This window comes from Dipteris shenzhenensis, chromosome 28, assembly GCF_047967505.1.
Source record: "Dipteris shenzhenensis isolate YYH24624 ecotype China chromosome 28, Dip_SZ_1.0, whole genome shotgun sequence".
Classification (NCBI taxonomy): Eukaryota; Viridiplantae; Streptophyta; class Polypodiopsida; order Gleicheniales; family Dipteridaceae; genus Dipteris; species Dipteris shenzhenensis.
This window is the reverse complement of record NC_141623.1, coordinates 13,910,609-13,982,697: the sequence shown is the minus strand read 5'-3', so window position 1 is coordinate 13,982,697 and position 72,089 is coordinate 13,910,609. Positions and strand designations below refer to the sequence as shown.

General features: G+C 43.1%; 3 protein-coding genes across 3 annotated transcripts; 2 read left to right on the top strand and 1 right to left on the bottom strand.

Annotated features, from left to right (window-relative positions):
- Positions 1–1,593: 1,593 nt before the first annotated feature.
- Positions 1,594–2,918, bottom strand: LOC147883208 (uncharacterized). Its single transcript, XM_087399265.1, has 6 exons — positions 2,862–2,918; positions 2,663–2,752; positions 2,467–2,541; positions 1,978–2,046; positions 1,832–1,888; positions 1,594–1,746 (listed from the first exon to the last, which is right to left on the bottom strand). The coding sequence occupies exons 2-6, from the start codon at positions 2,717–2,719 to the stop codon at positions 1,594–1,596; spliced, it is 411 nt and encodes a 136-aa protein (XP_087255391.1). The 5' UTR covers positions 2,720–2,752; positions 2,862–2,918.
- A 40,879-nt stretch (positions 2,919–43,797) lies between these two features.
- On the top strand, positions 43,798–47,568 carry LOC147883207 (pentatricopeptide repeat-containing protein At2g33680-like). Its single transcript, XM_087399264.1, has 4 exons — positions 43,798–43,927; positions 44,012–44,091; positions 44,504–44,688; positions 44,844–47,568. The coding sequence occupies exons 1-4, from the start codon at positions 43,798–43,800 to the stop codon at positions 46,996–46,998; spliced, it is 2,550 nt and encodes an 849-aa protein (XP_087255390.1). The 3' UTR covers positions 46,999–47,568.
- A 12,533-nt stretch (positions 47,569–60,101) lies between these two features.
- On the top strand, positions 60,102–63,397 carry LOC147883206 (pentatricopeptide repeat-containing protein At4g18520, chloroplastic-like). Its single transcript, XM_087399263.1, has 4 exons — positions 60,102–60,276; positions 60,412–60,660; positions 62,595–62,662; positions 63,065–63,397. Exons 1-4 carry the CDS (start codon positions 60,102–60,104, stop codon positions 63,395–63,397), a joined length of 825 nt encoding a protein of 274 aa, XP_087255389.1.
- The last annotated feature ends 8,692 nt before the right edge of the window (positions 63,398–72,089 follow it).

The following is a 72,089-nucleotide window of genomic DNA, read 5'->3' as shown; positions in this document are numbered from 1 at the left end:
TCTTTTGAGTAGTTCCATATCCACATAAGTGATAACTTGCATTATGCATAATATTCATTATTATGGTTTTCATTGTACTGTTTATGGAAGATGATTTTCATTATTTGAATATGAAGTATTATCATTGCAGTTTACTTTAAACTTTGTAATCAAAGAAAAACAGCTACTTCCTTATTATGTCATTGATTTTTATATCACAACTTTTTCATAGAATCAATTCTATGTTCCTTTTAAAAATTTTAACTACATTTACAATTACATTTCTTAAGTAGAAGTACTTTGACATAGATTTTCCAAAAAAATGTGAAATTTTGGTCAACTTAAAATTTGTATATGCAGCAAGTAAGCAACATGCACCAATTGAGGCCAATGATGAAGTAAATTCTTACAATGGCCCAAATGATGGGAAAAGTTTCTAACCATCTCCCCATAATTATCCCTCTATTGCTAAAGCAATTATTCCTTCCAAAGAACATTTAGTAGGTGGTGGGAATTCATTAGTATTGTTAAGCATTACAAATCTATCTGAGCAGCTTATGGACACACTCCGATTGTACCAACAAATTTTGTACTTCAACATCGAGGCCCTAGCTAATCAACTGGTTCAAGAAATGCAAGACATTCTACTCCAAGTCAGGGATCATATGCGAAAAGTGCAAGAGCGGTATCAACGGTCTGCCAACAAACATAGACGTCACCTGGAATTTGACACCGGTGACATGGTGCTATTATTTGTAGCCCCACATCGCTATAAGACAGTTAAGTCTGTGTTTCCTAAGTTGCAACCAAGATACTATGGACCTTTCCGGATCATCAAGAAAAAATCACCTTTAAGTTACAAATTGGAATTACCACCATCATGGGGTAAAATCCATCCGACATTTCATATTTCTTGGCTAAAGACTTACATTCCAGGCGATGAAGCAGTTCCTCCTGCAGGTGATTATGTCCCAAAAATCGAAGACGATTATGTTCTCCTTATTCCTGAGTGTATTCTGGACCATCAACAGCGAGAGACTCGACATCGACTTGTCACGGAATTCCTTGTTCTTTGGCGAGATCTGGACGACTCCGACGCTACTTGGCAATCTGATGAAGACTTACAGCAATACCCTGACATTTTACAGCAGTATTTTTAGAATTTACCATGATATTTTCTACATCAGTTCATTATCTCCACCAGGGTCTTATTTTGAGTAGGAGGGGATGTCACAATCTGTGACGTATTCCTTTCTCTATATCTTAGACTTATGGATGGTTTGATGAATGGACACTTGTGGAAGGGTATGCCCTTTCGACAAGACACTTCCTATGAGGCACAACCCTTCACAAGAGACATTCTATGGAAGAGACACTCCTATTGTAATGTACCCTCTCATCAAGGGTCACACCCTTCACAAGGGGTACACACCTCTTCATGCACATACACTTTGGAGTACACACCTTTTCATGTGTGACTCTTCACTCTCTATATAAGAGAGGCCCAACTGTATGGATGACACACTACAGACACTCAAGCAATACAAATATTCCTTGTTCTTTGCTATTTCAATCTCCTTTCTGTTCCTTAGCACATTTCTAAATATAGTAAATCTAGGATTTCTTACACCATATCTCAGGAACAAATGATATGAATTTATAAATCATTTCATGATCTAAGGTAAGAAAATACCTCTTTTGTCTTAGAGGTACATTTGTGTTCCTTGTGTACCCATCTCCATTTGTTTGCAGCAACTCTCTTAAAACCTTCAGCCAAAAAATCTACTTAATTTAATATGAAATTTCCAAAAAAAGAAATTACACATAGCTGGACAAACCAATGCAAATTTACCTTTCTTTTCTTGGTAGGCTTCTTGCTCATCTTTGATTTCTCCTTGCATGTAGAACCCTATCATATTGGAATGTTACATCATGGCTTGATTAAATTCAAAATTTGAATGGATATTGACTATCAAACTCAATTCGCCACTTCCTTACCAATTCACTATTTATGCTCTTATACTTTGTCGTCACTGAGCTTGGAACTGTAATAGGAAAATCGAAGTCCTACACAAGATACAAGAAAAGTTAATCCCTTTTGTCAAGTGTATAAGCCTCGTGGTTAGTGCTTGCTCTAGCAATGGACATTTTTTGCTGCTGCTACTGCTACTACTACTACTACTACTATGATTTTCCTCTTTTATGTGTGCCTAGTACTTGTTGTAGCTATGGGCATTTTTTGCCACCACAGCTAGCTACTCTCAACATCCCCTATGGTTGTACATCCTTCTAATGCACTAGCCAATCAAACTACATGGACGGACTGCATAGCATGCAACAAAAGGACCTGGTATGGGACTGTTGTGCAAGAAACAAAATAGGCCCTAAAGGGACACTACATATAGCACCCTCTAGACCTATTTGTAATAAATCAAGCAATTAAGCATTAAACAAATCAAGAAATAAAGCAATTACACAATAACTCACAACATGGGTACTTGATCCAAAGGCAATCATTTCCCCCTTACTATTAAGATTTTTGAATGGATGATCTTCATGGTACTGCAAAAGCATAAGGTTATTTTCTATAAATATCAAAGTCTCAAATCAGGAATGTTCAACAGCAATAAATGGCGCTTTATAAGGCACATACCCAAAGCTTTCACCTAATGTATGGACCTACCTCCATTGTCTCGAGCCAATCATTCTCACTAGCTTTCCAATTTTCATCATTTTCCATTGCTTCAAAAGTAATCTCTGGCTCTCCTTGCAACTGTAAAGGAGTGAAATCATTTTCAATGATGATGAATAATTAATTATGAACATACAGTAGATAAAAAGTTCTGAACATATAATATGATTTACTTGAAATATGCACTTACCTCTACTCTTATGTCTAAATTCTGCAAATTATCTGCTTCATTCCCCTTGTCTTTGCATGCAGTTTGTAAATCACAATATTAGAATTTCATATCATTACACACACATACATTTCTACTAGTTTTATTCGTCCATTACCTCAAAGTAAATTTCTGACTCTCCTTGCAGCTAGCACAATAGAGTCACAATTGCAATTAGCTGCGAGCTTACAAAACATAATATGTCTTATAGAGGAATATGCAGCAGCGATCCATCCCCCTGGCTCATGCATGCTCAAAATGAGCTTTAGTGGATGCCGGTGAAGCAGGGAGGGAAGCACCTCAATACGATGAATAGGAGGGTTGCAACAACACTTTGCAAGCTCCAGAAGAAAGGTTAGCTAGGCTAGAGAAACTCCTATCACCTTGTAGAGATAGAGAACTGCAAGAACAATGGGTGTCATGATACACTGGAGGCCAGTGCAGCACCATGGCAAAGATCATTCTAAACATGAGAACGGAGACCACAAAGTACCAGGGCTGTCATGTACACGGATGGGTATCTGATGTGTATTGGCTTACACATTACTAGCTCAGGTAGCCTTGGGAGACTTAGGGCTAGGCAGGCTTGATTCTCAGGTAGAGTGGCAAGGGTACGAGCTAGATTAGGGTTTTGTGCAAGGTCTGATCTTGGATCGTGTCGCAGACTCACGCTTGCTTCCTAGCGTAGCCCAAGGCCTTCAGGCGCCTCCTGGTGGTACAGGACACGAGGCTGGCTGTGTTGGAATGGTCACCTCCCCATCTATAAGCCCCCATATGAGGAGAGCATGGGGGGGGTGAACTTGGGTCCTAAGGGATGGCCACATGGGCAGCAAGTTGGCTGCCATGGGGGCAGAGATCAAAGAAAGAAAGAAGAACCTGGAGGAGCCATGGTAGCTGCAATAAATGGATGGAAAGTTGGCTATGGAGGTCTAACCTGGATCTGGCCTGTCACAGGCTTATTTGGAGCAGCACCAAATGCAGATAATACCCAGGAGAAAGGCAAGTCACATGGCATTGCTTGTGGGCAGGTATATGACCTGCAACAGAGCTTGCAAGTGGCGAAGCAGAAATGGCAGGTGGATAGCAAAGGAGAAGGCCTGACTAGACAGGCTGGTTGGGCTAGATACAGCCAGCCAACCAGGCCTGGTTGAAGGGCCAAACCAAGGCTGGAACCTGCATGAAGATATGGGGCAGCCAGCCCCAGTTTTGGAGCCCTTAAAGGGCTGGCTTTGCAGCAGACTGGTCAGCCTATTGGGGTCGGCCAGAATGCTGCTGCTGGTCGGTTTTTTGCAGCCCTTGAAGGGCCTATATAAGGAGGGCCTTTGTGCCCTCATAAATCATCACTTGGAGCAGCAATTCAGGGAGCAGAAAGAGCAGTAGAACAGCCACCTATGGGCCTCTATCTAGGAGGATTCAAGTGGGCTGTAGAGCTGCAGACCTAGCTCAGAGTGCTGCCCACCTAGGCTGGTGCAAAGACAGCAAGGTGGAAGGGATCTGGACGGATAGTCTACAGAAGCTCGAGGTGGAGCACCCGGGCTCGAGTCTAGAGATAGCCATCAGATAGGAGAAGGAGCTTGTGGTAAGATCAGAGGACCACACCATTGGTGGGACTCTTGATCTATCTCTTTTGTATTGTGTCCATAGCTTTGGGTGGAAACATATTAGTTTTAGTGTCTTCTATATCTGGCTGGTTCATTGTCTATTGATGAGTCTGCACATCTATGTGATGCACATTAAGTAAAGAAGTTTGTGATTCCACACCCACATGCACACTGTGTGAACTCCTGGTCATTACTATCAGTCTTCCGCTATGCGTACCCTCTGTTGGGTCATTTCTAACATGGTAGCAGAGCCCAAGTTGACCAAGAAATCACAGTGGGTCATTTCTAACATGGTAGCAGAGCCCAAGTTGACCAAGAAATCACAGTGAGGATGTCTGACATAGAGATGTGGGTCGACGAGGAGTCAAATGCCTTTGTGAAGGTGAAGGACAGCATAGAGCGCTTGGTATCTTCCAGGTGTGTGGATGTTAACACTAACATGAGGGTGTATTCCATGGAAAGCCCTGGGGTCTCATGGTCAAATGCATGGTGTACATCAAAAGGGGACAGTAAAGGATCACACAGGCTCTTGGTGGGTGCCTCATTGAGATACATGGTTTGCTTTCAGGACAAACACACAGGCAGTACAACAATCTGGTATGTTCTTGATATTTTGCATTTGAGTCTTTATAGCATGCTGTGGAGAGACTTTGCTCTTCATTTGTCTCAGGTTTTACGAGATTGGAAGGAATTAGCCTTCTTCGAAGGCAGAAGGGGAAGTATTGGTGCTTCTTCAAATCTCGGACACAGATTGCTAGAAGGTGATGGACAAAGACTATTGAAGCCAGAAGAGTACCTGCTTGAAAACTCAACGAAAGTTCATGGTCCAAGTTATCTAGAAATATTCATTGGTTGCAGACCTTGCCAAAGGAAAGACGGGAAACAGACCCTCAGAGCATGGTGCTTGGAAGACTCCAGGTTGTTCACTCATTATGAGGGGGACAACTGGAAGATCATGACGGCTGGATTGCTCGAGTTTGAAGGCGGGAACGTGACTGAAGGAGGTGGTGCTAGGAGGTGCTACCAGAGATGGACTTGTGTACTAGGATGGTGTGCGGAAGCGGAACCAGACCTAGTAGAGCAGGAGCCACTGGATGAAAAGCTAGGAAAAGATTTCGACATCGAAATGTTCCAGAGGACTACGATCAAGGAGTTACTGGAGCATCTTCATCGACGTGTTGGCATTGGGCCTAGATGTGTCGGTGAGAGGGGGTGTTGGAATGGTCACCCCCCATCTATAAGCCCCCATATGAGGAGAGCATGGGGGGGGTGAACCTGGGTCCTGAGGGATGGCCACATGGGCAGCAAGTTGGCTGCCATGGGAGCAGAGATCAGAGAAAGAAAGAAGAACCTGGTGAACCTGGGTCCTGAGGGATGGCCACATGGGCAACAAGTTGGCTGCCATGGGGGCAGATGATCAGAGAAAGAAAGAAGAACCTGGAGTTGCCATGGTAGCTCAACAAATGGACGGAAAGTTGGCTATGGAGGTCTAGCTTGGATCTGGCCTGTCATAGGCTTGTTTGGAGCAGCACCAAATGCAGAGAATACCCAGGAGAAAGGCGAGCCACATGGCATTGCTTGTGGGCAGGCATATGACCTGCAACAGAGCTTGCAAGTGGCGAAGCAGAGATGGCAGGTGGATAGCAGAGGAGAAGGCCTGACTAGACAGGCTGGTTGGGCTAGATACAGCCAGCCAACCAGGCCTGGTTGAAGGGCCAAACCAAGGCTGGAACCTGCATGAAGATATGGGGTAGCCAGCCCCAGTTTTGGAGCCCTTAAAGGGCTGGTTTTGCAGCAGACTGGTCGGCCTGTTGGGGTTGGCCAGAATGCTGCTGCTGGTCGGTTTTTTGCAGCCCTTGAAGGGCCTATATAAGGAGGGCCTTTGTGCCCTCATAAATCATCACTTGGAGCAGCAATTCAGGGAGCAGAAAGAGCAGCAGAACAGCCACCTGTGGGCCTCTATCCAGGAGGATTCAAGTGGGCTGTAGAGCTGCAGACCTAGCTCAGAGTGCTGCCCACCTAGGCTGGTGCAAAGACAATAAGGTGGAAGGGATCTGGATGGATAGTCTACAGAAGCTCGAGGTGGAGCACGTGGGCTGGAGTCTAGAGATAGTCGGCAGATAGGAGAAGGACCTTGTGGTAAGATCAGAGGACCACACCATTGGTGGGACTCTAGATCTATCTCTTTTGTATTGTGTCCATAGCTTTGGACGGAAATATATTAGTTTTGGTGTCTTCTATATCTGGCTGGTTCATTGTCTATTGATGAGTCTGAACATCTATGTGATGCACATTAAGTAAAGAAGTTTGTGATTCCACACCCACACGCACTCTGTGTGAGCTCCTGGGCATTACTATCAGTCTTCCGCTGTGCATACCCTCTGTTGGGTCATTTCTAACAGGCTGGGGACATGGTTGGGAGATCGTACCAGTAGCTCTGCTCGAGGCTCGGAGGGGACATCCAAGTCTAGGATGTCATGGTTGGGTGGTGAGCATGCCTACGATTTCCATCGTTGTTCTATGGATATGTTCTTGTGCTTGTTTTGCAAGTCCAAGCTTTCAGGAGTGCTGGGGTCGTGTCAGTTGGTATCAGAGCAAGCTCCTGTAACAGAATTTTGTAGAGCAAGGTTTGTTGAAGCTTCTTCCAGGTATGCCTCAAGAATCTACTATTTGCTGCACTTTCCCATCTCAAGATGGTGTAATTTTCAGTTAGGGATGATGAGAACTAGAGAGTTGGTTGAAGGTAGTGCTAGAGTATTCAGCTTGTAGGACGGGTATGAGAAAGTAGGGTAGAACTTCAAGCGAGATGGAGGAAAGTAATGGAGGGAATACCCTCTAGATTGCAAGGAGAAGGTACTAAGGGACTGGCACGTGCAGCCCTACACCCAATAGCCCCTGGAGCACAGGAGCGACGACCAAGCAAGGTCATCGCCCCCTACCTTAATGCTGCGATTCAGGCTCTAGCCCTGGCAGGGCCAAGCAAACACACAGGCAGTACAACAGTCTGGTATGTACTTGATATTTTGCATTTGAGCCTTTATAGCATGTTGTGGAGAGACTCTGATCTTCATTTGTCTCAGGTGATACGAGATTGGAAGGAATTGGCCTTCTTCGAAGGCAGAAGGGGAAGTATTGGTGCTTCTTTAAATCTCCGACACAAATTGCTAGAAGGTGATGGACAAAGAGTACTGAAGCCAGAAGAGTACCTGCTTGAGAACTCAGCGAGAGTTCATGGTCCAGGTTCTCTGGAAATATTCACTAGTTGCAGACCTTGCCAAAGGAAGGACGGGTTGAAATAGACCCTCAAAGCATGGTGCCTAGAAGACTCCAGGTTGTTCACTCATTATGAGGGGGACAACTAGAAGATCGTGACGACTGGATTACTCGAGTTCGAAGGCGGGAACGTGACTGAAGGTCACCCCCCATCTGTAAGGCCCCATATGAGGAGAGCATGGGGGAGGTAGACCATGGGATATTGGAGCTGCCACATGGGCAGCACACAGAAAGGGCAGAGGCTGCCACATGGGCAGCACACAGTCTGCCGTGTGGGCAGCTGTCAAAGCAGGAATCCATGGGCCTGCAAAAGAGGCGCACAGGTGGCGGCATAGGCAGGCTGGAAGCGCCTACGTGGCGAGCTATCTAGCAGAAGAGATGGCGCAGAAGGGCGGGGCAGACCAGCAGATTAGGTTGGCCACATGGAGGCCAGGTGGAGCAGCAAATGGGGATGCTAGTGGGCAGTGGCATGCCTTATATAGGGCTGGGCCCTTGCCTTAATTGGAGGGCCAAAGGCCCTAGAAGTTTGGGCCAAAGGGCCTGGTTTTAGAGCCCTTAAAGGGCTGGACCAGCAGCAGACTGGTCGGCCAGTATGAAGCTGACTGGTCAGTTTTTATGACAGGCCCCTGGGCCTATAAAAGGAGGGCCTCCAGCCCTCATAAATTATTCTCTGGAGCAGCCCTCTGACAGCAGACAGGAGCAGCAAGAAGGCAAGCCTTGGGCCTATCCACAGGAGGTGAAGGTGACCCTGAAGGAGCTGCAGACTGAGCTTGAGTGGTAGCCCACCTAGGCTGGTTTCCAACAGCAAGGTGGAGAGGATCGTTCTGGATGGAAGGTCTACAGACACTCAAGGTGGAGCACGCGGGCTCGAGTCTAGAGATAGCCGGTAGAGAGGAGAAGTACCCTGTGGTAAGATCAGAGGACCACACCATTGGTGGGACTTTGGATCTATCTCTTTTGTATTGTGTCCATAGCTTTGGACGGAAATATATTATTTTGGTGGTTTCTCTATCTGGCTAGTTCATTGTCTATTGATGAGTCTGCACATCTACTTTATGCACATAAGTTAAGAAGTTTGTGATTCCACACCCCACATCACACTGTGTAAGCTGAAGATGAGGATGAGGACAACGACAGTGAAGATGCCGACTACACCCCTTCAGGTAAGTGTTATTCAGGTAAAAGTGCATCTTATTTTCGTATTTCTTTGTTACATATGATTGCACTATTGCACAAAAAAGAACATAGTGTCTTATTTGATGATGGAAGCACCCATGATTTCATTTCGCAATGTTTAGTTGAAAAGTTAGGGCTCGCAACCATCAAAACAAAATATAAAGTCAAATCAGCTTTTCAAGGTTCAAATTATAATTGTTTGCAAATGGTTAAGGATCTTGAGGTGACTTTAGGGCCATTAGTTGAGAGCTGTGATTTCTTAGTCGCTCCTTTGCGTGAGCAAAATCTCATTCTAGGGATGCCCTGGCGCATCGATCATAATGCCAAACCTGACTTGGCCTATATTGTCACATACCCAAGCTAAAAGAGCTTTGCGCAAACATGAGAATACATATCTGTTTATGGTCAATAAGATTGAGGCTAGTCTTGAGACTAAGAAAACTAAGCAAGACCCTTTGGATCCTTTTCTAGCTACCTATGACGACTGCTTTATGGAAGACTTACCCCCTGGCCTACCTCAATCTAGACCTGAGGATCATAAGATTTACCTTATTCCAGGTAGCGCACCATCGTGTAAATCACCATATAGGCACAATCCTACTGAACAGCAAGAGATTCAATCCCAAATAGAAGATCTTTTGGCTAGAGGCCTAATTCGACCTAGTAGCTCACCATTTGGGGCACCCGTTCTTCTTGTCAAGAAGAAAAATGGAACTTTCCGAATCTGCATCAATTATCGTGCCTTAAATAAAATCACAGTGAAAAATCGATACCCCATTCCGAGTGTTGATGATCTACTCGACAAGTTAAAAGGATCCACAATCTTTAACTAGATCGATCTTAAGTCAGGATATCATCAAGTGAGAGTGATCGAGCCCGATATTTTCAAGACTGCTTTTAGAACCCAAACTAGTCACTATGAATTTCTTGTTATGCCTTTTGGATTGACCAATGCACCTGCCACATTTAGTCAGATGATGAATCGTATCTTCCTACCCTATCAAGACTTTGTGGTAGTTTTCTTTGATGATATCATGATTTATAGCAAGAGTTGAGAGGAACATGAGAAACACTTGAATCTTGTTTTCTCTCTCTTATGTGAGAACCAACTGTATGCCAACCTGGAGAAAAGTTCTTTTTTCCAGCCTGAAATTGAATATCTTGGAGACATTGTTTCAGCTGAAGGCATTCGAGTAGATCCCAAGAAGGTAGAAGTGATAGTAAACTGGCCACAGCCTGAATATATCCATGAGTTACGATCTTTTCTAGGTCTGTGTAGTTTCTATCGCAGATTTGTTAGAAATTTTACACACAAGGCACATCCATTGACGGAACTACTGCGTAAGACTCATGCTTTCTCTTGGGGTGAGCAGCTCACTTTAGCTTTTCAATGACTTAAGGGTGCAATGACGCACACACTAGTTTTGACCATGCCGGACTTTACGAGAACCTTCTTTGTCATGGTTACTGATGCTAGTGGACAGGGTTTTGGGGCTGTGCTCATGCATTATAACCATCCAATTGCATTCGAGTCACGTAAATTAAAACCAGCAGAGCTAAACTATTCCACGTATGATAAAGAATTAGCCACTGTGGTGCATGCCCTTAAACGCTGGAAACACTATCTTATGGGTTTCGAGTTACTCTTAAGACTGATCAACAGAGTCTTAGACATCTCCTTACTCAACCGGTAATCTTAGATTGGCACATTAAATGGGCTGCCTTTATTGGACAGCTTTCAACTGATGATCCAATATCAACCAGGCAAAGACAATGTAGTTGCCGATGCATTGAGCCGTCGACCTAGCATAAATAATATCTCAGTCATCGAGGGAGACCCTTTCGAGCCTATGAAGGTGGACTATGCTACTGATCGAAACTTTTCAAAAATATGGCATAAGATCAAGCAAGCTAATAGCACCCCTATGGCCTCGTATTCCATTCATAATGACTATCTATTCTACGAAAAGCGCTTGTGTGTCACTGCACCATTTCGATGCTTGGTACTAGAAGAGGTACATCAACCATCCTACATGGGACATAGAGGCGTCACTGCTACGTATCAGACTATAATTCAAGATTTTTTCTGGCCTAAGCTTAAAGTTGATGTTGTAACTTTTGTTGCACAATGTCTTATTTGTCAAAAAGTCAAGAGCTACAAGGGCAAATATCAAGGTTTACTTATGCCTTTACCAATTCTTGATGGCCCATGGGAACAGATTTCTATGGACTTTATTATTGGATTTCCTACAAGTAGCTCAAGTTTTGATATGATTTGGACTATCATTGATAGATTTAGCAAGCATGCTTACTTTATTCCTTGTAAGAAGACCTTGACCACAGTTTAGGCTGCTCATTTGTTCATCAAGCACATCTTTATACACCATGGCCTTCCAAAAGTAATCGTGTGAGATCGGGATAGTAAATTTTGTAGTAACTTTTGGACTGCACTCTTTTACAATCTTGGTACAAAGTTAGATTTTTCCACTGCTTCTCATCCCGAGTCTAATGGCCAAACCGAGGTCACACAAAATACTATTTGTGACATGTTACGTGCTTACGTGTCTGCTCAGCCAGGCAAATGGGACAAATTTGTACACATATTACAATTTGCCTACAGCAACACTAAGCACTCTGCTATAGGCGAATCTCCATTCCAAATTCTCTATGGAAAGACCATTCCTACTTCATTGACTCGCCTTAAGCACCAAGTAGAGGCTGCTAATCGATTTACTGAAGATTTCTCTCGCATTTTGGCTACTGCCAAAAAGAATATCGAGCATGCTCAAGCTGTGTATAATGCACGTGTAAACAAGGGTAGAAAGAAAGTTGTATTTGCTGAAGGTGACCTAGTCATGTTACGTATTGAGAAGTGAAGACTTGAGACACACCCTGTAGTTAAATTTGCTCCTAAATCCTATGGTCCCTTAAAAGTTTTGGAGCGCATTAATGACAATGCCTATCGGCTCGAATTACCACCCGATTGGAAAATTCATAATTATTTTCATGTGCACCTCCTAAAACCTTTCCATGGAGACCCACCAGTTCGACCTATTTTAGACGATGTACCATTGCTTCAAGGAGAGGCCTAGCTCTTAGAGCTAGACTAGATCATTGATCAACAAATCACTCAAACACGACGTGGAAACTCGTATCCTATTTATCTTCTTACATTTAAGAACCACACTGATTTATTGACTACCTCTTTGTCACGCAATTGAGGCAAATGCGATTTCAAGTAAGAGGGATATCACAAGAATTGGAATTATCCCATTAATTTAATCCTTCAGTGTTTAGTTTAGTGAGATCTAGCATTTTTGTCACGCAGCTGATGCATGTGTGCTCACTGTTCCGTAGTGATGCATGTGTGCTCCTACATGGTTGGATATATGGCTGCACTATTGAAGCAAAGTTGGCCACCTTGAATGGCTCTGCTCTTAGAGAAAGGGTATGGTTTCCACAGGAGAAAGTTATAAAACATGGATCTTCTGGAAATACTATCAGGTGCGTGTTTAGAGACAATTTTCTGATTGTAATTTGGAGTATATGTATGGGCGACATAGGAACTCATTAGCTTAGAGTCAGTCTCGTATTGGAAAAGTAGAAGTCGAGTCTGAATGTAGCTCACTGGTAGGAATTGATGGCACACTTTTTTTAAGGAGACTTTGTAAGGAAGGACGACTCACTGATGCATTTCAAGCTGTGGACCTTATGGCCAAGCAAGGAATTGCTATTTCCACAAACATCTTCTATTGTCTCCTACAAGTGTGCATAAACAAGAAAGACTTGTCAGCAGGCAAGGAACTGCATTGCCTTGTCACACGGAATGGGTTTGTGTCAAATGCATTTTTAGGACGACACTTAATCCGCATGTTTGCTGCATGCGAGAGTTTGCTGGAAGCAAACAAGGTGCTCTGCAATTTGCTGGAACAGAACGAATTTACATGAAGTGCAATCATTTTAGCACATGACCACCTTGGACAAGGTGAGCAAGCTATCAAACTGTACTATCAAATGCGACAGTCAAATTTCAACATCGATGAGTATGTCTTCGTTGCTGTCCTTAGAGCATGCTCTGGAATAGCAGCTCTAGATCAGGGCAAACTGGCTCATGCCCATATTATTGAAAGTCGCTTGGAGGCAGGTGTATATATCGGGAGCGCCCTTGTTGACATGTATGCTAAATGTGGAAGCCTTGAGGATGGGCAGACGGTGTTGGACAAATTGCCCAAGCCTAATGTTGTGACATGGAATGCAATCATTGGAGGGTATGCCCAGCATGCACATAGTGAGAGGGCAAAATCAGGAGGCAGGAACAGCAGATCATTGACTTCTTCTTCAAAGAAGGTGAGCCCACACGGTTTCATGTATCTTCACACATGCTACACGTTGAGACGGGACGAGTAGACGGCATCGCATGTGAGAGATAGATCTGCACTTTATGTGATATGCAAGAGACTGGGACAAAGGATCATTGTTGCCCTTGGATCAATTCAATGTGGGGCTACACTACAAATAGGTGAAGCGTTGCCTAGAGGACACTCTTCACCCCACTTGTACACAAAGTACGATCCTAAGTAAGGGCTAATAGTGCCAGTCGGGTAGAAGGCCTCCCAACAGATATCGTCAAAACAACCTCACACATGGTAAAACCTTAGGTAAGCTGAGGGAGTCCATGTAAGACTGGACCCTCACAACGACTCCATGCATAAAAAGGGACTATACCCGTGGGATTTTGTCGCTTTCGGGTGCTGTGCTGCCATACTTAGGACATAGAGATGTCGGCAACTCAACTCCCCATCTATGAAGCCCAATATGACGACAACATGGGGGTGGTGTACTTAGGCCTGCCACAAGGTCAAGATAGGGAGGCAAGAACGGATCACTGACTTCTTCTTCACAGAAGGTGAGCCCACACATTATAAGCAAACTCAAGGAGTGATAGATACTCTTCCCAAGCTGCTAGGCGTGACTGAATATAATGTCGAAGCATTTCTTTGAGAACTTGGTTGACTCTTTCAGTCTGGCCATCTGATTTTGGGTGGTAGGCTGAACTGAACAGTAGAGTTGTACCCAAAGATTCGAAGAGTGAAATCCAAAAGTGACTAGTAAACTTAGGATCTCTGTCAGATACGATATTCTTGGGCAATCCATGGTGTCGGAAGATGTGTTGTATGAAGAGTTTGGCGATGTCCGGAGCCTGTGCACTTCTTTTGCAAGCAACAAAGTGTGCCATTTTGGACAATCGATCAACAATTACCAGTTACCTCTGGAGGATCGTGGTAGTGTTGTAATGAAATCCATGGAAATACTTTCCCACCTTTCAGTTGGAACTGGAAGAGGCTAAAGAAGTCCTGCTAGAAGTCGTCAGCTTGCTTTCATTTGTTGACAAGATAAGCAAGATGTAACCATTTTGATGACATCGCTTTTCATCTGAGGCCAGTAGTATGTTGCACTAAGTAACCTATAAGTCTTGTTGATGCCTGGATGGGCAGCATAAGGAACTACATGATGCTCTTTTAACAAAAGACGTCGAACATCCTTGTCATGTGGTACACAGACGCAATCTTGATAATACAGAAGGCCGTCCGTATAAGAATAGGATGAAAAAATATTTTGTTCGGAGTCGAAGGTTGATCTTTTGAAAGAACTTGTACTGCTGTGCCGAAGTCTTTATCATTGAAATACTTCCCTTTGAATGAATTCAGAACATCCATAGATAATGTAGAGATTACCATAGCTGATGCTAGAGTTAACCTGCTGAGAGCATCTGCAACTACATTGCATAGTCGTGGAATGTACTCAATGGTCATGTGAAAGTTGGCCAGAAAATCAACCCAACGTGCTTGTCCGAACGTTCATGACTGGCTGAGTAAATATATACTTTAGAGAGTGATGGTCTTTCCGGGTATCGGGTTTGGATATCGGAATGTTCATGGCTGTCAAAAGCAATAACTCTGCCTTCTTGCATCAAGACTGCTCCTGTAGCGAGGTCGGAAGCGTCAGTCATGACCTCATATGAAATGATTTATAATTTCATATCATTTGTTCTTGAGATATGGTGTAAGAAATCCTAGATTTACTATATTTAGAAATGTGCTAAGGAACAGAAAGGAGACTGAAATAGCAGAGAACAAGGAATATTTGTATTGCTTGAGTGTCTGTAGTGTGTCATCCATACAGTTGGGCCTCTCTTATATAGAGAGTGAAGAGTCACACATGAAAAGGTGTGTACTCCAAAGTGTATGTGCATGAAGAGGTGTGTACCCCTTGTGAAGGGTGTGACCCTTGATGAGAGGGTACATTACAATAGGAGTGTCTCTTTCATAGAATGTCTCTTGTGAAGGGTTGTGCCTCATAGGAAGTGTCCCGTCGAAAGGGCATACCCTTCCACAAGTGTCCATTCATCAAACCATCCATAAGTCTAAGATATAGAGAAAGGAATACGTCACAGATCGTGACATATGGTCTGCCTATTTGCATTGCAGGTTACGAATAATTTGAACCAGGTTACCTTCTCCACCATTGTTTTTGTAGTATAATATCATTGGCATCGTATTGTTCTCTTTTCAAATTTACTAATCGTGTCACTGTCTACACTCTTTTTTTTCAGGGTATGGTGCAAGTGCGATCTACAAGAGTAATAAAAATGCCGAAGAGATATGAAAGCAGCAATATGGAAAAGGTAAAAGGTGATTTCATTGCATGTCCATGTGATTTCAAGAATCATTTCATGGCTGATAGAACTCTGAAAAACTTGCAGGAAAATTGTGTAGGCAGGCACCCTTCCCTGAAAAAGGTGAGCACTTACACTTCAAATCAAATTTGAGGATTACAAAACAGTAGAAAGGAATTGTAGAACATATTTACTCGCTATATTTTATTCTATTATATATTAAGGGATGTCTTGATTATCACTAAAGAACTGAAGCTGAAACATGAAGATGAATTCCAATATCTATAAACATAAGATGCAAGTTTTTATGAAATCCAAGCATTTACTTAATTCAAGTGTGTTAAATCGTTCGTAAAGGGTGGAGATTCTAATGTAAAATTTGCACTAGAATGTATCTGTAATTTGCTTAAAATGCATGTTGAGTAATTAAATTGCGAAGAGATATGAAAGAATCAATATGGAAAAGGTAAAAGGTGATTTCATCGTGTGTCCATGTGTTTTAGGAATCATTTCATGGCTGATATAACTTTGAAAAATTTGTAGGAAAATTGTGTAGGCATGCACCCTTCGCTGAAAAAGGTGAGAATTTCCAGTTCAATTAAATTTGAGGATTACAGAATAGTAGAAAGGAATCAAATTTTAAGCATAGGAGAACTGATTTTATATAGAACTATTCATATGCTATATTTTATTCTACTATATAGATTAAGGGATGTCTTGATTATCACTAAAGGAATGAAGCTGGAAACATGAAAAATGAACTTTAATATCTATAAACATAAGATGCAAGTTTTTCTGAAATCCAAGCGTTTTCTTAACTCAAGTGTGTTAAGTCTTTGGTAAAGGGTGGAGCTTCCAACGTGAAAAGCAGGAAGATGAAAGAATTGTCAAAGGATTACGAAAATGCTACGTCAGTGAAGGTATGTATGGTTATTCTTTCTTAATCATTTTATGAAAAATGTTATAAATTTGCATTAGAACATATCTATTTTCAAGCAAGTTAAAGGATGATTAATCTATTAAAACACAAGATCCCTTTATGTCACGGGCATTCCACAAACCTGTGGCCATGCTGGCTATAGGCCAGCACAGCAGCCACGTGGACTGCTAAACAGGTATAGCCAGCCAGTCGTACAAGTGCGAGTAGACGAGCATGAGCAAGAGTAGGCACTAGACTGCGATCGTGTATGATGACATCATCGTTGGCATCCCTGCTGACCGCCACATCAGCATATAGGTCGGTGCAGCCAGGTTAGCAGTCTGTAGCCCTCTAATTGGCGCATCTAGGGGCCCAAGGGGGGCTATAAAAGGCAGCCCCTTGGCCCTCATTCTTCATCCAGTTTTTGGGCCTGAAGTGCAACTCTACAGTTTTGCAGTGAGAGTTTATCCCAGTTGTACGCAGCCTTCTGGGATTCATTCTTTAGTTATTCATTGCCTCTTTGGAGGTCCCATATATTCAGTCTCTCACACTCAACATCACAGTTTTCACAAGGTTATTTTGAGTGTAATCTATTTCAGTCCATGTCTTGCAGTTAGAGGTGAGGAGAGAGAGTGAGTGAGCACCTTCTCCCCTTACATTGGTTTTAGAGCTTCAGTTTCAATCTTGAGACAGCCAATTCCTCATCTCTCTGTGGTAGTATCTTTTGTCCCTACCTCGGACTACTGGTAGTACCCTTTGTGCCTACCCTAGACTATTAGCCGCTCCCTCCCTTACTTCATCGCGCATTGGGCCGGCTCCCATCTTCACCCGTAGGTCTTTATACCTTGTGGTGTGCAGAAAGGAGGGGGAAATTTTTCCCAGGGATCAGGAGGTCCGGGTCAGCCAGGGATAGCCCATCTGTTTATGGTCCAGACAAGATCTAGCAAGGACACCATGAATCTTACAGAGCAATCCGACAGCGGGGTCAATGAGGGAGCCAACACAGCTCCTCACCCATCAGTGACACCACAACGGGAGGCTCCATTAACAACTTCTGCCATGTAGGCCATGATGCAAATGTAGGCTCAACAGAATGAGCAATAGTTGCAGATGCAGGCTCAACAATCCAAGACCCTATTCAACCGCATGTTACAGCTTCAACAAGCGCGGGAGGATAGGGAACAGGACATCAGAGAGCTTGTGTAGGCTGCTCAAGAAGCCAAAGAAGGAGACCGGGCAACTCGGGAAGCAAAAGAAGAATGGGACCCTCTCCTCCTCATCTCTCTACTTCACCCCAAGGAAGGAGAGGACAAAGAGCGAGTGCCGCAGCCCACAAAGTCTTCATTCCCCGGCAAACTGAATTTTCTGAGGTATGACGGAAAAGCCAAGCCCCTCGTCTTAATGTCTTGGCTTAATCAGCTCGATAGTTATTTTTCCCCTCACACTTTAAGTGCAAAATGGTCTCTTATATCTGATGCACCTTCTCCCCTTACACTTTATGTGCAAAATGGTCTCTTATATCCGATGCAAAAATACATTAATGAAAACTGAGTATTTAGAGGAGTCTACCTCAACTATACCTTCACCAGTTGCAACTTCAAAATCCATAGAACTTGTAAGACCTATCAAGGCTGGTTGCCCTGCCCATATTTCAAATAAATGGTTGTTTGCATGCACAAAAGAAGGCTCTGACCTACATGCAAATTCAGTTTGTCATTGTAAGACATAAAGCTACTCGAGCTGAACTCTTGTGCTAGATAAATTACTGTTTTACAACAACCAGCCACAAGGTTAATCAATACACAAGAAAGAGAGAAATTATCAGAGGAACAAACAACCAAAGTCCACTGGGGTACAAAGAGCAAGGCGGTGAAGTAGAACAATAGCAAAGCAAAACCAAAAAACAGCTCCATAACTCCCAAACAAGTTGGAGAGCCACATCTAGTTGATAGCAGTGGCATCATATCTAAGCTTCCTCGTCTTTTGTTGAGATAGTTACCAGCACCTCTTTGTGCAGCTCCAAAGTCAAAAGTGGTAGACACTTACTTGGTAGAGCAATTGCATGTGATTTCTGTTATCTTTCTAGGAAAACATGGCCCTCAAGGGAAAACCTACAAGGGGCTCCCAAATGAAAGTTCTTTGGCAAGAGGTATTGATCATCGTGTCCCGGATGACCTTAGAGGTTCTTAATCATCCTCCCAAACTTCAAACACCACTACTCCATCCTCACATCAACCTCATCAGAAACCCTTTATAGGAAGAGGAAGTGACAAAAGGGGTTCCACAAATGAGACCCTAAGTAAAGAATCTCTCCATACACCTCCACTAACTAACCCAGGCCACATACAGACATTAAAAATTTCTCAAACATTGTTTACATAAAAAATTCCTATGGATTTTCTAGCATGCATGGCACATGAGTGTATAAAAATTATGTATGAGGAGGCTACTCAATAGTACTAAGATCATCCACCCCAGCCCCTTGGTGGTAGCAGATCCTCCCATCCCACTTTCTTTGTAGTCCCACCTGTGTATTGCATGTGCGTGCATTGAAGTCACCAAGAAGGAGGGTATCTCCTTGCCTGGAGAACTCTGTAATGTCATCATGTATCGTCATGAAGCTGGTGGCATCATCGATGGGGGTGGTGGATGTGGCAGGGATGCTTTATACTCTGACATTGAGAGCCTTACTGGCTCTCTGTCACTGCTCCAAAATGGTGGCTGAAACAGTTGTCTTCGTAGGCTCTCATTTCATGACATCCACTCATCTGCACGTCCTTGTGATGGTCGACTACATGGTAGTTATCTGTGATTCCACTGCCTCAACCACTGCTCAGGGCTGTTACCACGGCTTCGACCACCTTATGGAGCTGTGATATATTTTTGCTCATGCTATGGATGAGGTGGGGCTGCTCCTCCTCTCATGTTTAAAGGTAGTGTACCTCGATGAGAAGATGCTCCCAAGCATCCAATGGGATCGTGTGACCATGGAGAGATGAGTATGGATATGGTGTGAATGTGGCATGGGTGATAGGAGGTAGAGACCTAGGTGGGGCTTTCTTTGGCTTTCCTTTCACAAGACAATGGAATGAAGGGGGCTCCTGCCTGCTAGTGACACACTTACTATTCCAAGTGGTTCCCTCCCCTATTGGTGCTTTTCAAGTCTGATTTGTTGTCCTGGTTATCTTCTAGAATAGTCCAATGAACTTTGGAGTAGACTGGCATTTTTTGACAGGTTCTTGACAGATCGGGGGGCTGAAGGGGTGTTTCTTGATCTTCCTGCAGGTCTCGGTGAGGCAAACAGCTGGAGCAGATCTTCGTCAGGTGTTGGGGCTGGGGCTGGGGCTAGGGCTGTGAGAGAGAGAGAGAGAGAGAGAGAGAGAGACGTCCTCAAGAGGCCTCACAGGCCTATGGGACAAAACACATACCAAAAGGATAAACACCAAACATCAGTTATAGACTGAGGGTCTCTTGGGAGTGTGTATAGCACTCACAAAGTTAATATAGGTTAACTATGGTCTACTACAAAAGATAATCGGCTTGTATTGCATCAGTTTAAGACTGAGAGTCTCTGGGTTTGGATTTGAAGTCTCTGATAAGTAGCCCATTTTCCTTCCTTGCGGGCTTCCCTCACTTTGGTCAATTCTGTTGCTTTCATCTTGAGCTGATTACGAGTAAGCTCCTCTGAGATCCATATTTTTGTACCTCTCAGCTTGTTGGTTAGCTAGAGAATCTTACTTCTTGGCTTCCTATCATTGAGAACCACTTTGGCTTGTGTCCCAAACTAGAGAGCACCAGTTATGTCCTTTGAGTCCCATTCACTCTGAGGGGTTGCTGCTATGATGTGCTCAATCTTTTCTTCAATATTTCCCTCATGCCAATTCTCAGGTAGTCCTCCAATGTGTAGACACCAAATATTATTTTCCTTCCTTTATTGTTCTTGTACCTCTTCATATACTTCGCTTTTGTCGATTTTATTGTCCACTGCTGCTGTAATTTCCTGTTTTATTGATTTCACTTGATTGGTAACCATGTCTTGGACTTTGGTCACAATTGTGGTGTAGGTGCTGCTTCATTGTGTATCTGCATAACCTCCTGTATGATTTCTTTCTTGCCATTGCTTTCCATTTCCTACATTTTCCTCCCGAGGGCTGCTTGAGCTTGCTTACTTCTCGCTGTAGATAATAAATCTGTTCGTTTGGATCTATACCGATCTTTCACTTGTACATCAATTCCAATGGGCTAGGTGTTGCTGCAGTAGCAGAATAGGAGGACTTGCTAGTGGGGTAGAGGCAAACAGTTTGGTCTTGGGAAACTCCATATTGTCCATCGTGGGTTTTGGAAACCCCTTTGCTAAGTCTAACACACTTACGCACTCTCTATTTGCTGCACTGCGGCTGTCCTTCACCCCGTACTTACCTTCTTCTTGGTTAGCGCAAGTCTTCCCCTGAGTCCCCTCTCGAAAACTCAGAATTGCAGCCCTCTCTGTTTGCTGCGCTGCTACGTAGATTCTTCTTGGTTTGTGCAAGACCTCATCTCAGTCCACGAAGCAAGTGTAGACCTTCTGGTGCCTCGACATAGTGGTCTAGCATCTATAGTGACATGCCTACTTGCATGTTTAAGAAGATTGGGTAGAGATCTTAGGAGTCCCATTGTAGGAATCAGAGGGACTCTGGTTTTCGAGAGCCAAAATAGGCCTTCCTTGCCATGCGTTGATATGTTGTTTGTAGCTTTGTTTAGGACAACCTTCGTGTTGCTTTCTTTTGGTATACAATGTATATAGGTTAAAATAGTACCAAAGATTGACCGGAGGTTTTTTATGTGAGGTCCCATTTCTCATCAAATCTAGAGATTTTTAGTTGTGGGTATCTTATCTCAACAAGATACAACGATGATTGCATTGAATGTGTTTACTTTTAAATGTCATTGTGGCTATTTAAAAAGAAGCTGTTTTGAAAGAGAAATACTTTCATTTAATCATGTGCAAGAACTATATGAGCATAAGCATCTCACACACTAACTTGTTAACCATATAATGTTCCTTCTTGGGTCTTCCACCGAGAAGCTCCCTTCTAAAAGAGAGTAGATCACTCCTATGCTTGGAGGATTGATGCAATGCTCACATACAGGATTGGTATTTGGCATGCTCATTCTGACTTGCTTTATTTTTTGTTGTCATGATGGTTCTTTTTAAGGTTTTAAACACGTGCATGTCATGGTATAGGTTGGTAATCTAAAGGTAGAAGAAAAGGAAGCGATTGCAATGATGGCAATGAAAGAAGAGGATGTGGATATCATGTGCAGTAAATTACAGAAATGTGTGAGATCATTGAAGCTTACGAAAAAAGAATTCTATCAAGTTCTTGGGCAAGACATAATGCAGCTCGACCATCTGTTAGATTGCTATGTGACATGGGTACTAAAAGAGCAGAAGTTGCAGATAGATCGATCAGTTTCTGGGTGCATAACAAGGGGTGATATTATTAAGTGTGCAAGTGACTCTTTAGATAGGTATACACAAGTCTATCTACAAAAAAATTGCAAGAGCTATCGCAACTATACAAAGACCTAGAACTAGTTGTTTTTGATGAAGTATCCCTTATTGGCCACAGCACACATTAATTGTTGCCGACATGAGGTTACGGGAAATAAAACATAATCACATGCAACCATTTGGAGGAGTGGATATCCTCTTGTGTGGAGATCTATGCCAAGCTAGCCCACCAACCAAAGACTCTTGGCTATTCATGGAACAATCATAAAAAACAACCACAACATCATATTTTTGGAAGGACAATGTAATGATGTATGAGCTGAACATTCCAATGCGACAAAAAAACAATGACTTTATACAACTCCTTAACAAATAAGAATAGGCAACCAAACAATAGAAGACATCGTCAAACTTAACCAATTATATTGTCGTAAACCATTCCAAAAACAAATAATCCCACACCTCTTCTACACTAATGCAACAAAAGACATCCACAACAAGGAAATTTTTGATTTGCTAGAAGATAATGAACATATTCTTCATGCAATAGACAAAAAGCACAAAACATGCAACAAAACAATAATACCACCGAACAATGCAAAAAACACGGCAGGTTTACACAAAACTCTACACCTAAAGCCACGCATGATTGTGGAAATATGTTCAAGAAACTTAGACATTCTAGATGGTTTGGTGAACGGCGCAGATGGTGTATTCAAAGATTCAGACCTTTCACATGAGAAAAATGTAAATTGGATCTTGTTTGATGACAACAATACGGAAAACAAACACATAAACTTGTACAATTCAAATATTCCCACCATTTGGACACCTATTCACCAAATCGCAAGAGAATTTCATATTGGAAAAAACTGCTTGAACACAATTACAAGGCGACAATTTTCCATACAGTCCACTACAGTGCGAACAATTCATCGATCGCTAGGACTATCCATGGATTCACTAGCATTTGACCCACATCAATCAAATCTCATGGCCTAACATACACAGCATTATCACGAGTCAAAAAGCCAGATAACTTGTACATTGTCAATCCAATACAACAAAAACATATCAAAGTGGACCAACATGTTCTCAAAGAAATCGAACGGTTGAGGTCAGAGTGAAAATGGATACTTCATCAAAAAAACTTGTCTACCATTAATAACATACATCCAACACTACAATCCCTCAATACAAGAGCCTTTAGTGCACATTATGAGGGCATACTACATGACAAAAGTTTGCTAAGTGCGACAATATAATGCCTTCAAGAATTGCAAACAAAATCGTCCGACAAACTCCACCTACCACACTTTACATGCCTTCAAAAAATCAAAGGAAGTGGAATTTTCACATGCTACAAGGACTCCTTGAGATTAGTACACGAGGGTTACATATATAACAACAAATCGAATGTTTGTTAACAATATTCTCCACCGTAAATTCCTATGAATTTGCAATTATTAATGTATATAAATCACCCACAACCCCTAATTCAATCCTCCAATCATCATTACAGAAAATGATAAACAATATTAAAAAAACAACACACACTACCATCATAGGTGATTTCAATATAAATTACAACATCTCCAATAATAACACAAATCCAACATTTGCATTTCTTGAACAACAAAACTTCAAACAAATTATTCAACAACCAACTACAATACATGGATCAACCATTGACCACATATGGACAAACTCTACTACACAAAATGAATTAAAAGGAATAAACTACATTTACTGGTCCAACCACTCTCTCCTTTACACAACCATTGTTGTTTTTCCAGAGCATACCTTTTGAATATAATTCACCTTGTTTTTTTTTTGGAAAGTGCTTTAATATTAAGGGGTGAAAATGCACCAAACAGAAGAGAAAAAAGGGTGGGTCAGTCCCCTACAGGACCCTATACAAAATTGTGGTCTATACGGGGGCAGTAGAGCCCAAGGCCCGCACTCTAAGAGCATCACTAAATTGGGACTTAGACTAACCTAGGCCACACGGTTGGCCAACGTAGTTTGGAAAGTGGTCCTTATCGTTACCGAAGCGAACTTTGAGCAACAAGACCATTGCATTGCATTTCGTGAGTAGAACGGCAGCATATGGTTTGCCATGGCACATAGTATTGCTTGTCAGCAGGTATTTACAACCTTCTTTATTGGCTTGAAGAAACCTAAGACCTTAAAGGATTATGGTTGACTGATGAACAGTTATTAGCCAGCTAGCAACACTGAGAAGGGTAGGGGGATCCGGATTCCAACCTAGCACATATTTACTACCTCCTCTATTGAAAATATCCTGGGTTGTCAAAACAAATGTGATTCTTCAATTCTCCAATGCCATATTGATGAACACCTTTGACTCACTTCCTCGGGTGCCGAGAGAGAGAGAGAGAGAGAGAGAGAGAGAGAGAGAGAGAGAGAGAGAGAGGGGGGGGGAGCAAGAATAAGAGGGGAGAGAGAGAGAAAGAGAGAGAGCGGGGGGGGGCGAGAATAAGAGGGGAGAGAGAGAGAGAGAGAGAGAGAGAGAGAGAGAGAGAGAGAGAGAGAGAGAGAGCAAACTTACAATATCCATGCAAAACTAAGGAGAATAGGGATGAATATGAAAGGGGAGGGATATATTCCACATCTGAATTAGTCATGCATCCAAAATCGGTCAAGGACAATTAAAATCCATTGTATAGACTGAGAAGCTAGCTTGGTCATGGTTTTTTGCCTTCTATTCCTAAGTAGAAGTGTCCAAGTGTATATACATTTTTCCTAGGGTGAAATTGGAGCCATGAGGTCAAATGCTCATAATTGAAGGGCAAGGGATAATAGTAACAACCATTTTACTTGATGTCAAGCTTGTGTACATGAGAATACATTCAAATGTTGGACATATGTTTGTTTTGTATTATTGTCAATAGCCTTCAGTGTCAAGTGGTGGCAACTCTTTCGATTCCTTCATGCAAGTGGTGTAACATAGGTGTAGCAAGAGATTCTGCTTGTGAGTCTAGCAGGATGCTGTTAGACAAAAGTTGTAACGGGCAAGGGGCTTGAAATACTCTCTCACTAACTGTGCCCGTCCTAAATATGGAGTGTTGAAGCATGGAATGCTAAGAGAGAGAGAGAGACAGACAGACAGACAGGCAAACAGACAGATGATATGATATGATATGATTGTATTTAAGTCCTCTTGAGATCCTTTAGGATCTATGGGACTAGAGGCAACTATTAACTAATAGTTGTCTTTACATCCACAAAGCTTGTTGTGTTGTGAGTACTTGTTTAGCTACTTGTGTACTAGCTCGAGGACTTTGTTGCGGTGTTCCAAGTCTTTAGGCTTCCGAACTCTTTGGCTGGTTATTCCAACAGTGTTTTCAGATTGTTCCTCTTGCAGAATAACAATCCATGACAGATTGTATACTGATTTCTAGCATCATCTCAAAGGTAACATTCTCACTATTTTGAGAAACCTTATTCTCAAAGGTAACATTCTCACTATCTTGAGAATCCTTATCCGCTCTAGAGCTACCATCCTAGAGTTTTGCTAGATTTAACCAAAATACCTATCCATCTTGCATTGGCTTTCTAGGGAATGATAGAAATTAGTTCCCAACTCAATATAGCTTAGTACATTAAGTTTTTCAAAAAAGTTTTTGTTAGCTCTTTTTTCCTCTTTCGTTTCCTCTTTTATTTTCGGTGTAGATTTTTGGACTTTAGAAAAACAAAAAAGCTAATTTGTATGATTGGATATATTCTAGTCTTACAAAGGTATAGTACATTTAGTTCTCCAATTTTGTTTAAAGCATCCACTACCCCATTTTGACTGGTTGTATGATATCTAATTTGAAAATTACTATTGCATCAACTCCACCCTTTCTTGCTTTCAAAAATATTTAACGATTTCATGAGCAACTATAGCCTCAAACGAGAGAATTTTTGCCTATAGAGGCTATAAGAGAAGGTTAGAGTACACACAGATAGTCAAGGGAAGGTTACAAGAGAAGCTAGCAAATGCCACATTTATTGCTATCTCACTTGATGAAGTGAGCACTTGTTATAATAGTTCATGGGCATGCATTAATGCATATTTTGTGGAGGGACATGTGAGACAGGTGTGCTTGGTGGGTATCGTCAAGCTACAAAGTAGTGTAGACTCAAATACTTTAGTGAGATTGGTTTGTGATGCCAGGACAATAGCTAGCGGGATGAGCTTGAAAGATTTGTCTCAGAAAGTTTTTTGTGTGGGTGTTGATGGCTGCTCAGTAATGCATGGGCACTGAGTTGGACTTCGTGTTCAATTGAAGAATAGTTATGCTCCATACATGGTGGGAATACATTGCATGGCTCATCGCACAAACTTGGCTTATAAGATTCTTAAAACTTTTGATCGTGTACAAAAGGTAGAGGATTTGGTGCGCAAAGCATATGCTTTTTTCTCAAGGAGTCCTAAACGACTCAATGAGTTTAAGGTGTTTGCAGATGGGATCTCATGAAGCAGGTTGATACAGGGTGAAGTTCACTCATGGGCCTGGTGCAGTGCTTATATGAAGAATACAAATTGGTCATTGGAGTTGTACGTGAACTTGCTCGAAAGAAGGGAAAGGAAGAGTGAAGACCACAAGGTTGCTAGATCTTCTTATAGATGCTGAAACTTTTTTGTATCTTGGTGGCCTACTTCCTATGTTGCATGAGATGAATCATTTGGTCAAAATAGCTCAACAAAGGGAGTACTACATCATGGAGTATACTGTAGCACGAAAGTTGGCATACCTTTAATTAAATACTCTCTATGGAGAAAGCTCAAGTTTCTCAAGTGAAGAGTTTTGTGAGTGGAATACTAAGTTGGATGTTGGGAATGAGAATAGCTATCTATGCTATGATAAAAAAGGATATCTTGGCATGAACTCTAGAGGTAAGTTGAAAGAGCTTTATGTCAGAAGAAAGGTGAAAGGACTTGATAGATGTCAAAAGGTCAAACAAGCAGCCTTTCCGCATCTCATTAGTTTTGTAAAGAAAGAGCTTGTTTCTATCTGTACCACTTTAACAGATGAAATTCAACAAAGATTTCCTAAAGATGAACTTCTAGAATCTTTTGATATTGTCCACCCTTTGTATTGGAACAATGCAAGAGATAAAAAAACATTGTTGCTATACTTCAAGAACAAGGTGCAAGTCATTTCAAATGAGTTTGGAAAAGGCATGGAGTTGCATGGTGATAGATTGAATGCACTACTTGATTCCAAAGAGCTGATAAATCAGTTAGGGATCTTTGGGCAAACTATGTGGGAGCAATATAGTAAGATAGAGCACCCGTCAAAGCCCGGAGCCATGACTAGATTGTGGAAAAAATTAGATTCAGGTCTATATTTGAAAGAGAGGATGTCAGAATACTTTAAGATTGCTGATCTATGCCAAACCATGATACTTGGATCAGTCGAAGATGAACAAGTGTTTAGTAGCTTGACCTTCATTAAAAACTGCCTACTAAATAGGCTTGACAAAAATTTGGACACATGTATGAGGTTGTACACTGCGAAGCCTAATCTATAGACTTTTCCATTTGAGGAGGCCTATGCTTTGTGGGACTCAGATTGTCGTAGAAGGGGCGGAAACAATACATCCTTGGATGATGAAAGACCATCAGATGATGTGGAAAGTTTCCAAATTTATGAGACTTAAATATGGTAAGTTGTTTTATGGTTCTTTCTTGCCTTCCTTTTATGTAGGCGCTTAGTTCATTTTTGATTTTGCTTGCAGATGGTATCTTTTTTGGTATGCAATACGTCTTTTTCTTGGCCCAAGGTGTCTATTTTTAAAGGTATTTACTTCTTGAACTCTTTTATGGTATAAAGTTTTAAAAATTTATTTACTTATAAATGCTACTAATCTAACAGATATCAGAAATCTTATTTGATATGCAGGATCTCTACAGCTTATCTCAGGCACTCTTTTTGGTTAAGAAATGATGAAATCAATTTCTAAAGCATTAATGGCTTCTCTACAAACAACAAACATTGTCCATAATATTGAGGACTATTTTTGGTCATGTATGCTTCGATTGGTGCATGTATGTTTTTTGGTAATTGTGATGGATTATTTATAAACTCAATAGTGACTCACACTAAGGGATTATTTTATTTCTAGACTAAAACAAAGATGAGTGAAGGAATCAAATGCTGAGAAGAGTTGTTTCACTCTTTGGCTATAGGCATCGAGCTTGTTATTATTCTTTTTGTGCAGTGGTTGAGATGAAGCCAAGGAGATGCTTATGTCTCCTATGGAAAGGCTTGTTTCTTTTCTAATACTATCGTGCAAAAGTTACAACTATATTGATCAGCTTCTTTGAAATTCTCATAAAGAATTATAAGTCTTATAGTAGAAACTATCTAGTTATGCAATCAACGGGTGGTCACCTACGGGTGGTCACCTAATGGTGGCTTTGTTTTTTCTAGCGTTTTGCATCAAGGGGAAAATAAAACTGAAATTACATTCTATATGGTCAGCAAGTTTCTCGGAAGAAGAAAGAGAAGTAGATACTTCATTTGATTTTTTGTGTAGTGTTACATCTTTTGTGTGAGAGAACCTTGCATTGAGGTTACTCAAAATGTTTGTAAAATAGCATATATGTCCAATGGCTTTAATATCTAGTTTAAGTATTTAGAAGGGTACACATTATTATTTGCTTGCTTGTTTTTCATAGATTTTATGGGATTTCTTTCAATTCCCTAGGTTTTCTTAATCCTCTCTCTCTCTCTCATATTTTGTGGTGTTGATATGCTACAGAATTTGTGCTTTGGGAGTCTTTGTAGACCATTGGAGGAGGAGAGGTCACAAAAATGAGTTCTTAATTGGGTTGGAGAAAACTTGAATGGTTTGAGTAGGACATTATAAATGCTCAGAAAGTAGAGAATGCACGTGAATTAGAGAATAACAACCTAAACATTGTAAGAAATGTGTTGATCCTACTTTTGCATTTCTAAGGAGTATTGTTTTCTAAAGAATCTTCTCTTTATGGCTTCAATTTATGGTGGTTACTTCCAGCTTAGAAGCACTATATGGCTTGGATTTGAGAAGCAAGGAAGCATGCATATTAAGTAGGATTGGAATTAAAAACCAAGTAGGCATTTATTAAACTAAGGTGTTTCTTATACAAATGTAATTGACATTTGATTAAGATTGCTTGTGCTCAAGGGTTCTTTTGGTTTAAGTTAGAGAGAGGTTAAGTTTGTGAAACCTTTTCTTCATGCATAATGTGCATGTTAGGATGTTCATTTCAATTATATGGTGAGCATTGTATTTTACTTCTTTTTGTTTTGGTGATGACGACTTGAAGCCTATAGTGAGACCATTGACATCACTGTATCAAATGGTAAAATTTGTATGGGAATGATGTCTTCTCTTTTGAAGCCTTGAGAAATGAACGTATCTTGGTATAATGATTCAAGATATAATGCCTACCGAGCATTGACCATCAACTCTAGAATGCTAAGCACGTAGCACAATTCTTCATGAGGGAGTATATGCTACACATTCATAATTGTAACTTAATGAAATTTGAGAGAATAAGGTTCATTGTTCTTGTAGAGAAGAGAAAGGTTGGACTTGATCTAGTAACATGACCTTTTGGTCTTAGAATATATCGCATCACAAATGTATATGCTTAAGTCAGAGATAACATAAACTTGTATTTGTGGGAGGGCGTGCATGGATAACAATGCACAACTAATACTGATATAATGAAAACATGGATAAGAATCCTCAAATTTCGGGTGTCTTTTAGTAATCCAAAAATGTTACTTTGTTGTATTTTTGCATTCTTTTAATAGTATTCTAATTTGCTTTTGTGAAAAGATAAATTAGCCCAATTTTGATAATTCAAAAATCTTTTTGAAAATAAATTCTCCCATGGAACTACAAGGATATACTAAAGTTTAAAAAAAAAACCCCAATGGTTGACACTTCTAAGGTATGAATGGGTCCTTAATTTTTTCCCCACTCCAGAGCAGAAGTGGGCGCTGTGCATATGCCATGCGGCAGAGAGTCTAGAGCAGTGGCGGGTCAGAGACCGGAGGCAAAGGACATCTGCCTTGTGGCATCGTAGCAGCAGAGGTGTGAAAGGACATTTGCCATGTGGCATTACAGAAAGGACATCTGCCATGTGCCATGATGCACGAGTGGGAAAAAATCAGCACGTAGGTGGCAGAGGGCGCCATGTGGCATGACAACAAAAGGTAGTGTGGGTGCTAGAAGAGAGAGAGAGCGAGGGGGGGGAGTGAGAATAAGAGAGATAGAGAGAGAGAGAGAGAGAGAGAGAGAGAGAGAGGGGGGGGGGGAGGGAGAATAAGAGGGGAGAGAGAGAGAGAGAGAGAGAAAGAGAAAGAGAGAGAGCGCATGAATATAGATTTATATTTTTATTTCTTTAAACATATATATATATATATATGTATATATATACATAGATATATAGTAATAATTTCACCCCTTAAGGAGGGGGTCTTGAAACTTGGAATTTCAATTCTTTGAACGAAAGAATTTTTAAGATCCCTCCTTGACACCGTGCGGAGCGGTGAGGTTACTTGTGTCCCAAAGGATCTCATTGGTCATAGGCGATGTGTGTGTAAGAGATGCCCGAGATGCCCTCCGCTAACGATGGGTGCCTCTGGGTGTGTAAAGTGCCTAAAGATTCTGTCGGGCATTATAAACAATTTGCTGTGTCAAACATGGTGGTCTCTGCAAGGGCATTTCATAGGCTTTGCATATGATGTCGCCACTACCATGTCAAAAATGGAGTATGCACCGTCTGTTGACATCCTTTTCCGCAGATGCCCTCAGCTTCCGTAAAGGTGGGCGCCAAAGATCCAACTTCTACTTGCTTTTGCACCTGTTTTATCGATTTTTAACCGAATTGAACGCTGTCTGATCCGCAGAAAACGCGACGGCAATAGAAGGGCTATGGCGAGATTTTTTTAAAGATCCTTCCCAATGGCGAGACATTAGGTCTAAAAAGGTGATTGTCTGTATCTTAGGCTTTTCTGACTGCACTCTAGATTGCTTAGATCGTTCACGTGGCTATTTTTTTCGAGATCTGGTGCTTATGTGCTTAGGTACCAAAAGTGAACTGCATGTCTGGTCACTACACACACCCATTTTACGTGAGTGAAAGTCTTTTTAACAACCAAAGCCTCATACAGACCCCCAAGAGTGCCCATAAGTGGCGCCACAGGAGTATTGTAGACAAATGCCCAAATTGTAGGCAAGAATTTGAGCAGATTATCATTGCGAAGGTTGTGCAATGAGCCCCAAACTTTGCACGTTGCTGTTTTAAAAGTATGTGGATTGGTTGGTTTGGTTCTCCTCCTCTTGGTGTTTTAGTCTGTTCAGCTTAATTTTTTGACCTTTACCATTGGTATGCCCTTTCAGAGGAATTAGAGATTTCCTGACTTTGTGCATAGCACAACAAAGGAAGCCTTGTGGATTGATGGTAGGGCAAACGCTCATTGGGTTGAAGTAAAGTTGGCCACCTTGAATGGCTCTGCTCTTAGAGAAAGGGTATGGTTTCCACAGGAGAGAGTTATAAAACATGGACCTTCTGGAGATACTATCAAGTGCATGTTTAGAGATAATTTTCTCGATATCATAATCATCCTCCTTATTCAAGAACTCCTTCCTGAAGACCCCTTCGAAATCTGTCCATGTATCTGGCTTAGGCTGGAGTTCCTTCCACCAAAGCAACGCTTTACCTGACACGAAACCTGCTGCAAGCTGAATTTTCTTCTCATCTGGGTATGGGTGGAACTGAAAGTGTACTTGCCACTTGTGTAACCAAGTGTCAACTACCTCCTTCGTTCGAGACTTTTGATCTCCTGGAAAAGGATCTGGAGTTATATTCGGGCCTAGCACTGAAGCCATGGCATCCACATGCGTGAGTGCCTGGACAGTGCTAGCCAGAAGAGTGAGAGTCGCTTGAATCCCTTGGAGTTGCTGTGTCAACCCCGTTTGATTTGCTTTAACTTGCTCGAATTTTCCATCCAGAGCAGTGGTAAATTCACTGAAGGCCTTTTTCGTAATCAGGTCATCATAAAGACCCTTATCCTCCTCTCCCACAGGAGTACTCCAAATCCTGCTCTCCCATGGTGAACTCGGGATTTGCAGAATCAGACATAACTGAAATCTGATTTGAATATAAGCTGAGAGAAATAATTGAGTGAATCGAAGCAAAAAGGAGAATGGAGCAAAGGAAAACCGTCCCAAGAAATGCTGACGGAAGGAGATGCTGAAAACTGGCGAACCCGGAGGTGCAACAATCCCGGAGTCTGGCTGAAATCGATGTCGGTTGCAGTGTACGGAATCCTGCAGCAATCCGGAATCCTACTGACCGTACAGGTGACGCAGCAGTACGGACAGCTGATGTGGCTGTACGGCTGCTGACGCAGTCCGTACGGTGGCTGACGTAAGCCGTACGGCTGCTGACGCAGGCCGTACAGCGGCTGACGCAGGCTGTACGGCGGCTGGCGCAGGTGTATGCAGGGCTGGCGCAGGCTCAGCTGTACGGATGGCTGGCGCAGGCTCAGCTGTACGGATGGCTGGTGCAGGCTCGATGGCGCAGTGAAGGCTCTTTGCAAGCTATGGCTGATAGTTGGAGCGCTGCCCATCTATATAGGGAGCAGGGCAGCCTAATTAGGAAGCCCTGCTTCCAAAAAAAGGCCCACCCTCCCAGCTTTGGAGGGTGGTGCTTTTTCGAAAAAAGCAACACTCCTCCCTGGGTGGCCGCACCCTGTTCGTGCACTCTGCGCCTCTCCCTGCCCTGGCCGAAAACTGTACCAGCCGTGGCGTCCAATCTCCGCCTCCCCCGCAGCCCTTGTCAGTCCCCTCGCCTCTCTTTCCTTCATCTCTGCTCTTTCTCTGCTTCCTACATCCTTCTCTCTCAGCCCCCTTCAGGAATTTCGAAACTCTCCCTCCTTTCTTCTACCTTTTCCCTAACAACTGTCCACCCCTGATAACCCAGGAACCACACAGAATTTGCAGCAACAAATTTCGAATTTTAGGGTAAACTTGGAGAAAAAATTCGTCAAAAATTCTCGCATCAGAAGTTCCTACCTCAGGAGCTGGCTCTGATACCAACTGACACATCCCCGCACTCCTGAAACCTCTGATCTACAAAACAAACACACACCACGTGAGAAACTGAGCAGGCTGCTCACCACCCAACCATGACATCTACGGGATGTGATCCCGAATTAGGAGATGTCCCCTCCGAGCCACGAGCTGAGCTACTGGCACGAACTCCCAATCAGATTCAAACCAGCCTGGTGTCCCATACCACCAGGTGGTGCTGTGAAGCCTTGGATCTGCCACTGGGCCTTCGGCTATGCTAAGATGCAGGTGCGCGCCCGCGACTCAATCCAGGAACAGACCTGGCACCTGGGAATATAACTTGCTCCCAATTGCACACTGAGAACTGAACCCCCTGGGCCCCTTTTATAGACTCGGGCCTCGAGCGCCAAAAATAGCGTAGACCTATAAATAGTCCGTACCCTTGCTACTTAACCCGAGAATCAAGCCTGCCTAGCTCTAAGCCTCCCCGGGCTAACCTGAGCTAGTCCTGTGTACCTAGTACACGTCAGATACCAATCCGTGCACATGACAGAATGGGACAGAGTGGCTTGAAGCCAGATGAAATCACATATGTCTGTCTTCTCTCTGCATGCAGTCATGCAGGTCGGGTCGATGAGGGGTTTCGCCACCTCAGGTCCATGATTGAACAGTATGCCATTAAACCAACAGTTGACCATTATAATTGTATAGTTAATCCTCTTGGGCGTGCTGGATATTTGACAGAAGCACAAACATTACTGCAAACTATGCCATTCCCTCCCAATGTTGTGGGCTGGACAGCCTTGCTTACTCACTGCAAAACATGTAGCAATATGGAGCTAGCTAGACATTGCTTCGATCAACTGGTCTTGATGGATCAGAAAAATGCTTCAGGGTATGTCCTTATGCTGGACATTTATGCAGATGTTGATATGCAGGAGGATGCAGATAAATTATGTGAGTTGAGGAAATGCATGTATGCATGGAAGAAGCCTGGCAAGGCCTGTATTGAGGTGGACAAAATGGTGCACGATTTTGTGGTGGGTGCGAGAGTTCACCCCAAACTTACAATATCCATGCAAAACTAAGGAGAATAGGGACGAATATGAAAGGGGAGGGATATATCCCACATTTGAATTAGTCATGCAGCCAAAATCGGTCAAGGACAATTCAAATCCATTGTATAGACTGAGAAGCTAGCTTGGTCATGGTTTTTTGCCTTCTATTCCTAGGCAGAAGTGTCCAAGTGTATATACATTTTTCCTAGGGTGAAATTGGAGCCATGAGGTCAAATGCCCATAATTGAAGGGCAAGGGATAATAGTAACAACCATTTTACCTGATGTCAGGCTTGTGTACACGAGAATACATTCAAATGCTGGACAGATGTTTGTTTTGCATTATTGTCAATAGCCTTCAGTGTCAACTGGTGGCAACTCTTTCGATTGCTTCATGCAAGAGGTGTAGCAGGAGATTCTGCTTGTGAGTCTAGCAGGATGCTGTCAGACAAAAGTTGTAACGGGAAAGGGGCCTGGAATACTCTCTCACTAACTGTGCCCGTCCTAAATACAGTGTTGAAGCATGGAATGCCGAGAGAGAGAGAGAGAGAGAGAGAGAGAGATGATATGGTATGATGTGATTGTATTTAAGTCCCCTTGAGATCCTTTAGGATCTATGGGACTGGAGGCAACCATTAACTAATAGTTGTCTCTTACATCCACAAAGCTTGCTGTGTTGAGTACTTGTTTAGCTACTTGTGTACTAGCTCTAGGACTCACCTTCTGTGAAGAAAAACTCAGTGATCCGTTCTCGTCTCCTGATCTTGGCCTTGTGGCAGGCCTAAGTCCACCACCCCCATGTTGTCGTCATATCGGGCTTCACAGATGTGGAGGTGAGTTGCCGACATTGCTATGTTCTATGTATGGGAGCGCAGCACCCGGAAGCAACAAAATCTCACGGGTATAGTCCCTCTTTATCCATGGAGTCGTTGTGAGGGTCCAGTCTTACATGGACTCCATCGGCTTACCTACAGTTTTACCATGGGTGAGGTTGTTTTGATGATATCTGTTGGGAGGCTGTGTACGCGATTGGCACTACTGGCCCTTACTTAGGATCGTACTTTCCGTACAAGTTGGGTGAAGAGTCTCCTCTAGGCAGCCCTTCACCTATTTGCAGTGGAGCCCCACATTAGATTGATCCAATGGCAACAATTATCCTTTGTCTCAGTCTCTTCCATATCACATAAAGTGCAGATCTATCTCTGACATGAGATGCCTGTAAGATTTGAGTGGAGACAGTGCAAGAGAGTGAGCTGAGAGCTGGAAAGCTTGAGAGCTTAGTTGCAATAGAAGAGTGTGAGAGTGATTACAACTCAAAGAGTGAGATAAGGTTTTGTCCTAGTGACAAAACCTTAGTAGTCACTAACCATAGTTAGTGGACTAACTGCGGTTAGGGGGAAAACCTCTTAAAGAGGGAAAAGTGCCCCTAACTAGCTTATTAAATTACATTGGTCACTATAATTCTAACACCCCGCTGCAGTGCGAAGGTCATGTACAAGGATGATTAATCACCAAACGGATATAAGTTCAGGGCACTGCGAAATGCCTCAAACTTTTCACGTGGAAGTGCTTTGGTGAAAATATCTGCAACGTTGGGATGTGTGGACACAAAGATCATATTGATCTCTCCTGCATGCAACTTCTCTCTGACGTAATGATAGTGAACCTCAATGTGCTTCGTGCGAGCATGAAACACTGGATTCTTTGCCACTACAATGGCACTCTGACTATCAGTGAGAATTGGAGAAGGACCCTCCAATGACAGATGAAGATCAGCAAATAGACGACGCAGCCAGACACATTCAACTGTTGCTGTGAAAGCTGCCCTGTACTCAGCTTCACATGATGAGGTAGCCACTGTAGATTGTTTCTTGCTCAGCCAGGAAATGCAAGCTTTACCCAAAAAGAAACAATTGCCACTAGTGGACTGCCTAGTGTCATAATCACCAGCCCAATTTGAATCACTGTAGGCATGCATCTGCAAGTCACCCCCCCTGGGAAATAACAAGCCAAAAGACTTCGAGCCCTGCAAATAACGGAAGATGCGCTTAACTGCCTGCCAATGCATAGTTTTTGGGCTGTGCATATACGTGCTCCCCTGAGATATTGCAAACTGAATATTAGGTCTAGTGTTGCAGAGATAAATGAGGCATCCAACAGCCTGACTGTAAAATGTGGCATCAACTGATTCTCCTGCATCATGCATTGTGAGTTTTAGCCCCGGCTCCATGGGAGTGGCTATGGGCTTACAATCATGCATGTTAAATCTGTCCAAGAGTTTCTGCACATACTTGGACTGAGACATAACGGTGCCATGTCTCTCTTGAGAGAATTGGATCCCCAAATAAAAGTGAAGCAGCCCCAAATCCGACATGTCAAAGTTGGTCTGCAAATCAGCTTTGAAATCTGCAATATTATCTTCATTGGACCCTGTGAGCAGTAAGTCATCGACATAAAGAATGATGACTAAAATTCCCCCCCCAATCCTTCTTGATGTAGAGGGTGCTCTCAGTAGACTATTGTGCAGCCCCTTGCTGGTCAAAAAGACATGAATCTTGGCATACCATGCACGAGGGGCTTGTTTCAGCCCATACAAAGCTTTATTTAGCTTGCATACCTGAAGTGCATTTGCTGTAATTTCAAAGCCTGGAGGTTGTTTGACATAAACCTCTTCCAACAAGTCTCCATTTAGGAAGGTTGTTTTAATGTCCAACTGATGAACATTCCACTCAAAATGTGCAGCCATTGCAATAACAGATCGGATGGTGGTCATTCAGGATGTAGGAGCAAAAGTCTTTTCATAATCTATGCCCTTTTTCTGAGCATAGCCTTTGGCAACCAGCCTTGCCTTGTATCTGTCAATGGAGCCATCTAGCTTCCGTTTCACCTTGAAAACCCATCGTGTACCAATGGCATGTTTACCTGGTGGCAAGTCTACGACATCCCAAGTCTGATTTTTCTGAATGGACTGCAATTCATCGTGCATGGCATTCATCCAATGCACATTGTCCTTTGCTTCTTCGAATGTTGCAGGCTTCTCCTCATCGAGAAGAGTATCTGCATATGTTGATTCCATTGAATTAGAACCTTCCATGTGCCTTACTGCACTGCGAGTTGTGCTCGGTAATGGAGCATCAATCTTACTCTCCCTGAGAGTCTGTAACAGCCAGTTTGGGACTGTTTTTGCTGCATGTATGTCTGCAATTTCTTGCTGAACCACCTGCTCCATTGCCTGTGGAGGTGGCAAGACATCCTGTGGCTGAACTGGAGCATCGGGAGGTGGCTGTAAATTCTGATTTGCATCAGAAATATGAGCAGGGGAACCCAAGGCAATGGGTAGCAACCCCTCAAAAACATCCTCTGAAGAAGAAGGCATATGAAATTCAGCTTGAGTGTGAGCTGAATTTTCTGCAAATATCACATCTCTACTGACAATGATCTTGCGTGTAGCAAGATTGTAGAGACGGTACCCCTTGCTTTCTGCACTCTACCCAACAAATATGCACTTAATTGCCTTATCTGACAACTTATGCCGAAATTCAACTGGCACATGAGCATATGCAAGGCATCCAAAGACACGGAAATGATCCACTGAAGGCTTTCTCCCATTGCAGACTTCATAGGGAGTTTTTGTTTTCAAAGCCTTAGTGGGAGACCGATTTAAGATGTAGTTGGCACACATTAGACCTTCAAGCCAGAATTTGTGAGGCATGTGTTTGCTTTTCAGCATACATCTGTCCATCTCCATAAGAGCTCTATTTTCCCTCTCAGCTTTGCCATTTTGCTGAGGGGTCAGCCTCACTGTGAGCTGATGCACAATACCCTTGCCTTTCAGAAAAGCATCAAAATCTGCAGACAAGTATTCCCCACCTCTATCTGTGCGCAATGTTTGTATCTTGAGTCCAGTTTCATTTTCAACCATGGTTGAAAAGTGTTCACTTCTGATTTGCGCTTCAGCCCAAAGACCCAAGTGAAATTGGAGTAATCATCAATAAAAGTAACAAAGTAGAGATGACCACCCAATGATGGAGTCCTCATGGGACCACAGACATCACTGTGTATAAGCTGTAATTTTCGGACAGCTTTAACTGAACCATCCTTTTTGAAGGGGAATCTGTGCATCTTGCCTAAAATGCACCCTTCACAGGCATGTGGAGGAGGTATCTCAAGAGGTGGCAATGCATCAACCATAGAGTGCTTCTGAAGTGTCATCAAATTGTTGTAATGCATGTGGCCATATCTGGCATGCCATAACTCTGCATTCTGCATGGCAGCAGCAGGAGTAGAAACTGCAAGAGCATGGGCTGCTCTTTTCTCAAAAAGATCAAGCTGAAAAAGCCCACGCAGCAGAGTACCAGATAATCTCAAGGCATAATCATTTTCCCTGTCTCGGACAGCACATTTGTCATCCTCAAAGATGACCTGAAATCCAGCCCTGTTAAGAGTGGACATTGAAAGGAGATTCTTGGTGATACCAGGCACATACAAGGTTCCTCCTTCCTGATCTTGCCCTTGCGGCAGGCCTTAGTCCACCAGCCCCATGCTATCATCATATCGGGCTTCACAGATGGGGAGGTCAGTTGCCGACATCGCTATGTCCTAAGTATGGGAACACAGCACCACGAAGCGACAAAGTCTCACGGGTATAGTCCCTCTTTATCCATGGAGTCGTTGTGAGGGTGCAGTGTTAGATGCACTCCATCGGCTTACCTACGGTTCTACCATGGGTGAGGTTGTGTTGATGATATTTGTTGGGAGGCCGTCTACACGACTGGCTTTATTGGCCCTTACTTAGGATCGTACTTTGTGTACAAGTGGGGTGAAGAGTCTCCTCTAGGCAACCCTTCACCTATTTGTAGTGTATTCCCAGATTAGATTGATCCAAGGGCAAGAATGATCCTTTGTCTCAGTCTCTTGCATATCACATAAAGTGCAGATCTATCTCTCACATGAGATGCCATCTACTCGTCCTCTCTCAACCTGCAGCGTGTGTGAAGATACCCGAAACTGTGTGGGCTCACCTTCTGTGAAGAAGTCAGTGATCCGTTCCTAATCCTCCCCTTGTGCCAGGCCTAAGTCCACCAGCCCCATGTTGTCGTCATATCTGGCTTCATAGATGGGGAGGTTAGTTGCCGACATCTCTATGTCCTAAGTATGGGAGCACAGCACCCGGAAGCGACAAAATCTCACGGGTATAGTCCCTCTTTATCCATGGAGTCGTTGTGAGGGTCCAGTCTTACATGGACTCCATCGGCTTACCTACGGCTTTACGATGGGTGAGGTTGTTTTGATGATATGTGTTGGGAGGCCGTCTATGCGATTGGCACTACTGGGCCTTACTTAGGATCCTACTTTGTGTACAAGTGGGGTGAAGAGTCTCCTCTAGGCAGCCCTTCACCTATTTGTAGTGTAGCCCCACATTAGATTGATCCAAGGGCAACAATGATCCTTTGTCTCAGTCTCTTGCATATCACACAAAGTGCAGATGTATCTCTCACATGAGAAGCTGTCTACTCGTCTTGCCTCAACCTGTAGCGTGTGTGAAGATACCCGAAACCGTGTGGGTTCACCTTCTATTAAGAAGAAGTCAGTGATCCGTTCCTGCCTCCTGATCTTGCCCTTGTGGCAGGCCTAAGTCCACCAGCCCCATGTCGTCGTCATATCGGGCTTTACAGATGGGGAGGTGAGTTGCCGACATGTCTATGTCCTAAGTATGCGAGCACAGCCCCCAAAAGTGACAAAATCTCACGGGTATAGTCCGTGCTTATCCATGGAGTCGTTGTGAGGTTCCAGTCTTACATGGAGTCCATCGGCTTACCTACGGTTTTACCATGGGTGAGGTTGTTTTGATGATATGTGCTGGGAGGCAGTCTACGCGACTCGCACTACTGGCCCTTACTTAGGATTGTACTTTGTGTACAAATGGGGTGAAGAGTCTCCTCTAGGGAGCCGTTCACCTACTTGTAGTGTAGCCCCACATTAGATTGATCCAAGGGCAACAATGATCCTTTGTCTCAGTCTCTTGCATATCACATAAAGTGCAGATCTATCTCTCACATGAGATGCCGTCTACTCGTCCTGTCTCAACCAATAGCGTGTGTGAAGATACCCGAAACCGTGTACGCTCACCGTCTGTGAAGAAGAAGTCAGTGATCCGTTCCTGCCTCTTGATCTTGCCCTTGTGGCAGGCCTAATTCCACCAGCCCCATGTTGTCGTCATATTGGGCTTCAAAAATGGGGAGTTGAGTTAACGACATCTCTATGTCGTAAGTACGGGAGCACAGCACCCGAAAGCGACAAAATCTCACGGTTATAGTCCCTCCTTATCCATGGAGTCGTTGTGTGTCACGATCTGTGACGTATTCCTTTCTCTTTCTAGACTTATGGATGGTTTAATGAATGGACACTTGTGGAAGGGTATGACCTTTCGATGGGACACTTGCCCTTTCGATGGGACACTTCCTAATAAGGCACAACCCTTTACAAGATACATTCTAATGAAGAGACATTCCTATTGTAATGTACCCTCTCATCAAGGGTCACACCCTTCACAAGGGGTACACACCTCTTCATGCACATACCCTTTGGAGTACACACCTTTTCATGTGTGACTCTTCACTCTCTATATAAGAGAGGCCAAATTGTATGGATGACAATCACATCCACCCTACAGACATTCAAGCAATACAGTTATTCCTTTGCTCTCTGCTATCTCAGTCTCTTTACTGTTCCTTAGCACTGTTCTAAATATAGTAAATCTAGGATTTCTTACATTGTGAGGTTCTAGACTTACATGAACTCTATCGGCTTACCTACGGTTTTACCATGGGTGAGATTGTTTTCATGATATCTGTTGGGAGGCCGTCTACGCGACTGGCACTACTGGCCCTTACTTAGGATCATACTTTGTGTACAAGTGGGGTGAAGAGTCTCCTCTAGGCAGCCCTTCACCTATTTGTAGTGTAGCCCCACATTAGATTGATCCAAGGGCAACAATGATCCTTTGTCTCAGTCTCTCGCATATCACATAAAGTGCAGATCCATCTCTCACATGAGATGCCATCTACTCGTCCTGTCTCAACCTGGAGCGTGTGTGAAGATACCCGAAACCGTGGCGGCTCACCTTCTATGAAGAAGATGTCAGTGATCCGTTCCTGCCTCCTTATCTTGCCCTTGTGGCAGGCCTAAGTCCACCAGCCCGATGTTGTTGTCATATCGGGCTTCATAGATGGGGAGGTGAGTTGCCGACATCTCTATGTCCTAAGTATGGGAGCACAGCACCCGGAGGCGACAAAATCTCATGGGTATAGTCCCTCTTTATCCATGGAGTCGTTGTGAGGGTCTAGTCTTACATGGACTCCATGGGCTTACCTACGGTTTTACCATGGGTGAGGTTGTTTTGATGATTTCTATTGGGTGGCCGTCTACGCGATTGGCACTACTGGCCCTTTGTGTCAATCTCTTGCATATCACATAAACAGCAGATCTATCTCTCACATGAGATGCCGTCTACTCGTCCTTTCTCAACTTGTAGCGTGTGTGAAGATACCCGAAAGCGTGTGGGCTCACCTTCTATGAAGAAGAAGTCAGTGATCCGTTCCTGCCTCTTGAGCTTGCCCTTGTGGCAGGGCTAAGTCCACCAGCCCCATGTTGTCATCATATCGGGCTTCACAGATGGGGAGGTGAGTTGCCGACATCTCTATGTCCTATGTATGGGAGCACACACCCGGAAGCGACAAAATCTCACGGGTATAGTACCTCTTTATCCATGGAGTTGTTGTGAGGTTCCAGTCTTACATGGACTCCATCGGCTTACCTATGGTTTTACCATGGGTGAGGTTGTTTTGGTGATATGTGTTGGGAGGCTGTCTACCGGATTGGCACTATTGGCCCTTACTTAGGATCGTACTTTGTGTACAAGTGGGGTGAAGAGTCTCCTCTAGGCAACCCTTCACCTATTTGTAGTGTAGCCCCACATTAGATTGATCCAAGGGCAACAATGATCCTTTGTCTCAGTGTCTTGCATATCACATAAAGTGCAGATCTATCTCTCAGATGAGATGCCGTCTACTCGTCCTGTCTCAACCTGTAGCGTGTGTGAAGATACCAGAAACAATGTGGGCTCACCTTCTGTGAAGAAGAAGTCAGTAATCCGTTCCTGCCTCCTGATCTTGGCCTTGTGGCAGTCCTAAGTCCACCAGCCCCATGTTGTCGTCATATCGGGCTTCACAGATGGGGAGGTTAGTTGCCGACATCTCTATGTCCTAAGTATGGGAGCACAGCACCCGGAAGCGACAAAATCTCACGGGTATAGTCCCTCTTTATCCATGGAGTCGTTGTGAGGGTCCAGTCTTACATGGACTCCATCGGCTTGACTACGGTTTTACCATGGGTGAGGTTGTTTTGATGATATCGGCAGGGAGGCATCAACGCGACTGGCACTACTGGCCCTTACTTAGGATCGTACTTTGTGTACAAGTGGGGTGAAGAGTCTCCTTTAGGCAACCCTTAACCTATTTGTAGTGTAGCCCCATATTAGATTGATCCAAGGGCAACAATGATCCTTTGTGTCTGTCTCTTGCATATGACATAAAGTGCAGATCTATCTCTCACATTAGATGCCGTCTACTCGTCCATTCTCAACCTGTAGTGTGTGTGAAGATACCCGAAAGCATGTGGGCTCACCTTCTGTGAACAAGAAGTCAGTGTGATCCGTTCTTGCCTCCTGATCTTGTCCTGGTGGTAGGGGTAAGTCCACCACCCCATGTTGTCATCATATCAGGCTTCACAGATGGGGAGGTGAGTTGCTGACATCTCTATGTCCTTAGTATGGGAGCACAGCACCCGGAAGCGACAATCTCACGGGTATAGTCCCTCTTTATCCATGGAGTCGTCGTGAGGTTCTAGTCTTACATGGACTCCAGCACCTATTTGTAGTGTAGCCCCACATTAGATTGATCCAAGGGCAACAATCATCCTTTGTCTCAGTCTCTTGCATATCACATAAAGTGCAGATCTATCTCTCACATGAGATGCCGTCTAGGCGACTTATCTCAACCTGTAGCGTGTGTGAAGATATCCGAGAGCGTGTGCGCTCACCTTCTATGAAGAAGAAGTCAATGATCCATTCCTGCCTCCTGATCTTGCCCTTGTGGGAGGCCTAGGTCCGCCAGGCCCATGTTGTTGTCATATCGTGCTTCACAAATGGGGAGGTGAGTTGCCGACATCTCTATGTCCTAGGTATGGGAGCACAGCACTTGGAAGCGACAAAATATCACGGGTATAGTCCCTCTTTATCCATGGAGTTGTTTTGAGGTTCTAGTCTTACATGGACTCCATCGGCTTACCTACGGCTTTACCATGGGTGAGGTTGATTTGATGGTATCTGTTGGGAGGCCGTCTACGGACTGGCTCTACTGGCCTTTACTTAGGATCGTACTTTGTGTACAAGTGGGGTGAAGAGTCTCCTCTAGGCAGCCCTTCACCTATTTGTAGTGTAGCCCCACATTAGATTGATCCAAGGGCAACAAGAATTTCTAAGATCCCTCCTTGACACCTTGCGGAGCGGTGAGGTTACTTGTGTCCAAAAGGATGTCATTGGTCATAGGCGATGTGTGTGTAAGAGATGCCCGAGATGCCCTCCGTTAACGATGTGTGCCTCTGGGTGTGTAAAGTGCCTAAAGATTCTATCGGACATTATAAACAATTTGTTCTGTCAAACATGTTGACATCCTTTTCCGCAGATGCTCTCAGCTTCCGTAAAGGTGGGCACCAAAGATCCAACTTCTACTTGCTTTTGCACCTGTTTTATCGATTTTTAACCGAATTGAACGCTGTCTGATCCGCAGAAAACGCGATGGCAATAGAAGAGCGATGGCGAGATTTTTTTAAAGATCCTTCCCAATGGCGAGACATTAGGTCTAAAAAGGTGATTGTCTGTATCTTAGGCTTTTATGACTGCACTCTAGATTGCTTAGATCGTTCACGTGGCTATGTGTTTCGAGATCTGGTGATTATGTGCTTAGGTACCAAAAGTGAACTGCATGTCTGGTCACTACACACACCCATTTTAAGTGAGTGAAAGTCTTTTTAATAACCAAAGCCTCATACAGACCCCCAAGAGTGCCCGTAAGTGGCGCCACAGGAGTATTGTAGACAAATGCCTAAATTGTGGGCAAGAATTTGAGCAGATTATCATTGCGAAGGTTGTGCAATGAGCCCAAACTTTGCACGTTGCTGTTTTAAAAGTATGTGGATTGGTTGGTTTGGTCCTCCTCCTCTTGGTGTTTTAGTCTGTTCAGCTTAATTTTTTGACCTTTACCATTGGTATGCCCTTTCAGAGGAATGAGAGATTTCCTGACTTTGTGCATAGCACAACAAAGGAAGCCTTGTGGATTGATGGTAGGGCAAACCCTCATTGGGTTGAAGCAAAGTTGGCCACCTTGAATGGCTCTGCTCTTAGAGAAAGGGTATGGTTTCCACAGGAGAGAGTTATAAAACATGAACCTTCTGGAAATACTATCAGGTGCGTGTTTAGAGACAATTTTCTGATTGTAATTTGGAGTATATGTATGGGTGACATAGGAACTCATTAGCTTAGAGTCAGTCTCGTATTGGAAAAGTAGAAGTCGAGTCTGAATGTAGCTCACTGGTAGGAATTGATGGCACACTTTTTTTCAGGAGACTTTGTAAGGAAGGACGGCTCAGTGATGCATTTCAGGCTGTGGACCTTATGGCCAAGCGAGGAATTGCTATTTCCACAAACATCTTCTATTGTCTCCTACAAGTGTGCATAAACAAGAAAGACTTGTCAGCAGGCAAGGAACTGCATTGCCTTGTCACAAGGAATGGGTTTGTGTCAAATGCATTTTTAGGATGCCACTTAATCCACATGTTTGCTGCATGCGGGAGTTTACTGGAAGCAAACAAGGTGTTCTGCAATTTGCTGGAACAGAACGAATTTACATGGAGTGCAATCATTTTAGCACATGACCACCTTGGACAAGGTGAGCAAGCTATCAAACTGTACTATCAAATGCGACAGTCAAATTTCAATGCAGATGAGTATGTCTTCGTTGCTGTCCTTAGAGCATGCTCTGGAGTAGCAGCTCTAGATCAGGGCAAACTGGCTCATGCCCATATTATTGAAAGTGGCTTGGAGGCAGGTGTATATATCGGGAGCGCCCTTGTTGACATGTATGCTAAATGTGGAAGCCTTGAGGATGGGCAGACGGTGTTGGACAAATTGCCCAAGCCTAATGTTGTGACATGGAATGCAATCATTGGAGGGTATGCCCAGCATGCACATAGTGAGAAGGCTTTCCATCTTTTTCAGCAAATGCAACAACAGGGCACAGAGCCAAATAACATCACATTTGTCTGCATAATTAAAGCATTCTCCAGCTTGGCAGCCCTAGGTCACGGTAAGCTTCTTCATGCCCATGTTGTTGAGAGTGGGCTTGAGTCAGACGAATTCATTGGAAGTACCCTCATCGACATGTATTCAAAATGTGGACGTCTTGCAGATGCCCAGAGGGTGTTTGATAAACTATCAAAACATGATGTTGTGACATGGAGTGCAATAGTTACGGGGTATGCGCAGCGTGGACAGGGGGAGGATGCTCTCCGGCTTTTTCAGCAAATGCAAAACGAGGGCTTGGAGCCAAACAATGTCATTTTCATAAGTATTCTGAGAGCTTGTTCCACCACAGCAGCTGAAGGTCAGTGTAACATGATCTATGGACAAATCGTCCGAAATGGTTTGGATTCAGATGGATGTGTTGGCAATGCACTTGTTGACATGCATGTAAAATGTGGATCGCTTGGGGAAGCTCGGAGAGTCTTTGACAAATTGACACAGCGAAGTCTTGTTACATGGAGTACAATGATTGCAGGGTACGCCCTGCATGGTTATGGAGAGGAGGCTCTCCTACTTTCTGAACAAATGCAGCAGCAAGGCCTAGTTCCAAACAATGTTACATTCATTAGCATATTGAAAGCATGTTCCAGCCTCACAGCTCTTTCTCAGGGCCGGCTAATTCATGCTCACATGATGGAATGCGGCTGCGAGTTAGCTGCAGAAGTTGGGAGCGCCCTTATCTACATGTATGCTAAATGTGCGAGCTTTGAGGATGCCCGCATGGTGTTTGAAGATTTACCAAAGAAAAGTGTGGGATTGTGGAGTGCAATGATTGCAGGGCATGCTCAGCAGAGTGATTATAAGATGGCCTTGCAGTACTATGAGAGAATGGGACAGAGTGGCTTGAAGCCAGATGAAATCACATATGTCTGTCTTCTCTCCGCATGCAGTCATGCAGGCCGGGTCGATGAGGGGTTTCACCACCTCAGATCCATGATTGAACAGTATGCCATCAAACCAACAGTTGACCATTATAATTGTATAGTTAATCTTCTTGGGCGTGCTGGATATTTGACAGAAGCACAAACATTACTGCAAACTATGCCATTCCCTCCCAATGTTGTGGGCTGGACAGCCTTGCTTACTCACTGCAAAACATGTAGCAATGTGGAGCTAGCTAGACATTGCTTCGATCAACTGGTCTTGATGGATCAGAAAAATGCTTCAGGGTATGTCCTTATGCTGGACATTTATGCAGATGTTGATATGCAGGAGGATGCAGATAAATTATGTGAGTTGAGGAAATGCATGTATGCATGGAAGAAGCCTGGCAAGGCCTGTATTGAGGTGGACAAAATGGTGCACGATTTTGTGGTGGGTGCGAGAGTTCACCCGCAAACTTACAATATCCATGCAAAACTAAGGAGAATAAGGACGAATATGAAAGGGGAGGGATATATCCCACATCTGAATTAGTCATGCAGCCAAAATCAGTCAAGGACAATTAAAATCCATTGTATAGACTGAGAAGCTACCTTGGTCATGGTTTTTTGCCTTCTATTCCTAGGCAGAAGTGTCCAAGTGTATATACATTTTTCCTAGGGTGAAATTGGAGCCATGAGGTCAAATGCCCATAATTGAAGGGCAAGGGATAATAGTAACAACCATTTTACCTGATGTCAGGCTTGTGTACACGCGAATACATTCAAATGCTGGACAGATGTTTGTTTTGCATTATTGTCAACAGCCTTCAGTGTCAACTGGTGGCAACTCTTTCGATTCCTTCATGCAAGAGGTGTAACACAGGTGTAGCAGGAGATTCTGCTTGTGAGTCTAGCAGGATGCTGTCAGACAAAAGTTGTAACGGGCAAGGGGCCTGGAATACTCTCTCACTAACTGTGCCCGTCCTAAATACAGAGTGTTGAAGCATGGAATGCTGAGAGAGAGAGAGAGAGAGAGAGAGAGAGAGAGGGAGAGAGAGACAGACAGACAGATGATATGATATGATATGATTGTATTTAAGTCCTCTTGAGATCCTTTAGGATCTATGGGACTGGAGGCAACTATTAACTAATAGTTGTCTTTTACATCCACAAAGCTTGCTGTGTTGTGAGTACTTGTTTAGCTACTTGTGTAGTAGCTCGAGGTCTTCGTTGCGGTGTTCCAAGACTTTAGCCTTCGGAACTCTTTGGCTGGTTGTTCCAACAGTGTTTTCAGATTGTTCCTCTTGCAGAATAACAATCCATGACAGATTGTATACTGATTTCTAGCATCATTCTCAAAGGTAAACATTTTTACTATTTCTAGAAACCTTATTCTCAAAGGTAACATTCTCACTATCTTGAGAATCCTTATCCGCTCTAGAGCTACCATCTTGGAGTTTTCATTGAACCAAAATACCTATCGGTCTTGCATTGGCTTTCTAGAGAGTGATAGAAATTAGTTCCTAACTCAATATAGCTTAGTACATTCAGTTTTCCAAAAATGTTTTTTGCATCAACTCCACCCTTGCTTTCAAAAATATTTAACGATTCCTTGCACTTGATCATATTCCTCCATACTTCAGCCTGCTCTTTGCTGGAATTACTTGCTCTCTCTTACTCTCCTCTTTCTAGTTTCTTCCCTCCTTCATGGCTGACGTTGATCACCTCCCAAGATGAAGATCGGGAGGAGATGATCATTGGATGATTTGGTCCTTTGAAGCATTCCAGACCGGGATCAAAGCCTCAATGAGGGTCACTCTCACTTGCCTGATCAGATGAACGCACTACAAACCTCGGTAACTCTCTTGACGAGCACCATCCAAGCTCTTACTCACGTGGATGCCTTGGCTTCGGTGTTGGCTAGATTCTTACCTACTAGATCGACCATATCGGCTGTTCAGTTTGGTCATGCGTTTGTGGACCAATTATTCAAGTTATACGGTCTGCCTTCAGACATAGTTAGTGACCGGGTTTACAAGTACCTTTTGGACACTTGTTTTTGAGAAGTTGGAAACTAATGAGTTCCTCAGATCATGGCACATGCACAATCCATGGTAGTACAAAAAATGTTAATCATTTGCTTGAAGATATGCTTCGGGCATATGTTTCTGGAAGATTACCTTCCCATGATAGAATTTGGTTTTAACAGTGCAAAGCATTCAAGTACTAGTTACAGTCCTTTTATGCTTATGTACGGATTTCTTCAGACAAAGTTAGTGACCGGGACTCTAAGTTTACAAGTACCTTCTGGACACTTGTTTTTGAGAAGTTGGAAACTAATGAGTTCCTCAGATCATGGCACATGCACAATCCATGGTAGTACAGAAAATGTTAATCATTTGCTTGAAGATATGCTTCGGGCATATGTTTCTGGAAGATTACCTTCCCATGATAGAATTTGGTTTTAACAGTGCAAAGCATTCAAGTACTAGTTACAGTCCTTTTATGCTTATGTATGGATTTCGACCTAAGTCACTAGTAATGGTTGGATTCAAGGGCGTACAGAATGATGCTGCTAAGACATGCTTGCAAGACATGCAAGAGATGTTGCAGTTTGCCAAGGAGTCTAATAGAAGTGCCCAAGATCGGGACCGATTTTATGCTAATAGAAATCGTTCACCTAGAGAGGCCTCTGAAGAAGAAGTCAGTGATCTGTTCCTGCGTCCTGATCTTGCCCTTGTGGCAGGCCTAAGTCCACCACCCCCATGTTGTCATCATATTGGGCTCACAGATGGGGAGGTGAGTTGCCGACATCTCTATGTCCTAAGTATGGGAGCACAGCACGCGGAAGCGACAAAATCTCACGGGTATAGTCCCTCTTTATCCATGGAGTTGTTGTGATTTTCCAGTCTTACATGGACTCCATTGGCTTACCTACGGCTTTACCATGGGTGAGGTGGTTTTGATGATATCTGTTGGGAGGCTGTCTACGCGACTGGCACTACTGGCCCTTAGGATCGTACTTTGTGTACAAGTGGGGTGAAGAGTCTCCTGTAGGCAGTCCTTCAATTATTTGTAGTGTAGCCCCACATTAGATTGATCTAAGGGCAACAATGATGCTTTGTCTCAGTCTCTTGCATATCAAATAAAGTGCAGATCTATCTCTCACATGAGATGCCGTCTACTCGTCCTGTCTCAACCTGTAGCGTGTGTGAAGATACCCGAAACCGTGTGTGCTCACCTTCTGTGAAGAAGTCAGTGATGCATTCCTACCTCCTGATCTTGCCCTTGTGGTAGCCCTAAGTCCACCAGCCCCATGTCGTCATATTGGGCTTCACAGATGGGGAGGTGAGTTGTCGAGATCTCTCTGTCCTAAGTATGGGAGTACAGCACCCGGAAGCGACAAAATCTCACGGGTATAGTCCCTCTTTGTCCATGGAGTCGTTGTGAGGTTCCAGTCTTACATGGACTCCATCGGCTTACCTATGGTTTTACCATGGGTGAGGTTGTTTTGATGGTATCTGTTGGGAGGCCGTCTACGTGACTAGCATTACTGGCTCTTACCTAGGATCGTACTTTGTGTACAAGTAGGATGAAGAGTCTCCTCTAGGCAACCCTTCACCTATTTGTAGTGTAGCCCCGCATTAGATTGATCCAAGGCAACAATGATCCTCAGTCTCAGTCTCTTGCATATCACATAAAGTGCAGATCTATCTCTCACATGAGATGCCGTCTACTCGTCCTGTCTCAACCTGTAGCGTGTGTGAAGATACTCGAAACCGTGTGCACTCACCTTCTGTGAAGAAGAAGTCAGTGATCCATTCTTGCCTCCTGATCTTGCCCTTGTGGCAGGCCTAAGTCCAGCAGCTCCATGTTGTCGTCATATCGGGCTTCACAGATGGGGAGGTGAGTTGCCGAGATCTCTATGTCCTAAGTATGGGAGCACAACACCCGGAAGTGACAAAATCTCATGGGTATAGTCCCTCTTTATCCATGGAGTCGTTGTGAGGGTCCAGTCTTACATGGACTCCATCGGCTTACCTACGGTTTTACCATGGGTGAGGTTGTTTTGATGAACGGCGCAGATGGCGTATTCAAAGATTCAGACCTTTCACATGAGAAAAATGTAAATTGGATCTTGTTTAACGACAACAATATCGGAAAACAAACACATAAACTTGTACAATGCAAATATTCCCACCATTTGGACACCTATTCACCAAATCGCAAGAGAATTTCATATTGGAAAAAATAGCTTGAACACAATTACAAGGCGACAACTTCCCATACAGCCCGCTGCAGCGCGAACAATTCATCGATCGATAGCACTATCCATGGATTCACTAGCATTTGACCCACATCAATCAAATCCCATGGCCTAACATACACAGCATTATCACGAGTCAAAAACCCAGATAACTTGTACATTGTCAATCCAATACAACAAAAACATATCAAAGTGGACCAACGTGTTCTCAAAGAAATCGAACGGTTGAGGTCAGAGTGACAATGGATACTTCATCAAGAAAACTTGTCTACCATGAATAATATACATCCAACACTACAATGCCTCAATACAAGAGCCCTTAACGCACATTATGAGGGCATACTACATGACAAAAGTTTTCTAAGTGCGACAATATAATGCCTTCAATAATTGCATACAAAATCATCCGACAAACTCCACCTATCACACTTTACATGCCTTCAAAAAATCAAAGGAAGTGGAATTTCCACATGCTACAAGGACTCCTTGGGGTTAGTACATGAGGATTAAATATATAACAACAAATCGAATGCTTGTTAACAATATTCTCCACCATAAATTCCTATGAATTTGCAATTATTAATGTATATAAATCACCCACAACCCCTAATTCAATCCTCCAGTCATCATTATAAAAAATGATAGACAATATTAAAAAAACAACACACACTACCATCATAGGTGATTTCAATATAAATTACAACATCTCCAATAACAACACAAATCCAACATTTGCATTTCTTGAACAACAAAACTTCAAACAAATTATTCAACAACCAACTACAATACATGGATCAACCATTGATCACATATGGACAAACTCTACGACACAAAATGAATTAAAAGGAACAAACTACATTTATTGGTCCAACCACTCTCTCCTTTACACAACCATTGTTGTTTTTCCAGGGCATACCTTTTGAATATAATTCACGTTGTTTTTTTTTGGAAAGTGCCGGCTTTGATATTAGGGGGTGAAAACGCGCCAAACAGAAGAGAAAAGAGGGGGAGTCAGTCCCCTACAGGACCCTATACAAAATTATGGTCTATACGGGGCAGAGCCCAAGGCCCGCACTCCAAAAGCATCACTAAACTGGGACTTAGACTAACCTAGGCCATCACAGTTGGCCAACACAGTTTGGAAAGTGGTCCTTATTGTTACTGGAGCGAACTTTGAGCAAAAAGACCATTGCATTTTATTTTGTGAGTAGAACGACAGCATATGGTCTGCCATGGCCCATAGTATTGCTTGTCAGCAGGTATTTAGAACCTTCTTTATTGGCTTGAAGAAACCTAAGACCTTGTAGGATTACGGTTGATTGATGAACAGTTATTAGCTTGCTAGCAACATTGAGAAGGGTAGGGGCATCCAGATTCCAACCTAGCATGCATTTACTGCCTCCTCTATCGAAAATATTCTGGGTTGTCAAAACAAACGTAATTCTTCAATTCTCCAATGCCATATTGATGAACACCTTTGACTGACTTCCTCAAGTGCCAAAAGAGAGAGAGAGAGAGAGAGAGAGAGAGAGAGAGAGAGGGGGGGGGGTGAGAATAAGAGGGGAGAGAGAGAGAGAGAGAGAGAGAGAGAGAGAGAGAGCAAGGGGGAGGAGTGAGAATAAGAGGGGGGAGAGAGAGAGAGAGAGAGAGAGCGCAAACTTACAATATCCATACAAAACTAAGAAGAATAGGGATGAATATGAAAGGGGAGGGATATATTCCACATCTGAATTAGTCATGCATCCAAAATCAGTCAAGGACAATTAAAATCCATTGTATAGACTGAGAAGCTAGCTTTGTCATGGTTTTTTGCCTTCTATTCCTAGGCAGAAGTGTCCAAGTGTATATATATTTTTCCTAGGGTGAAATTGGAGCCATGAGTGTTAAGATATCGAGCTCCACTCGCGATATGCCAGGGTGACCGTTGTGCATTTATGTCACCGACTTGTTAGCTGCAGATGCGGTTGGTACACCGCCCACGAATAATAGCTGGATGACAGCTATCCTTATCTACTCTAGTTTGTGGCTCAGTTAGTATGCCACCTTAGTTAGTTGAGTTTGGTTTGAGACCCACATATAGGATTCTTCTATTTCTTTGTACTTGAGTTCTTTTGGCTTTCACAACTAAGAAGAGAAAAACTGTTTTCAGCCTCCACCTTTGTGTGTATTCCCCTATTGTGTATGTGAAAAAGCTGCAAGTGAGACTCCTTCCCTCTCTCCCACTATCTTCACATGGTATCAGAGCCTTGTTCGTGATAAGGAGCTGAAGAAAGCAAACCAAGTTCGCTATGTCCTGGTAAGAGGACCAGTGTTGCTTTCCTATTTCGAGTTTGGGAGCAAATCTCTGCAGGTAGCACAGCCAGAAGTGCAAGAGTGCACCGTCTCAGATTGAGACGCCCTTCGCGGTGTGGCGAGAGCGCAGTATATGCTGCGGGTAAGGGCAAAGGCCATTTCGGGGCCCGTTTTGAAAGCGGAAGTTCTTCGCAGGCACTTAGAAAAAAGGCCCTGTTTTGGCTGTGCAACCACTGCTTGGCTAGTCGGTGAAAAGTTGCCGCAGAAATTGCATCGTATGCCTGTGTGCAGAGATATTGGGAGTTGCAGAATCATGCTTGTTGCCTGTTGATGCAAAATCGTCATTTGGAAGTGACTGTGTGGTGAAATACCACTTTCGTCAATTTTGCAGATCTGCCCGTGTGAGGCAAAAGCTGTGTTTTTTGCAGTGACAGAATATTTTGCAGTGTTCTGTAATGGCATCTGATTCTCTTTCACAGATTGTCACTGAAAAGCTTGACAAGAACAACTTCCAGGCATGGAAGTTTAGAATGATGAATTTCCTTATGGGAAAAGGCTATTGGGAGTTCATTACAGGAAATGAGGAAGAACCTGTTCTTCCTAATGTTCCCAATCAACAGGAAATGCATGCATTTAAAGGATGGCATGAGAGAGCTAGAAAAGTTATGTACTGGTTGTCTATCAGTATTTCGGACTCTATGATTATGCATATTCAGGATGCAAGTACGCCAAAGGAGACATGGGATACTTTGGCAAAAATGTACAGCACAAATACGCAAGCCAGGAAAATGCAGCTCAAACAGGAGTTGCACAATGTGCAGAGAGAAAATTTGAGCATAAATGACTACCACATGAAGGTGAAGAAAATTGCAGATGCACTTGCTTCCATTGGGTCGCCAGTGGAAGATGATGATCTAGTTTCTGTGACCTTGAATGGTCTAGGAAAGGATTATGCACAGTTCCGGACATCCATTGCCGTCCGTGAAAAATTTCCTGATTTTGAAGAGTTGTTTGCTCTTCTAATTTCTGAAGAGCAGAGAAATGGGGGTGCATCTTCTTTAGGAGGAACTTCAAAAGAAACTATCTTCTACTCAAATGCTGGAAGAGGTAGAGGCAGAGGCAGAGGTAGAGGAGGCCGATCTGCAGGCCGTGGTAGAAATCAGAATATGCAGCAAACTCAAGAAAACCAGTCCTATGCAGGAGGACGTGGTAACTCTAGAGGCAGGGGGAGCCAAAGAGGCCGTGGTGGATGGCAGAGAGGCCAAAATGCAAACAGCAATGTTGAATGCTACTACTGTGGTAAAATGGGTCATATGGCTAAGGACTGCTACAAAAAGCAGAATGACATTATGAATGGAAAATTGCAGCAAGGCAATTATGCATCTTCCAGTAGACAGGGTGATGACAGAAATGAGCATCTATTTATGGTGCAGCATATGACCAATTCTGTGACAAGTGCAGAAGAACAAAATGATGTGTGGTATGTTGACTCAGGTGCGTCAAACCACATGACAGGTCATGCAGAATGGATGCAGGATGTAAGGAAAATGGAAAAGCCAGGATTTGTGGAGACTGGTGATGATACTGCACATCCTATTGTGCAGATTGGTAAAATTCCTTTGTCTATGTAGGATGGGAAAAAGAAATACCTGTCCAATGTATTTCATGTCCCGAACATCACCAAGAACCTGGTTTTTGTTGGTCAAATGGTTGAGCAGGGCTTGCAGGTCAGATTTAATCCTCATGGATGCTTTGTTGAGGATATGAAAAATAACGGTCGCTTGATAGCAAAAGGAAAGAAGAAGGGCAGGATGTTTATGTTGGATGTGGACATGCCTGAATTGAGTGCAGTAATGTTTGCACAGGGGACCGGTGTAGTTATAGATATTGATATCTAGCACAAACGCATTGGTCATGTTAATATACAGCGACTTAAATCAATGCAAGTCCAAAATATTGTTTCAGGATTGCCTAAATTCAAGGTTGCAGAAATGCACAAGGTTTGTGAAGCCTGTCAATTTGGGAAACAGGCAAGGAAACCTTTTCCTAGGCATGTTCAAGAGAGTAAAAAGCCATTGGAATTAATCCACTCTGATGTGTGGACTACTAAAGCTGCATCTATTGGAGGCTGTCACTATTTTGTCACATTTATTGATGACTTCAGCAGAAAACTTTGGGTGTATTTTATGAAAAAGAAAAGTGAAGTGTTTGGGCACTTCAAAGCTTTTAAAGCTATGGTTGAGAAAGAAACAGGCCTGCAAATAAAATGCCTAAGGTCAGATGGAGGGGGAGAGTACCCCTCAAATGAGTTTGCAAGGTTCTTGTAGGAGCATGGTATAAAGCAGCAATATTCATGCAGTCATACCCCACAGCAAAATGGAATTGCAGAAAGGAAAAACAGGCATATTGGAGAGGTATCTCGGGCCATGCTAAATGAAAAAGATCTACCAGATTATTATTGGGCTGAAGCAGTTGCTACAACAGTTTATATAATGAACAGGACTCCCACTACAGCAATACATGGCATGACGCTAGAGGAGATGTATACTGGTAGGAAACCAGACATTTCTCATTTAAAAATTTTTGGTTGCATTGCCTATGTTCATGTGTCAGATGAGTTGAGGTCCAAGTTGGATCCAAAAGCTGAGAAGTGCGTCTTTATTGGTTATTCTCTGCAGCAGAAAGGGTATAGATGCTATAACCCTTCTACACGTAAGTTCACAGTGAGCAGAGATGTTGTTTTTGATGAGATGAGCAGCTGGTATAAACCAGTAAATGTAATGATTGATGTAGATGCACAAAATGGTAATGCTACACAGAATTCACAGCATCAATCACAAAATATTAGTGGAACCTGGAGTGTCCTCTAGCAGTGGTTCACATACTTCGCCATGGACAGGCAGATTGAGATCAAGAGAATCTCCTCAAAGCAATGCAGAGAGTGGTATGCAGGTATCACGAAAAGGAAAAGAGAAGGTAGATCAGCCCATGTTTGATGTGAATGCAGGTCACTCTTATGTGGATGGTGAATCCAGTGGCTCAGAACAGAGCATTGATGATGAGTTGGGTATTCCTTTTGTTATTACACCTGGAGTAAGGAAGACCAGGGATGTTTTGAGAGCACTTGGAAGTGAGCCTATTTTGCGCAGGTCTACCAGGGTTAGGTATCCTGTGGATAGGCTGAAATATGATGGATTTATAGCCATTCACTATGCCTATATGGTCAAAGTGATACAAGAACCAAAACCCACTTCTTTTGAGCAAGCCATGGGAAATGAAAAATGGGAGAAAGCCATGGATGAAGAAATGGATGCCTTGGAAGCAAATGCTACATGGGAATTGGTGCCTTTACCTAAAGACAAGAATGCAATTGGCTGTAAGTGGGTTTATAAGATCAAGCACAATGTAGATGGTTCTGTGAATAGATACAAGGCAAGATTAGTTGTCAAGGGGTATGCACAGACATATGGCATTGATTATGAAGAAACTTTCAGTCCGGTTGCAAGGATGGCAACCGTAAGAGCAGCCATTGCTATGGCTGCATCAAAGGGATGGTCTTTACATCAAATGGATGTAAAGAATGCCTTCTTGCATGGTGATTTGCAAGAAGAGGTCTTTATGGAGCAGCCACCAGGTTATGTTCATGCTGCTCATCCTGAGTTTGTTTGCAGGTTGAAGAAAGCCTTGTATGGCTTGAAGCAAGCACCTAGAGCATGGTCTGACAAGATAGGACAATATCTTGTCACTATTGGCTTTCAGATTTCCAAGGCAGATTTCTCACTCTATGTGAGAAAAACAGAGAAAGGTATTATGCTGCTTGTCATTTATGTTGATTTGATCATCACATGTGATAGTGATGAAGATATCCTTCATGTGAAAATGCTATTGAGGCAGAAGTTTGAGATGAAGGATTTGGGAGAGCTACGTTATTTCTTGGGCATTGAGGTGATTAGATCACCAAGTGGGATACAGCTCTTGCAGAGGTAGTATGGATTGGACATGCTGTCCAAATATGGGATGACAAGCTGTAAGCCTATTTCAGTTCCTTTGGAGCAGAATGTGAAGCTGAGCACAGATGCAGGTGAGCTTTTGGAAGACCCTACTATGTACAGACGCATAGTAGGAAGTTTGATTTATATGACTATTACTAGGCCAGATCTAAGCTATGCTGTTGGATTGGTAAGTCAGTTTATGCAAGCTCCAAGGAAATCGCATTTGGATGCGGCTAGACGCATACTCAGGTATGTGAAGTCCACATTGCAGTATGGACTATTTTATGAGGCTGGGGTTCAGATACAACTGCATGGATACACTGATGCTGATTGGGCTACTAGTATTTCTGATAGACGATCTACCAGTGGATATGTGTTCTTTTTTGGGAGTGCTGCAGTCACTTGGAGCAGTAAGAAACAGCCTACAGTTGCCTTGTCGAGCACAGAGGATGAGTACAGGGGTGCAGCAATGGCTGCATGTGAGGTAGCTTGGTTGCATAAGCTACTCTATGATATGCATTAGTCTACAGATGGGCCAGTTGTCATTTACTGTGACAACATGAGCAGCATACACTTGGCAAATAACCCAGTCTATCATGCTAGAACAAAGCACATTGAGGTGCATTATCACTGTGCGGGAGAAGGTTTTACTAGGTCTTATTGATCTAGTTTATGTCAGCACAGAGGATCAGGTAGCTGACATATTCACGAAAGCATTGTGGGCGCAGAGAAGCTGCGCAAGTTCAGAGACCTGCTTGGTATGCAAGAATTGGGATTGAGCTCGAGGGGGAGTGTTGAGATATCGAGCTCCACTCGCGATATGCCAGGGTGACCGTTGTGCATTTATGTCATCGACTTGTTAGTTGCAGATGCGGTTGGTACACCGCCCACGAATAATAGCTGGATGATAGCTATCCTTATCTACTCTAGTTTGTGGCTTAGTTAGTATGCCCTTTAGTTAGTTGAGTTTGGTTTGAGACCCACATATAGGGTTCTTCTATTTCTTTGTACTTGAGTTCTTTTGGCTTTCACAACTAAGAAGAGAAAAACTATTTTCAGCCTCCACCTTTGTGTGTATTCCCCCATTGTGTATGTGAGAAAGCTGCAAGTGAGACTCCTTCCCTCTCTCCCACTATCTTCACAATGAGGTCAAATGCCCATAATTGAAGGGCAAGGGATAATAGTAACAACCATTTTACCTGATGTCAGGCTTGTGTACACGAGAATACATTCAAATGCTGGACATATGTTTATTTTGCATTATTGTCAATAGCCTTTAGTGTCAACTTGTGGCAACTCTTTCGATTCCTTCATGCAAGTGGTGTAACACAGGTGTAGCAGGAGATTCTGCTTATGAATCTAGCAGGATGCTGTCAGACAAAAGTTGTAAGGGGAAAGGGGCCTGGAATACTCTCTCACTAACTGTGCCGGTCCTAAATACGGAGTGTTGAAGCATGGAATGCTGAGATAGAGAGAGAGAGAGAGAGAGAGAGAGAGAGACCGGGGGGGGGAGAGAGAGAGGGAGAGAGCCAGATGATATGATATGTTATGATTGTATTTAAGTCCTCTTGAGATCCTTTAGGATCTATGGGAGTGGAGGCAACTGTTAACTAATAGTTCTCTTTTACATCCACAAAGCTTACTGTGTTGTGATTGTTTAGCTACTTGTGCACTAGCTCGAGGACTTTGTTGCGGTGTTCCAAGACTTTAGGCTTCCGAACTCTTTGGCTAGTTGTTTTTTCAGATTGTTCCTCTTGCAAAATAACAATTCATGACAGATTGTATACTGATTTCTAGCATCATTCTCAAAGGTAACATTCTCACTATTTTGAGAAACCTTATTCTCAAAGGTAACATTCTCACTATCTTGAGAATCCTTATCCGCTCTAGAGCTACCATCATGGAGTTTTGTCAGATTTAATCAAAATACCTATCGATCTTGCATTGGCTTTCTAGAGAATGATAGAAATTAGTTCCTAACTCAATATAGCTTAGTACATTGAGTTTTTCAAAAAAGTTTTTGTTAGCTCTTTTTTCTTCTCTTTCGTTTCCTCTTTTATTTTCGATGTAGATTTTTGGACTTTAGAACATCGAAAAAGCTAAATTTGTACGATTGGATATATTCTAGTCTTACAAAGGTATAGTACATTTAGTTCTCCAATTTTGTTTAAAGCATCCACTACCCCATTTTGACTGGCTGTATGATATCTAATTTGAAAATTACTATTGCATCAACTCCACCCTTCCTTGCTTTCAAAAATATTTAACGATTTCATGAGCAACTATAGCCTCAAACGGGAGAATTTTTGCCTATAGTGACTATAAGAGAAGGTTAGAGTACGCACAGCTAGCCAAGGGAAGGTTATAAGAGAAGCTAGCAAATGCCACATTTATTGCTATCTCACTTGATGAAGTGAGCACTTGTTATGATAGTTCATGGGCATGCATTAATGTATATTTTGTGGAGGGACATGTGAGATAGGTGTACTTTGTGGGTATTGTCAAGCAACAAAGTAGTGTAGATTCGAATACTTTAGTGAGATTGGTTTGTGATGCCATGACAATAGCTAGCGGCTGAGCTTGAAAGATTTGTCTCAGAAAGTTGTTTGTGTGGGTGTTGATGGCTGCTCAGTAATGCATGGGCACTGAGCTGGACTTTATGTTCAATTAAAGAATAGTTATGCTCTATACATGGTGGGAATACATTGCATGGCTCATCGCACAAACTTGGCTTATAAGATTCTCAAAACTTTTGATCATGTACAAAAGGTAGAGGATTTGGTGCACAAAGCATATGCTTTTCTCAAGGAGTCCTAAACGACTCAATGAGTTTAAGGTGTTTGCAGATGGGATCTCATGAAGCAGGTTGATACAAGGTGGATTTCACTCATGGGCCCGGTGCAGCGCTTATATGAAGAATATAAATCGGTCATTGAGGTTGTACATGAACTTGCTTGAAAGAAGGGGAAAGGAAGAGTGAAGACCACAAGGTTGCTAGATCTTCTTATAGATGCTGAAACTTTTTTGTATCTTGGTGGCCTACTTCCTATGTTGCATGAGATGAATCATTTGGTCAAAATAGCTCAACAAAGGGAGTACTACATCATGGAGTATACTGTAGCACAAAAGTTGGCATGCCTTCAATTAAATGCTCTTTATGGAGAAAGCTCAAGTTTCTCAAGTGAAGAGTTTCGTGAGTGGAATACTATGTTGGATGTTGGGAATGAGAAAAGCTATTTGTGCTATGATAAAAAAGGATATCTCTGCATGAACTCCAAAGGTAAGTTGATAGAGCTTTATGTCAGAAGAAAGGTGAAAGGACTTGATAGATGTCAAAAGGTCAAACAAGCAACCTTTCCGTAGCTCATTAGTTTTGTAAAGAAAGAGCTTCTTTCTATCTGTACCACTTTAACAGATGAAATTCGACAAAGATTTCCTAAAGATGAACTTCTAGAATCTTTTGCTATTGTCCACACTTTGTATTGGAACAATGCAAGAGATAAAAAAACATTGTTGCTGGACTTCGAGAACAAGGGGCAAGTCATTTCAAATGAGTTTGGAAAAGGCATGGAGTTGCATGGTGATAGATTGAATGCACTACTTGATTCCAAAGAGTTGATAAATCAGTTAGGCATCTTTGGGCAAACTATGTGGGAGCAATATAGTAAGATAGAGCACCCGTCAAACGGAGCCATGATTAGATTGTGGGAAAAATTAGACTTTGGTCTATATTTGATGTTAGAATACTTTAAGCTTGCTGATCTATGCCAAACCATGATACTTGGATCAGTTGAAGATGAACGAGTGTTCAATAGCTTTACCTTCATTAAAAACTGCCTACTAAATAGGCTTGACAAAAATTTGGATACATGTATGAGGTTGTACACTACGAAGCCTAATCTAGAGACTTTTCCATTTGAGGGGGCCTATGCTTTGTGGGACTCAGATTGCCATAGAAGGGGTGGAAACAATACATCCTTGGATGATGAGATGATGTGGAAAGTTTCCAAATTTATGAGACTTAAATATGGTAAGTTGTTTTATGCTTCTTTCTTGCCTTCCTTTTATGTAGGCGCTTAGTTCATTTTTGATTTTGCTTGCAAATGGTATCTTTTTTGGTATGCAATACGTCTTTTTCTTGGCCCGAGGTGTCTATTTTTTAAGGTATTTACTTCTTGAACTCTTTTATGGTATAAAGTTTTAAAAATTTATTTACTTCTAAATGCTACTAATCTAACAGATATCAGAAATCTTATTTGATATGCAGGATCTCTACAGCTTATCTCAGGCACTCTTTTTGGTTAAGAAATGATGAAATCAATTTCTAAAGCATTAATGGCTTCTCTACAAACAACAAACATTGTCCATAATATTGAGGACTATTTTTGGTCATGTATGCTTCGATTGGTGCATGTATGTTTTTTGGTAATTGTGATGGATTATTTACAGACTCAATAGTCACTCACACTAAGGGATTATTTTATTTCTACCCTAAAACAAAGATGAGTGAAGGAATTAAATGGTGAGAAGAGTTGTTTCACTCTTTGGCTATAGGCATCAAGCTTGTTATTATTCTTTTTGTGCAGTGGTTGAGATAAAGCCAAGGAGATGCTTATGCCACCTATGGAAAGGCTTGTTTCTCTTCTAATACTCGTGCAAAAGTTACAACTATATTGATCAGCTTCTTTGAAATTCTCATAAAGAGTTATAAGTCTTATAGTAGAAACTATCTAGTTATGCAATCAATGGGTGGTCACCTAATGGTCAGCAAGTTTCTTACTAAGTTTCTCGCAAGAAGAAAGAGAAGTAGATACTTCATTTGATTTTTTGTGTAGTGTTACATCTTTTGTGTGACAGAACCTTGCATTGAGGTTACTCAAAATGTTTTGTAAAATAGGATATATGTCCAATGGCTTTAATATCTAGTTTAAGTATTCAGAAGGGTACATATTATTATTTTCTTGCTTGTTTTTCATAGATTTAATGGGATTTCTTTCAATTACCTAGGTTTTCTTAATCCTCTCTCTCTCTCTCTCATATTTTGTGGTGTTGATATGTTACAGAATTTGTGCTTTGGGAGCCTTTGTAGACCATTGGGGGAGGAGAGGTCACAAGAATGAGTTCTTAATTGAGTTGGAGAAAACTTAAATGGTTTGAGTAGGACATTATAAATGCTTAGAAAGTAAAGAATGCACGTGAATTAGAGAATAACACCCTAAACATTGTAAGAAATGTCTTGATCCTACTTTTGCATATCTAAGGAGTATTGTTTTCTAAAGAATCTTCTCTTTATGGCTTCAATTTTGTGGTGGTTACTTCCAGCTTAGAAGCACTATATGGCTTGGATTTGAGAAGCAAGGAAGCATGCATATTAAGTAGGATTGGAATTGAAAACCAAGTAGGCATTTGTAAAACTAAGGTGTTTCTTATACAAATGGTATTGACATTTGATTAAGATTGCTTGTGCTCAGCGGTTCTTTTGGTTTAAGTTAGAGAGAGGTTAAGTTTTGTGAAACGTTTTCTTCATGCATAATGTGCATGTTAGGACGTTCATTTCAATTATATGGTGAGCATTGTATTTTACTTCTTTTTGTTTAGGAAATTGCTTAATTGGTGATGATGAGTTGAAGCCTATAGTGAGACCATTGACATCACTCTATCAAATGGTAAAATTTGTATGGGAATGATGTCTTCTCTTTTGAAGCCTTGAGAAATGAATGTATCTTGATATAATGATTCAAGATATAATGCCTACCAAGCATTGACCATCAACTCTAGAATGCTAAGCATGTCTAGCACAATTCTTCATGAGGGAGTATATGCTACACATTCATAATTATAACTTAAGGAAAGTTGAGAGAATAAGGTTCATTGTTCTTGTAGAGAAGAGAAAGGTTGGACTTGAACTAGTAACATGACCTTTTGGTCTTAGAATATATCACATCACAAATGTATATGCTTAAGTCAGAGATAACATAAACTTGTATTTGTGGGAGGGTGTGCATGGATAACAATGCATAACTAATACTTATATAATAAAAACATGGATAAGAATCCTCAAATTTTAGGTGTCTTTTAGCAGTCCAATAGGGTACACCCTGCATGATTATGGAGAGGAGGCTCTCCTACTTTTTGAACAAATGCAGCAGCAAGGCCTAGTTCCAAACGATGTTACATTCATCAGCATATTGAAAGCATGTTCCAGCCTCACAACTCTTTCTCAGGGCCGGGTAATTCATGCTCACATGATGGAATGCGGCTGCGAGTTAGCTGCAGAGGTTGGGAGCGCCCTTATCTACATGTATGCTAAATGTGCGAGCTTTGAGGATGCCCGCATGGTGCTTGAAGATTTACCAAAGAAAAGTGTGGGATTGTGGGGTGCAATGATTGCAGTAGAGTGATTATAAGATGGCCTTGTAGTACTTTGAGAGAATGCGACAGGGTGGCTTGAAGCCAGATGAAATTACATATGTCTGTCTTCTCTCCGCATGCAGTCATGTAGGTCAGGTTGATGAGGGGTTTCGCCACCTTAGGTCCATGATTGAACAATATGCCATTAAACCAACTATTGACCATTATAATTGTATAGTTAATCTTCTTGGGCGTTGTGGATAGTTGACAGAAGCACAAACATTACTGTAAACTATGCCATTCCCTCCCAATGTTGTGGGTTGGATAGCCTTGCTTACTCACTCCAAAACATGTAGCAATGTGGAGCTAGCTAGACATTGCTTCGATCAACTGGTCTTGATGGATCAGAAAAATGCTTCAGGGTATGTCCTTATGCTAGACATTTATGTAGACGTTGATATGCAGGAGGATGCAGATAAATTATGTGAGTTGAGGAAATGCATGTATGCATGGAAGACTGGCAAGGCCTGTATTGAGGTGGACAAAATGGTGCATGATTTTGTGGTGGGTGCGAGAGTTCACCCACAAACTTACAATACCCATGCAAAACTAAGGAGAATAAGGACGAATATGAAAGGGGAGGGATATATCCCACACCTAAATTAGTCATGCAGCCAAAACCAGTCAAGGACAATTAAAATCCATTGTATAGACTGAGAAGCTAGCTTGGTCATGGTTTTTTGCCTTCTATTCCTAGGTAGAAGTGTCCAAGTGTATATACATTTTTCCTAGGGTCCATCCAAGCTCTTACTCACGTGGATGCCTTGGCTTCGGCGTTGGCTAGATTCCTACCTACTAGATTGACCATATCAGTTGTTCAGTTGGTTCATGCATTTGTGGACCAATTATTCAAGTTATACGGTTTGCCTTCAGACATAGTTAGTGACAGGGACTCTAAGTTTACAAGTACCTTTTGGACACTTGTTTTTGACAAGTTGGAAACTAATGAGTTCCTGAGATCATGGCACATGCACAATCCATGGTAGTACAAAAAAGGTTTATCATTTGCTTGAAGATATGCTTCGGGCATATGTTTCTAAGAGACAATCTCCGTGGGAAGATTGCCTCCCCATGATAGAATTTGTTTATAACAGTGCAAAGCATTCAAGTACTGGCTACAATCCTTTTATGCTTATGTACGGATTGGGACCTAAGTCCACAGTAATGGTTGGATTCAAGGGCATAGAGAATGATGCTGCTAAGACATTCTTGCAAGACATGCAAGAGATGTTGCAATTTGCAAAGGAGTCTAATGGAAGTGCCCAAGATCGGGACCGATTTTATGCTAATACAATTGTTCACCCAGAGAGGCCTCTGAAGGAGAAGTCAGTGATCCGTTCCTGCCTCTTGATCTTGCCCTTGTGGCAGGCCAAAGTCCACCACCCCCATGTTGTCATCATATCGGGCTTCACGGATGGGGAGGTGAGTTGCTGACATCTCTATGTCCTAAGTATGGGAGCACAACACCTGGAAGCGACAAAATCTCATGGGTATAGTCCCTCTTCATCCAAGGAGTCATTGTAAGGGTCCAGTCTTACATGGACTCCATCGGCTTACCTACAGTTTTACCATGGGTGAGGTTGTTTTGATGATATCTATTGGGAGGCCGTCTACGCGACTGGCACTACTGGACCTTACTCACGATCGTACTTTGTGTACAAGTGGGGTAAAGAGTCTCCTCTAGGCAACCCTTCACCTATTTGTAGTGTAGTCCCACATTAGATTGATCCAAGGGCAACAATGATCCTTTGTCTCAGTCTCTTGCATGTCACATAAAGTGCAGATCTATCCCTCACATGAGATGCCGCCTACTCCTTTGGTCTCGACCTATAGCGTGTGTGAAGATACCCGAAACCGTGTGGGATCACCTTCTGTGAAGAAGTCAGTGATCCATTCCTGCCTCCTGATCTTGCCCTTGTGGCAGGCCTAAGTCCAGCGCCCCATGCTGTCGTCATATCAAGCTTCACAAATAGGGAGGTGAGTTGCCGACATCTTATGTCCTAAGTATGGGAGCACCGCACCTGGAGGCAACAAAATCTCACGCGTATAGTCCCTCTTTATCCATGGAGTCGTTGTGAGGGTCCAATCTTACATGGACTCCATTGGCTTATCGACGTTTTTACCATGGGTGAGGATGTTTTGATGATATCTGTTGGGAGGCCGTCTACGTGATTGGCAATACTGGCCCTTACTTAGGATTGTACTTTGTATATAAGCGGGGTGAAGAGTCTCCTCTAGGCAACCCTTCACCTATTTGTAGTGTAGCCCCACATTAGATTGATCCAAGGGCAAGAATGATCCTTTGTCTCAGTCTCTTGCATATCACATAAAATGCAGATCTATCTCTCACATGGGATGCCGTCTACTCACCCTGTCTCAACCTATAGCATGTGCGAAGATACTCGAAACCGTGTGGGTTCACCTTCTTTGAAGAAGAAGTCAATGATCCGTTCCTGCCTCTTGATCTTGCCCTCGTGGCAGGCCAGACCCACCAGCGCCATGTTGTCATCATATCAGGCTTCACAGATGGGGAAGTGAGTTGCCGACATCTCTATCTCCTAGGTATGAGAGCACAGCACCCGAAAGCGACAAAATCTCATGGGTATATTCCCTCTTTATCCATGGAGTCATTGTGAGGGTCCAGTCTTATATGAACTCCGTCAGCTTACCTACGGTTTTACGATGGGTGAGGTTGTTTTGATAATATCTGTTGGGAGGCCATCTACGTGACTGGCACTACTGGCCCTTACTTAGGATTGTACTTTGTGTACAAGTGGGGTGAAGAGTCTCCTCTAGGCAACCCTTCACCTATTTGTAGTGTAGCCCCACATTAGATTGATCCAAGGCCAACAATGATCATTTGTCTTAGTCTCTTGCATATCTGATAAAGTGCAGATCTATCCCTCACATGAGATGCTATCTACTCCTCCTGTCTCAACCTGTAGTGTTTGTGAAGATACCCGAAACCGTGTGGGCTCACCTTCTGTGAAGAAGAAGTCAGTGATGCGATCCTGCCTCTTCATCTTGCCCTTGTGGTAGGCCTAAGTCCACTAGCCCCATATCGGGCTTCACGAATGGGAAGGTGAGTTGCCGACATCTCTATGTCCTAAGTATGGGAGCACAGTAGTCAGAAGCGACAAAATATCACAGGTATAGTCCCTCTTTATCCTTGGAGTCATTGTGAGGTTCCTATCTTACATGGACTCCATCAGCTTACCTACGGTTTCACCATGGGTGAGGTTCTTTTGATGATATCTGTTGGGAGGCTATCTACGCGACTTGCACTACTGGCCCTTACTTAGGATCGTACTTTGTGTACAAGTGGGGTGAAGAGTCTCCTCTACGTAGCCCTTCACCTATTTGTAGTGTAGCCATCCTTTGTCTCAGTCTCTTTCGTATCACATAAAGTGCAGATCTATCTCTCACATGAGATGCCGTCTACTCGTCCTGTCTCGACCTGTAACATGTGTGAAGATACCCGACACCGTGTGTGCTCACCTTCTATGAAGAAGAAGTCAGTGATCCGTTCCTGCCTCCTAGTCTTGCCCTTGTGGTAGGCCTAAGTCCACCAGCTCCATGTTGTCATCATATCAGGCTTCACAAATGGGGAGGTGAGTTGCTGACATCTCTATGTCCTACCTATCGGAGCACAACACCCGAAAGCGACAAAATGTCACGGGTATAGTCCCTCTTTCTCCATGTAGTTATCGTGAGGTTCCAGTCTTACATGGACTCCATCAGCTCACCTACGGTTTTACCATGGGTGAGGTTGTTTTGATGATATCTCTTGGGAGGCCATCTATGCGACTAGCACTACTGGCCCTTACTTAGGATCGTACTTTGTGTACAAGTGGGGGAAAGAGTCTCCTCTAGGCAACCCTTCATGTATTTGTAGTGTAGCCCCACATTAGATTGAGATCCAAGGGCAACACCGATCCTTTTCCTCAGTCTCTTGCATATCACAATAAGTGTAGATCTATCTCTCACATGAGATGCTATCTACTCATCCTGTGTCAACCCATAGCATGTGTGAAGATACCCAAAACCGTGTGGGCTCACCTTCTTTGAAGAAGAAGTCAGTGATCCATTCCTTCCTCCTGATCTTGCCCTTGTGGCAGGCCTATGTCTAGCAACCCCATGTTGTCATCATATCGGGCTTCATAGATGGGGAGGTGAGTTGCTGAAATCTTATAACCTAAGTATGGGAGCACAGCACCTAGAGGCAGCAAAATCTCATGCGTATAGTCCCTCTTTATCCATAGAGTCATTGTGAGAGTCCAGTCCTACATGGACTCCATCGGCTTACCGACGTTTTAACCATGGGTGAGGTTGTTTTGATGATATCTCTTGGGAGGCCATCTATGCAACTGGCACTATTGGCCCTTACTTAGGATCGTACTTTGTGTACAAGTGGGGGAAAGAGTCTCCTCTAGGCAACCCTTCATGTATTTGTAGTGTAGCCCCACATTGATCCTTTTCCTCAGTCTCTTGCATATCACATAAAGTGCAGATCTATCTCTCACATGAGATGCTGTCTACTCGTCCTGTCTCAACCTGTAGCATGTATGAAGATACCCAAAACCGTGTGGGCTCACCTTCTTTGAAGAAGAAGTCAGTGATCCTTTCCGTCCTCTTGATCTTGCCCTTGTGGCAGGCCTAAATCTAGCAGCCCCATGTTGTCATCATATCGGGCTTTATAGATGGGGAGGTGAGTTGCCGACATCTTATGTCCTAAGTATGGGAGCACAACACCTAGAGGCAACAAAATCTCACACGTATAGTCCCTCTTTATCCATGGAGTCATTGTGAGAGTCCAGTCCTACATGGACCCAATCGGCTTACCGACGTTTTTACCATGGGTGAGGTTGTTTTGATGATATCTGTTGGGAGGCCGTCTACGTGACTGGCACTACTGGCCCTTACTTGGGATCATACTTTGTGTACAAGTGGGGTGAAGAGTCTGCTCTAGGCAACCCTTCACCTATTTGTAGTGTAGCCCCACATTAGATTGATCCAAAGGCAACACTGATGCTTTGTCTTAGTCTCTTGCATCTCACATAAAGTCCAGATCTATCTCTCACATGAGAGACCATCTACTCGTCCCGTCTCACCCTGTAGGTGTGTGAGAATACCCAAAACCGTGTGGGCTCACCTTCTGTGAAGAAGAAATCAGTGATCCATTCTTGCCTCCTATGATCTTGGCCTTGTCGGAGGCCTAAGTCCACCAGCCCCATGTTGTCATCATATCGGGCTTCGCAAATGGGGAGGTGAGTTGCTGACATGTCTATGTCCTACATATGGGAGCACAGCACTCGAAAGCAACAAAATCTCGTGGGTATAGTCCCTCTTTATCCATGGAGTCATTGTGAGGGTCTAGTCTTACATAGACTCCATCGGCTCACCTACGGCTTTACAATGGGTGAGGTTGTTTTGATGATATCTATTGGGAGGTAGTCTATGCGACTCGCACTACTGGCCCTTACTTGGGATCGTACTTTGTGTACAAGTGGGGTGAAGAATCTCCTCTAGGCAACCATTCACCTCTTTTTAGTGTAGCCCCACGTTAGATTGATCCAAGGGCAACAATGATCCTTTGTCTCAGTCTTTTGCATATTACATTAAGTGCAGATCTTTCTCTCACATAAGATGTCGTCTACTCATCCTGTCTCAACCTGTAGCGTGTGTGAAGATACTTGAAACCGTGTGGGCTCACCTTCTTTGAAGAAGATGTTAGTGATCCGTTCCGTCCTCCTGATCTTGCCCTTGTGGTAGGCCTAAGTCCACCAGCCCCATGTTGTTGTCATATCGGGCTTCACAGATGGGGAGTTGAGTTGCCGACATCGCTATGTGCTAAGTATGGGAGCACAGCCCCCAGAAGCGACAAAATCTAATGGGTATAGTCCTTCTTTATCCATGGAGTCGTTGTGAGGGTCCAGTCTTACATGGACTCCATGGGCTTACCTACGGTTTTACCATGGGTGAGGTTCTTTTGATGATCTCTCTTGGGAGGCTGTCTAGGTGACTCGCACTACTGGCCCTTACTTAGGATCGTACTTTGTGTACAAGTGGGGTGAAGAGTCTCCTCTAGGCAACCCTTCACCTATTTGTAGACTAAATGGAAGTGTAGCCCCACATTACATTCATCCAAGGGAAACAATGATCCTTTGTCTCAATCTCTTGCATAACACATAAAGTGTAGATCTATCTCTCACATGAGATGCCGTCTACTCATCCTATCTCAACCTGTTGTGTGTGTGAAGATACCCCAAACGGTGTGGGCTCACCTTCTGTGAAGAAGAAGTCAGTGATCCATTCCTGCCTCGTGATCTTGCCCTTGTTGCAGGCCTAGGTCCACCAGCCGCATGTTGTCATCATATAGGGCTTCACAGATGGGGAGGTGAATTGCCGTTATCTCTATGTCCTAAGTATGGGAGCACAGCACTCGGAAGTGATAGAATCTCACAGGTATAGTCCCTCTTTATCCATGGAGTCGTTGTGAGGTTCCAGTCTTACATGGACTCCATCAGTTTACCTAAGGTTTTACCATGGGTGAGGTTGTTTTGGTGATATCTGTTGGGAGGCCGTCTACGCGATTGGCACTAGTAACCCTTACTTAGGATCATACTTTGTCTACAAGTGGGGTGAAGAATCTCCTCTAGGCAGACCTTCACCTATTTGTAGTGTAGCTCCACATTAGATTGATCCAAGGGCAACAATGATCCTTTGTCTCAATCTCTTGCATATCACATAAAGTGCAAACCTATCTCTCACATGAGATGCCATCTGCTCGTCCCGTCTCAACCTGTTGCATGTCTGAAGATACCCAAAACCGTGTGGGCTCACCTTCTATGAAAAAGAAGCCAATGATCCATTCCTGCCTCCTGATCTTGCCCTTGTGGTAGGCCTAAGTCTACCAGCCCCATGTTGTCATCATATTGAGCTTCACAGATGGGGAGGTGAGTTGCTAACATCTCGATGTCCTAGGTATGGGAGCACAGCACCCGAAAGCGACGAAATCTCATGAGTATAGTCCCTTTATATCCATGGAGTCATTGTGAGGTTCCAGTTTTACATGGACTCCATCGGCTACCTACGGTTTTACCATGGGTGAGGTCATTTTGATGATATATAATGGGAGGCCATCCATGCGATTGGCACTACTGGCCGTTACCTAGGATCTTACTTTGTGTACAAGTGGGGTGAAGAGTCTCCTCTATGCAACCCTTCACCTATTTGTAGTGTAGCCCTATATTATATTGATCCAACGGCAACAATAATCGTTTATCTCAGTCTGTTGCATATGAGATAAAGTGCAAATCTATCTCTCACATGAGATGTTGTCTACTCGTCCGGTCTCAACCTATAGCTTGTGTAAAGATACTAGAAACCGTGTGGGCTCACCTTTTGTGAGGATGAAGGCAGTGATCCATTCATGCCTCCTGATCTTGCCCTTGTGGAAGGCCTAAGTCCACCAGTCCCATGTTGTCATCATATCGGGCTTCACAGATGGGGATGTGAGTTGCCGACATTTCTGTCCTAAGTATGTGAGCACAGCACCCCGAAGTGACAAAATCTTACGGGTATAGTCCCTCTTTATCCATGGAGGCATTGTGAGGGTCCAGTCTTACATGGACTCCATCGGCTTACCTACTATTTTACCATGGGTGAGGTTGTTTTGATGAGATCTATTGGGAGGCCGTTCTACACGATTGGCACTACTGGCCCTTACTTAGGATCATACTTTGTGTACAAGTTGGGTGAAGAGTCTCCTCTAAACAACCCTTCACCTATTTGTAGTGTAGCCCCACATTAGTGTGATCCAAGGGCGACAATGATCCTTTGTCTCAGTCTCTTGCATATCACATAAAGTGCAGATCTATCTCTCACATGAGATGCCCTCTACTCGTCCTGTCTCAACCTATAGCATGTGTGAAGATACCGAAAACCGTGTGCGCTCATTGTTTGTGAAGGAGAAGTCAGTGATCCATTCTTGCCTCCTGATCTTGCCCTTGTGGCAGGCCTAAGTCAGTTAGGTTCCAAGATAGATTGGCTTGGACTCATAAAGAGAATCTTGTGGTATTGCAAAGTGCTTGATTGATATTACCTCAAATGATCCTTCCTTTTATAGGTGAGGGTACTTACATGCATATGCTTGCTCACATGTGGGATATCTCCTCCATTCCATGTGGCAGCTTTCCCTTTACTCATATCTTTGTTCTACATGTGCTCATGGCACCACAACTCTCAACATATGCCCTAACTATGGGAGCACATCACCCGAAAGCGACAAAATCTCACGGGTATAGTCCCTCTTTATCCATGACTCATTGTGAGGTTCCAGTCTTACATGGACTCCATCGGCTTAGCTACGGTTTTACCATGGGTGAGGTGGTTTTGATGATATCTATTGGGAGGCTGTCTACACGACTGGCACTACTAGCCCTGACCTAGGATCATACTTTGTGTACAAGTAGGGTGAAGAGTCTCCTCTAGGCAGCCCTTCACCTATTTGTACTGTAGCCCCACATTAGGGTGATCCAAGGGCAATAATGATACTTTTTCTCAGTCTCTTGCATGTCACAATAAGTGTAGATCTATCTCTCACATGAGATGCTATCTACTCATCCTATCTCAACCTGTAGCATGTGTGAAGATACCCGAAACTGTGTGGGTTCACCTTCT

Bases quoted from the DNA above. Each gene is read 5' to 3' on its own strand.
- LOC147883208 (XM_087399265.1), bottom strand. From the start codon at position 2,719: ATGGAAAATGATGAAAATTGGAAAGCTAGTGAGAATGATTGGCTCGAG. The intron at 2,542-2,662 runs GTAGGTCCATAC...ATGCTTTTGCAG, and splicing joins ATTGGCTCGAGACAATGGAG to TACCATGAAGATCATCCATT. The intron at 2,047-2,466 runs GTGAGTTATTGT...TATCTTGTGTAG, and splicing joins TTGGATCAAGTACCCATGTT to GACTTCGATTTTCCTATTAC.
- LOC147883207 (XM_087399264.1), top strand. From the start codon at position 43,798: ATGCCCTCCGTTAACGATGTGTGCCTCTGGGTGTGTAAAGTGCCTAAA. The intron at 44,092-44,503 runs GTGATTGTCTGT...ATGCCCTTTCAG, and splicing joins GAGACATTAGGTCTAAAAAG to AGGAATGAGAGATTTCCTGA. The intron at 44,689-44,843 runs GTGCGTGTTTAG...ACTTTTTTTCAG, and splicing joins CCTTCTGGAAATACTATCAG to GAGACTTTGTAAGGAAGGAC.
- LOC147883206 (XM_087399263.1), top strand. From the start codon at position 60,102: ATGGAGTATACTGTAGCACAAAAGTTGGCATGCCTTCAATTAAATGCT. The intron at 60,661-62,594 runs GTAAGATAGAGC...CTTTTTGTTTAG, and splicing joins AACTATGTGGGAGCAATATA to GAAATTGCTTAATTGGTGAT. The intron at 62,663-63,064 runs GTAAAATTTGTA...CTCAAATTTTAG, and splicing joins TGACATCACTCTATCAAATG to GTGTCTTTTAGCAGTCCAAT.